The sequence below is a fragment of the Pararge aegeria genome, chromosome 3 (genome assembly GCF_905163445.1).
Source record: "Pararge aegeria chromosome 3, ilParAegt1.1, whole genome shotgun sequence".
Lineage (NCBI taxonomy): Eukaryota > Metazoa > Arthropoda > Insecta > Lepidoptera > Nymphalidae > Pararge > Pararge aegeria.
Genome location: NC_053182.1, coordinates 6,623,280 through 6,684,227, shown reverse-complemented (window position 1 = coordinate 6,684,227; position 60,948 = coordinate 6,623,280). Strand labels below are relative to the sequence as shown.

Sequence of the window (60,948 nt, the reverse complement as noted above, 5' to 3'; positions counted from 1 at the left end):
AATAATAACTGATATAATATTAGCTAGTTGCCCAATATATGAAATTGCAAATTTGAAGAATATTAATGTATGAATGAAGGTTGGTACTTACTCATTCATTTGCCAAGGTTAATCCCGTATGATTCCAGCGTTTAATTTACATTTTTTATCATATTACAATATAAATTAATTAAAATCTCTTAAAGGAAAAATATATGTAGAGCTTGGTGTTGCAACTCTGTTTCAACTGTGGGTGCCGGGCGGGCTTAATTACGGTTTAACGTGCTTTTTAGGGTAGACAGTAAGAATTTTCTATGGATTACCGGGCTGGTATGTAAAATCCGGCCTGAACCGGAGCCTAGTGCGAACTCAGTTCACGTTTTTTCAGAAAAGTTGTTAAAATTTTAATGAAGTACTTAGTCACTTTTATTGAGCTTTGAGTGTTATCCTTTTACTGTTTTCCCCGTGGACAAGGATATCTTTACTTTCCGAACTATCAATGTACATAACATTAATAATAGTTTTTGAACCTGAGTCTCTGTTTTTCGCTGTAAGTTTTTATAAGGGGTACTAGGGGTCTGTAAGTATATAACTTTTTTCCTTGTAAAATACGGAACCCTAAAAAGGTACATCTATCAATAAATTACTTAAATACAAATCAAATGCTATGTGAACTACTCTTAAGACCGCTCAATTTAGTAAAATTTAAAGATTTGTTACGACTTAGATTACAACAGAATTGACACTATGTCGGTTTGACGTCCCATGTTGGCCGAAACTTGTTACAAAATGTGCGTTTTATTTTATTACCGTAATGAACTTTTATTAACTTTAATAATTCTGCCCAATAATCATTAATTCTTTAATATCCTCACATAAATAATATTATTACATGCACCCACCTACCTTCGTAAATAAATTTATTTCCCAATAGCTGACGTTGCTATTTATTAATCGTTTGAAACTGTAACACGTAGGTAACGATACGTGTTAATTTTGAAAGTTAAATTCAGTGTGGACATTCCACTATTTGAACATTTCAGCACATACCTAATTCAAGTTTATAATTTGTATTATCAGCATTTAATATTGAATTGAATATAATATTAAAAAAAAATCCAATTAATGAAATAAATAAGGTTGTAAAACAGTCATAACGACTGTTTGCATCGAGCGAACGTTTATCTTATATCAATTATTTTGCCAAAGATATATTTATATCTATGTTTATCAATTACGGAAAACTAAATTGTTGAACGAAATTTGAAACTACAGGAAATTTAATGGAATGATCGAATAAAAAACAAATAAAGGGTTCCGTACCAAGGTACAATAAGAAACACTACATAGAATTAAATTTATTATCATCGCCCAAAAATCATAAAATACCAAAAAAAACAAGTTTCTTGTATGGGAACCCCCGCTTTAATTTTCAAAGTTTATTTATTTTTCGCAATAGGTCACCTATGGCTTTAAAAGGTGGTCCGTAAGAAGTCTCGTTGTCACTCAGCGGGCGATGGGGAGTGTTATGATTGGAGTATCGCTATGTGATCAAATCAGGAATATGGAGATCCGTAGAAGAACTAGAGTTACCAACGTAGCTCAAGGGTAGGGCATATAGCTCGGAGAACCGATGGACGTTGGGGTCCAAAGGTGCTGGAATGGCCATTTCGCACCGGTACACGCATTTGTCGACCTTCAAGTGAGTCGCTCAACCCAAGCGGCATAAGACCATGGTATTTCAAACTTCTTACAAAATACCTACGTCCGTTGATGATGATGATGATTTATGTTTATTGTTTGTTTGTATAGCAGTAATAGAAATACTCATTCCATGAAAATTTCTACTTATTAAGGTTCACGAGATACAACCCACTGACAGTTCGACGGACGGACGGACAGACGGACAGCGAAGGCTTAGTGATAGGGTCTCGTTGGCAAGCGTATGGAACCTTAAAAAGGCTGGCGTTATATAAAATAATTCCCACGTATTTTTTTACTTGTTATGACTGAATATTTAATTAATTTTTTTAGAACGACATGAATATTTTTTACTATCCGTCTGTGGCATAGAAGCGACTATTGATGTTTATATTTTGCATGGTAGACCGCCCAAGGTCACAAGTGGTACACGAAGGTGGGATTTGATATTTCCCATAATCAGTGCCTAACTGTGCAGTTCCACCGTCTGATTTAATAACGATGATGATGCTGTCCAGGGTTAAGCATTATAGTCAGCCATTTCTCACCGTTTCGTAGTTCGGTTTCGGTTATATTATCTTCTATTTAGTGTGTTAGTGAGTGTAGATATGTAGGTTAGCAGTTATCACTTTTCAACAACTTTGTTAGCTATTAGCTTTTTGCAGTAACGATGTAATTATGGAGTACACAAGTAAAGAAATTACAAGTTTTTGACGACTTCCCTAGCGCAGCGGCGAGCGCTTTGGGTTTAAGTGGAAGATCCGGGGGTCGATCCCCAGCTTGGGCAATTCGGAAATTTTTAATTTCTGAAATTTCCAAAATTCTCTGGTCTGGTTTGGTGGGAGGCTTTGGCCGAGGCTAGTTACTACCGAGAAAGACGTGCCGATACGTTTTTGCGTAGATACCGACTACGGGTATGGATTTAATATAAGCAATTTTATTCAAGCAATATATTTAAGTTATATTTCAGCTATTAAAATAATTTATACTTGCTTCAATGATGAAGGAAAACCTGGTGCGGTAACCTGCATGCCTGAGAGTTTTCCATAATGTTCTAACGTGTGGAATCCACCAATCAGCACTGGGCCAGCGTGGTGGACTACGGCCCAAACCCTTATCATTGTAAGAGGAGACCCGTGCCTAATGATGTTGATGTTTAATATAACTGCTCCCATACCCATAACAGGTTAGCCCGTTACAATTTTAGATTTCATCATTTCAAGTGAAGGGCTAAATTGTTGAAAAAAGATAGCTATAAGTATTTTTTTCCTTCTCAATGGAAATAAATAGTGTTTATACAATGTGAATAGATGATTCACCCTTCCATGTGGGTACATGAATCAGATCTATTCATTGTATATACACACAGCGATAATAATAATATATGTACCGCCTGAACGTACTATGAACCCTCTATAAAGCCACATAGACATACATACAGCCACATTGTTTATGCAGGCTCTGCGTTAATAAAATGTGTAGGATCAATAACTCCACTGATTTTTGTGGAACGGTCCGATATAAACCTATAGACTGGTGCGAGAATGAGTCTGATTTATTTATAATTATTTATTTATTTACCTTTATGCTCGGGTTAAACAGTGTCCATTTCTTTATGTAGTTTGGTTAAATATTCGACGTTTCAAAAGTATCGCAATGATCAACTCAGCTGTTGCTTGTTTCCAGCATTATTTTACATTTTAACAATCGTTATTCTCTGCTTGAACAGGCGGCTCCGTTTGCTTTTAATCTTTTCATTTAAGAATATCACATGAAGTATCACATGTTATTTAACTCTCTCTGAAGTATTGTGGTTTAACAATGTCTCTTCCTAACATTTTAACATTCCGGGTGGTTTCTATTAATTTCAATGTAAGGAAAATCCTTTATCTATCAAGTACCGATTCATGGTTCGTGATCCGTAGCAGAACACTGAACATGATAGTACAAAAATAATTACTTAAATCGGTTATAATTTGTCGGAGTTTTGGTGTAAAATCGTCAATCACTTTCGTCCCCTCTCCCAAAGGAACCGAGCTTAATATGGGGATAAAAAGTATCCTATATTACTTCTTACACTTCCAAGAATATGTGTACAAAGATTCATGAGGATCGATTAAGTCGTTTTTGCGTGAAAGCGTAACAAACAAACTTGACATTTGACATTTATAATATTTCTTCTTCTCAGTCGTGGTCGTCACTTAAGGGTTGTGGCACGCTTGACTATTCGTCACCACTCCTCTCTGGCAGCTACCTTTCTAGCACACTCATGTTAGGGGACAGCCATTGCAGCCTTTATTTGGTCAGCCCATCTCATGGGCGATCTTCCGCGTGATGTGGTGCCCTCGATTCTTCCTTGGACAACCAGACGTATAATGGACTCGTTTGATGATTCCCATAATCAATGCCGTTCCACCATCATCGTCTGATTTTACAACGATGATGATGCTGTCCAGGGTTCAGCATTATAGTCAGCCATTTCTCACAATATTAGTAGGGATAAAATATATTTTATAATCAATAAAACATTAATTAATAAATAACCTTTCCTTATATTATTATATTAATATACATAAAATTTAAGCAACAAATTAGCGTTTCTCAAGATAAACAATTTAATATTAAATAGTTCGACTTGATCAGTTTAAGTTATCACTTCAATCGAGCATCCCGAAACACACACATTTTTGTTAATTATTATTCTCCTGAGTAAATTATTCTCACGATCTGAAATAAATCTCTTTTAAGATAAGCTGTCCTTGTACATGTACTAACTTTTTTTTACTGTTTTAAAAGTAAAACATAGGTATGTTTGGAGCTAAGTTTGGAGGCAAATTTGACGTCGCAAAATTAGTTTCACGTGCAGTTACGATTTAAACGTCATAGCGAATTCGGGCCGAGTGCCAGCTATTGTAGTAGAGTACCTACTTTTAAATCTTAACACATTTATCTTTGTAAACACGTTTGTTACAAGCATAGAGTAACTTTGTACCCGTTCCTAATATACAGATGTAATAAAGTGTAACATTTAGCATAACAACACAACATCACTATAGCGGATAAGACCTTATAATTTCATTGAGTCTCCAAAAGGATCCGGAATGATAACAGGGAGACTGGCTGAATTTGCTATTTAAGGGGAATTACATAGAACCTTAGCGGGAAAATGAAAAGTTGCTGCTTGTGGTTATCTTACCAACAAATACATTCCCAAGACATTCGTAAAAAATAAGGAAAAACTAATCGAATAAGAGTGTCCTTAAGTTTAAAGAACGACAAGTTATGCCAACTCCAGATTACGTAAGCTAAGGACCAGAAGAAGAGAATATGAATAGAAGTCAGGAAATTTATTGTTAAAAAGCTACAGAGTAGTTAAAGAGATAGAGTGTAAGCTAAATGGGAAACAACGACCCACTACAGGGCACGGGTCTTCTCTCAGAAGAGAAGAGGCCAGTCCACCACGCTGGCCAAGTGCGGATCGGTAAACTTGTTAAATAAAATAAAAAATAAATCTTAAACTTCATCATCATCATCATCATCATCTCAACCAATTGACGTCCACTGCTGGACATAGGTCTTTTGTAGGGAGTTCCACAATGCACGGTCCTGGGCCGCTTGCCTCCAACGGCTCCCAGCTACTCTCCTGATGTCATCTGTCCACCTCGTTTGGGGCCGACCTACGCTGCGTTTACCGGTGCGGGGTCGCCATTCCAGCACCTTAAGACCCCAACGTCCATCGGTTCTCCGAGCTATGTGCCCCGCCCATTGCCACTTCAGCTTCGCAACTCGCTGAGCTATGTCGGTAACTCTAGTTCTTCTACGGATCTCCTCATTTCTGATTTGATCACGTAGAGACACTCCTAACATAGCTCTCTCCATCGCTCGTTGAGTGACTCTGAGCCTTCTTATGAGGCCCATAGTTAGCGACCATGTCTCTGATCCGTAAGTCATCACTGGCAACACGCACTGTTCGAAGACTTTAGTCTTCAGGCACTGAGGGATTTTGGACGAGAAGATGTCACGAAGTTTCCCGAACGCTGCCCATCCGAGTTGGATTCGGCGGTTTACCTCTTTCTCGAAATTGGACTTACCTAACTGGATCGTGTGTCCTAGGTATATATACTCGTCTACAATTTCGAGTGCAGAGCTCCCAACAGTAATTGGGTGGAGCGGAACATGAGCGTTAGACATAATTTTCGTCTTGCTCATGTTCATACGAAGGCCCACCTGTTGAGACAGGTCCCAAAACGTTAAAGGTTATAATATTACGTTAGTTCAAATGACAGTAACTACTAATTTGATCATCATCATGAATGAATGAATCAAATTAGTTGTTACAGTCATTTGAGCTACCGTCATCATTGTCATCTTAATCCACCAATAGAGTTAGACGTACCACAACTGGAATACAGCTCGTCTTTTATAGGAGAGAGGAGTTAAGCATGCTGCATGGGACGACTAGCTACTAATTTATTCTATGGTAATTAAGTTAGTTATTCTTTAATAATTGATGGACCAAGAAGTTAGTCCACCTGATGTTAATTGGAAAACCATCGCCTATAAACAGCGCAACAGTTCGCAGAGATTGCAAGGAGCACGGAGCACGTCCTGACACATGCCACCCTGAGTCAAACAATTTGAGGCATAGATGTTAAGCCGCATTTGTCCGTAGAAGTGGCTCTAATTCCAACAGCATCCACGCCCATCAGATCGGAACAAAGCATTGCAACAATGGTGATAGTACTTCCTCGGACGGGCTCTGTCAAAAAAGGTGTACTACTACTAAAAGTTCTGCCTATGAACTAATGCGATGTTCACATAGTATTAAGTTAGCTCTTGACAGATGATGCAGTCTAAGATAGTAGTGGGCTAACCGGTTTGGGATATGGCTCCCTAATCCGTTTAGTCAGTAAGTTGCCAGGGAGTTCTTCAAATTATATAGTTTATATTATATTGTCGTACCAAGCATATAATATGGCTACTATACGTACGTTACATGGTATCCAAACATGAATTAAGATTCAAACTTTTGGCAATTTAAAGTATATTTGAAACTTACTTCATTACATAGTATTTATTATTGCAATAATATTTATACTAGAAATAAAAATAATACATTTTTAATGAATACATAGTTCGAAATTTATAACAAAGTATATCTAATGTAATAAACTTTTTTGCCGCTTATTTCATATTCGAGCGTTTGTTTGTATAATATGCCTAATTAAGAATAAAATTTTATTGCATATCGACCTCGTCCCGAATTTCAGTTTCGAAAATTTGGCCGCCCTAAATGTATTTGTTCGGGTGCACCGTGCAAATATTATGGGAATATAGATTCAAGTTAAATCCACTGCGCCGGAGTGTTTCGTTGAGTATAGACGTCGCGCCTTGTGTGCTAGTGTGCGTTCATATACAACAACACAAAACATCGTAAGTATTTATTTTTCTTTATTGATGCCAATACGTTTTGTGATACAAAGTTTCTTAAAGTATTTTAAAAAGGTTTTTTTTTTGTTTAGTGCTCTTTGTTGATCGAAGGTTCTTCAGGACTGCTGGCAAGGTTCGTTCAATGACCTAGGCATTTAAATTCGATGTCTAAAGTGTTTGAACTTTGCCAGTCAGTGAAATCATTGTAGTATACTAATTCAATACTTCTATCCTATAGTCGTTTATTAATCTGGATCGTCAATTTAAATGACAGTTAAATTTCTGATTAATAATAACGAAAGTGATATCAATACAATAATATTTATTATTAGCAATTATTTATTAAGTTTTTAAGAATTATGACTGATCTTTTATCCCGTAAACGAGCTCTATAACCAGTGCTAATAAAAATAACAAATAGACGATAATTATGAACGATAACTAAGTAAATTATTAATCTCGTGTCCTAGAAAACAAATGTCGGCGATACTTTGATAAGGTTAATCGAGTATACCTACAATCGTAGGTTACATAAACAAACAATTATTAAATTAAGTTATATTAAATTTTTAAATGAAAGGTTGATAAGGTGAAAGATTTCGTAATTAGGTACAAAAGTAACGACATCTAAAGGAATAACGTCATGGTTAATCGTTGACTTATTCTTCGTTACTAGGTATCTTTAAATAATTTCTTATACAATCTAGCATCTCTAAGCTTATTAGGTTTGTCTGCGCTAATGCAAACGTTTGAACCGTTTTTGATAGGACTTTATCCGTCCGGTCCGGTGCAGGTATTTCTATGTCGTTATCATTACTGACTACTTTTATTTTTACCGCATTATAAGTTATTTGAAGTCTCGATTCGTATACAACATTATCAATTTCGATTATTTCGATATTTCGGCTGTTCCGGTGGCTTATTCCTCATTTTCGTTTTTGCTTTACCATTAAGGCATTTATTACCACCCTATTGTGGTGTGAAAAAAAAAATAATAATTCTATTTCGCCTAGCCATTGTGAGTTATTGTGAGACACAAGATCATTTAAGCCAATATTTTTGTTAGGTTATCTAGAAAAGCGTGTTTTTTAGTTTTTTTTCGCTATACTATTATTATTCATTTAAAAAGTAGGTACCTAATGGGAATTAGGATTAAGAGATAGACTTTGAAAACAACATAAATATTCATTGTAGATATTATATTTAAATGAAGTGATGTCAGTCATTTAAAATTGCAATACCCTCATCAGATGCTTAAAAAATATTAAGCCGCCGTTTTACGATATTTTTATAAGAATAAAAAATGGAACCAATACCCTTCCAATAATAAGTAAACAAGGAAGGATTACTAAAAATAGAGGTGACGTGATCAATAGTAACAAAATTCCATTACAAAAATGTCAATAAACAAGCATAAACATATGCGTAGACGCATGTTCATAAAGTATAAGCTCCCTGAATCGCGAGTGTGTGCGTTACCATCCGACCATCATCGGTCAACGGCGAGCGGCTTGACCTTGAAGCCGGTTATACATGCATGTGTAGCAGTACCTACATGTGCCGAAGTACCATGCATTTACTGTATACAGACGAGTGCAAACATCAGTCGCGGCTCATGAATACGTTTGCAAGGATAGCTTTTGTTCCACTTGGGTTACGAAGAGATTGATGATCTCAAATCGGGTCTGAGAATAGTCCTTGTTGCATTATTTTTATACAACTACAGCGATAACGCAGGATGCCTTATGTATTTAGCAGTCTTTATACATGTAAGTTTGTACTTATTAATGTGCTATTTTCGTTAATACAAATGCCGTATTCATAATATACCATATAGAAAAAACACAAAGAATAATTTCAATGATTTTCTGTTTCATTTGCATATTAACGCTTACTTTTGTTGCGTTTATTTTAACGTTAGTTTGCGCTTTCTTGTAACAGGGTTAGCACTATTCGTCATCAATCATTTTAAAATGCCATACAATGTTGCCCAATACAACCATTATTTGGATGATGACGAAATAATATGAATACATATAATCTTGTTCGTCCAGGAAAAAAAGGACTGAAAAATATCGGTACAAATTGCAAACTCTGTCTCAAAAACGAAAGCTTTAAAATTTTTATCGTTCCATAACAGTCCTCGAATCGAAGATTTTATAATATTTTCAAAATATTCACCGATCAAGTTAGTGAATATTAAAATTTATTTTGTTGACAACATTATATTATACGAAGCGATTAATATGAATTTTTGGGACTTTTGTGTATGCAGGGGGCGGTGGATCGGATGGTTCTTTTGGTGCTACTACTACTATTTACGAATATGATAACATTATATATAGTCAAATACGTTGCAGACTATGTTCATCAATGGAATATTATACTGATAGCACTGATGACATTTCGACACGATACTCGAAGGTCCTTTATTGCATGTTCGCAGTTTTGGTATTATTTATATTATTCTCGCTTTATCCCGCCACGTTTTACTATTGCTTAGTCTGATATTTAATAAATGTTCACTTGCAAAGCATAAAAGTTACACTTAGAAAACATGCAGACAGTTATTTCAGTTGCCAATAAAGTAAAGTTATGACATTAAAAAGATGTTATAAGAAAAATAGTTAATAATTTTCTTAAAAACTGCGTAACGATTATTAAACATTGTAACAAAATCTTGTTCACCTAGTATTAAATACAATGGAATAAATGCACCATTAAACAATGCAAATATGTGTTAGGGACGTTTAAATAATAGATAATTATAAGCACGTGCAGGCATTACACCGTGAGATCTAAGAAATATGTCATTACATATGTGTATATTAAACTATAACAGCTTTGTATGATTCACAAATGAATTCTTCACGTACCTACATAATAATAGCCGGGAATCTTCATAGTTCTATTATGAATAACCTCATTACTGCGAAATTTGACCCAATTTTCTTTCGACATTGTTTGAACATCTACTCGCCTCGTGAGGTTCAATATAAGGTCCTGAACTTTCCACTATGATCGTTTTGAGTTTGATGGAAATAATTACGACTCAAAACTACTGTTTTACCAAAACAGGGCTGAAGATTTATATAATGGTACAACTAACTATCCCCACTATTATTAGATTTCGATGATCTTTCGTTGGCTTACTATCAGCGCTTAAAGCAGTATTACTTAAAAATTACAGTTTATATGGCATACCTCCTAAATATAAGAACATTCATTCTGAATTAAAATGAAAGCAAATGACAAAAATGACTGCATTGGGGTACTGTAGTATGTCCCTAGTTTTTTTTATATGCTTTCGTCGTTTAAAAAGTCAGGACAAATTAAATTAAGCACTTGCGAAAAATGTGACAAATGATGAGCCGTGCTGTGACCATTTGATATGTATATTCATTATTATTTTATTACTATTATACATATATAGAGGCTCTGATTAATGATGACAAAAAAAAATACTTAGAGGCAAATGTTTTCAATGATTTTGAACAACGGACGTTACATTTGTAAGGGAAACAATGTGTGTTTTTTTTATATATTTTGAGTTCAAATGGTTAATTTTATCGGGGTAAATTATTTTTACCAACTGAGCCAAACCTAAATTTAGATATTAGGCAAATTTTTAGCTACATAGTTTAGTTATTTTAATACTTTATATTACCCATTTAACAAACTGTCTTAAATAAAAACTGATCACCTAACACTCACAAAAGAAACAATACGTGTTTTCCTTCGAATTTGAATGGTTAATTGGATCGGGGTCAGTTTATTTTTAGCCCAGTGAATCTACTTCCGTTGCTATTTTTAATAATTTCTTAACTGTAAATTTAAATAAAAATTAATTACTTATGTAAAAGACTTAATTAATTTTTATTAGCTGCGGATTCTTGTCCACGTTATATCATTTTTTATGTTTAGTACTTTATCCATACTAATAATGTAAATTTGAAGGCGTGTTTGTTTGTTTCTTACGTTCATTGGTGTTGATGAAATACAACACAGATATAGCTTGTATCCGCGGAGACTTTTCTAGTGACAAGAATAAACTCTCGCGGGATTTAAAAAAAACTGAGAACAAAATATACTTAAAATAAAATCTATTTAGTAAATATAATACTCAAAACTAAATAGGGCTACCTGAAAACTGTAGATACCAAAAACAATTATTCTGTTAATAATCTGCAAATGTTAGCATATATGTTATATAAAGGACCCCTGAAACTTAATCTTTTTATTTTATTAAGTCATGTGAACAACAAAATTGGAACAGTTTCACCACTTTCTCGGAAACCATACCACACAAGCTTACAGTTTGACTCACGATAATTTCTTATTGTTCTTATAACAATGGGTCCCCATAAAGGCTTTTCATGCAAAATGTATTTAATTGGTGTCAAAGATTTCCCGAACACTATCCAGTTTGTAAAATTTTATGATGTGTTACATTTTAACACGCTTATATCGTGTTTTATGACGAAAAATGTGCATGTATCGTTTAACACATGCGTGTAATGTATTCAACCATATAAATATGGTTTTGTTGACGGCTATAAAACCGAAGGAGTTTCGAATTAAAGAAGAATCTTCCGGTAAATTAACATGATATGATGATACACTATTATGCTGAGGCATTTAACTATAATGAAATGAAATTTATGACTTGTAACAGGATAAAATTAACATCTTAACGTTCTACTATCTACAAATGTCTGTGTATCAAAATTACTCAAATAATTGTCATTTTTTTTCGGCTTTGATGGTTACATTTAGTAGTTTATATAATATAACTCAGTAGCTTCTTATATTCAACTTATTTTTTTAGCCTTTTATTTAAATAGCTGTTATATAACTTTCACATTTGTTTTAAAAAATATAACCTAAAATAAACTAATCTATGCAAAACTAAATAAAATCTAAAACGTCTTCAAAACCACCGCAGTTCCTTAGATGCTGGCAGCATTGCCGCTTTGGATGGCCAAACTAATTTTTGGCCAAGGTAACTCTAAGATCACCGCTAGACTCGATAACCCTTTTCGATAATTCTTTAAAAAGAGCTCGTGCCTCCGGTCCCCACAGTTGCAAAGTCTTTACTCCAAAAGGCACCAAAATGAAACTGCTAACTGCTATTTCATATTTACGCCTCTTGGCCTGCTCGGCACTGGTAGCAGCCGCACCCACCATTGACGAGGTGGCTTGGATGTGTGATGCAGTTAGGGTATCGACACAAGTTGCATCCCATACAAGTGACCTTCCAACCAGCCTCCAAGGAACGAGCGTCATACCATCAGGTCTCTTGCCATCGCTTCGCGCCAAACCAATAGATTCGATTACAGCTGAAAACCAATAGGTTCAATAACCAATAGGTTCTAATATTAAAGTTTTCAGTTTATTGATTGTTAACTATTGAGCGAAGGTTACTTCCGTGAAGGTAACCCACTGAAAACCAAGACTGAAGCGTGCTGCAGCTGATGCAGAGAAATTAGATAAATAGGTTGCTGTAGCTGTTAATTTGTCTGTACTTCTATAATATATTCTTTTATTCAAAATTACTATCAAACCGATTTTAATAACTATTATTTCACCATTCGAAATTAATTTTATCCAGTAGTTTTTGTAGATCTAATTAGTCTGTGAAACCATAAACCTACCACTTATTGATAAGCCACAATATTGAACTCATTTTATGTGTAAACCAATAATTAAAAATTTAAATGAGATTTTCAATCCATTTATAGGCATAGAATATTAATCCTACCAAGAAGGTGATATTGGCATTAACAGCTTGTTAATTGTTCGCATAGTTTAGCTTTAGGAGATAATGGAATGGAAAATTATATTACGGGACGTACGGGAGGGGTTTAAGTCTATGATAAAAGTATCCGTAATGTAATGATACCAACGGTTGCCTGCGTTCTTCCCGTGGCTGTGCTTTCAACAAATCCCGTGGGAACCATATATATACTGGGACAAAAAGTAGCCTATGTGATTCTCGGTCCTTCCTACTAATTCTACGCCAAATATCAAGTAGATTGGTTGCTTAGTTAGGGCGTAAAGGCAAACAAACATACACACTTTCACATTGATTATATTAAGTAAGGACTACGCTACAACCCCCTAGTTAACATTTAAGTTAAGAAGCGTTTAAGAAATCATTATCTATCCATCCACTATCCAGGATTAAAGCTAATTAAAGTATGTCGTGGAGTTCCGCAAAGTAACTCATGCTTTTATGGAATAATATTTAGTTACATAGTGTCCGGTATTAAGCTCTTGGTTCAAACTGTAAGCATAAATGAAAGTCAATTTATTTACACGTAATGGGTTTGTGTCATAAATAATAATTCCAAACCCTGCTAATTACCAACATGTAACTATAATTCAGGAAACGGATTGGCAGCAATATTAATAGATTCCTGTGCGAAACTTAAGATCACGGAATTTTATCTGTAATAGATTTAGAAATATTACGTAAAGGTTAAACCATTCTAGAGTGACTTTTTAATTGTCTCCTTCAAAAGAACATTTAAAATCAATCGTTTTAATATTATTCATTATTTAATTCGCCAACCGGTTATCGATTTTTTCACGGCCTGGCTACACCTACAGGTTTTTTTTATGATAGGCACAAACCTTGTATAAATTGTACCTTGTCCAAGGTCGTGTTGTTACGATTATATAGTCCGGTTAGGCTTCACATTAATAATAAACTACAAGCTTTTGTTTGCACTGTTTCCACTTAAATGTTAACATAGTCTATGTTTATGTAAGTGTTAGGTTAGGTTACGTCGTACCACCTAATTAAGTCCTTATTTCAGACATAAGTACCTAATAAACTTTTTTGTGTCTACCTGAGCTTTGAAAGATTGAAAAGTATTATTATTATACAAAGGTATTTATTACTTATTATGAGCTTTTCAATTTGTTAATAATAGTTTAATGAATGAATGAATGAATATACTTTTATTGCACACCGCAAAAAGTACATAAAAAAAGAAAAGTATAACAAAACAACGTATACAATTTGGCGGCCTTATCGCTTCGTAGCGATTTCTTCCAGGCGAAGAAAACAAATACAGAATATAGTTTAGTGGAGCACATATACATACAGTACCCATAAAATAAATATATTATTACTTAAATATATATAATACTAAAGGACCCCAGCGCCATCTGTCGGGCTGATTTGTGAATCTAAACCATCCAGGGTGCCACCCAAACGCAAACGCATACCAGAAAATTCATTCAAATCGGTCCAGCCCTTTAGGAGGAGTTCAGTGACATACACACGCACATAAGAAATATATATATATATTGTATTATCATCATCAAAGCCTAAACCAGTCCACTGCTGGACTAAAGGCCTTTCCCTGTCCTTACGGGAGAGTTCGCCCATAATCACCATGCTATGCAGACAGATTGGTGATCGCAGTAGATGGTAGTAGACAGAGACAGCACAGAGAACGCTGCTGGCCGTCCTCCGTTTCTTTATTTCTTTATTTCAAAATCTTTATTTGCAGGTTGAGTAGGAGGTACATCGATTGGCATGCAATTTAATTTGCTAAAAACTATGCATTTTACAATGCTCATTAAATTAAAATTTTTATCAAGTATTTAAATCAATTAATAATAATATACAACAAATCTATTAATAAATTCTATAATAGTCAAAGTTCTATAAAATGTCACATAAATATTCTTTAATATCATAATATCGCTTTATAAGTAAGAATCTTCAATTTTACTCTTAAATGATATTATTTCGGTTTCTGTCCGCCAATGACACTGGTAGCTTGTTATAAATAATGGGTGCCATATTAATGATACTTTTATTATATTCCCTTAGTCGCCTCGGACGACACCCGCGGGACGAGTTGGGGGGGTGACAATTGTATTCCGTTCTGCGGTTCTGCCATCACCATACGGCATAATAGTTTTATACCGCTTTAACAGACAGACAGATGGACGCAATGCTATTTCACCCGCCTATGACCTCATTTCGCTCGCTTAATTATACCTATCGTAGGAAAATTGTTCTTGCAGTAGGTACTTGTATTAAGAGCAAACATACCTATTGGGTAAACAAAAAAATGCTTTTTTAAGTTGCAGTAAATTTTTGCAGCGAGTAATTTAGACCATACAAGAGTTTTTTGAAAGGCCCTGAAGGACTTATTTTGTATTGCGGTCAATAACATGACGTCGTGTGAAGTAATTATTTTAATAAATCTTAATTCTGAATGCGCATAATTAGGTTCTCAGAATTATAGTAATAAAGTAAATTTTATAATAAGTTCTCAAAAAATCTAGGGTCTCAGAAAATAATAATGATTATATTTTTATTTTAAGCAGTTTATAGTTAATTTTTATTAGTCTACGGAAGGATTATAATTCTCTATCACCTGACCAAAGCAGAGAAAATACGGAAATTATTAATAATTCACAAATTTGAAATGTTATCCGTATTTCAAGTATACATAACGAGCAGATCTTACTGCCGATTGGCAGACGTTGACAAAGAGACCTCGCCAGCAAAAAAAAAAAAGAAAAATACAGCACCTGCTGGGAGATTAGGAATGACACGATTTAAGCCCAAAGCCGAAACTGAATTTAAAAAAAAAATAGTATAGAATAGTAATAATCGTATAGTCACGTTCGTGTAGTTCAACCTAATTTTATGCACATAAAACAATTCAAAAATGGTAAGAAAATAACCTGGATCTCTATCTCCACCCAGCGGCTTCAACTATAGAAAAGTAAAAAAAAATACGAAAAACCCGAATATAATAAAAAAAGAAAGTTGGGAAATTGAAAAGCTCATGAGCTTAGAAGCCTTTGCGCTATGCTCACCAGTCACCTATTGACAGTAACGGAGAATAATCAAGGTCAGAAGGGCCATTAATTATATCACAAATTATATCACCTAGTCAATTGAATACTTAAATTGTTAATTTATGTACTTACTATATAAGACATAAAAATTAAATATATTTAAGAAGGCGATGTCGATACCTTGAAATACAAGTAGGTACTTCCTACATGTGTTTCTCATAAACCTTGGATGTTAAAATATGCTGAGGTTTAAAAATGTTTTTATTACGAAATTGTAAACCGGAAGAAATACTGTAAAAAACTTTGATTTTGTATTTTTAATTACAATATATCTATTTAATACAAATAATAAATGATTTTTACAATTATGTAGCTATATTTACAATAATTACGATATATGTAATGCAATTGACGTTAATGATTGTTATCAACATCGTTGATTTGACGTACTCACGTAAGTGTACCACATAACCTTTTCGATAAATTTAAAGTTAAACAAATGAGCAAAACATTTTTTTTTAAATCCATACTGAGCTATTGCAAGTTTGTCTAGTGTGGGATACATTACGTTGCCCTGTAGAAACCATGGGGACTGGGTATAATATGTCTGTCATACCCTAACATCTTACAAAGCTACCATCTTAAACTGCATCATCACTAACCATGTAGTGGAATAAAAAATATTAAAAATACAACCGTTTTTTATTGTTGATCAACTGAAAGATGTTAAGCAAGCATTCTTTAAACGGTCGGGTTATACACGGCGAGAAAATCCATACCTACTAAGTTTTTATTTAACTAAATACTCGTGGCAACCTGAAAGATGGAGTACGGTGGGTTCTAGTTAATATGTTATCATCAGCCTATTAATCTCCACTCACTAGGCACAGTTCTTGTCCTTCATAATATCACTTGACTCCAAGTAGCGTTAATAACACGGTCTATAGAGAAGATGAACCAATTCAAATACCAGCTCGGAGTGGGCGGGTAATCTCAAACCTCTGCACCTACGAGGTTATTTTTCTCTAAAAAAACATTTTGAATCTGGCATTGTTTGATATTCTAACATAATGTATTGAATTCAAATTCCCAGAACATATTTTAATATTCATGAATTGGGTAGGGTAGGATTTCAAACGAAATTGTTAAAAAATACACGAGCTTTTCGGTGGCTTACAATATAAGTGAGGTTCTTAATTAGCCACGTGTTTGATGATTGCGTCATCTGATCTGTTATTACCTTGACATTTCAAGGTAATAAAATTTGATTACCAAGCTATGTGGTTAGAGAATATTATAGGTTAGGAATGGATGATGTGACTGTATAACAATTCCAGACATTGCACTAATTTTTATATGGTAATAATAGTTTTAAATTAAACTAAATAAGGATCGCGAAGCTTAAGTGGCAATGGGCCGGGCACATAGTTCGGAGAAAGGATGGACGTTGGGGTCCCAAGGTGCTGGAATGGCAGCCCCGTACTGGTAAGCGCAGCGTTGGTCGACCCCCAACGAGGTGGACAGACGACATTAAGCGCGTCGCAGGTAGCCGTTGGATCCAAGCGGCTCAGAATCGTGGAACTTGGAACTCCCTACAAAAGACCTATGTCCAGCAGTGGACGTCTATCGGTTGATGTGATGATGAAGGATCGGCATTGTCCAACACAGTGCAACGGAGAGCCCTTTAAATCGTCGTAATTTGTATCTATACTCATGTTATAAAGAGGATGTTTCGAGGTGGAGATTTTTATACCTATTTCACCAATAGAAACTTTGTGAGATATGGCTTCACAGACAAATTTTTGAATCTACTAAAAAGTAAAAAAAAAATAGTACAGTTAACGCTACGTAAGTAAATTATCAGGATAACGTGCGATTTCTACTGAATATTAATATCACTGAAATAAAATATAAATTATGTTACTTTTGCATAAAAGACCTTTCTAGTTAGTTGCTAGTTGTTAGTGCACGGTGCATACTATTTGGATTATAATTAAACAAACAAACAAAATTATCTTCTCTTATTATTATGTGGGTATAGATTTAGGTTGTATAAATGAATAACTTTCACAATACATGTTAAATTTAGGGTAAAGAACTAAAATAGGGTAAAATGGTCTGTGCATTTATTTATTCCGATAGCGCAAACCGACGCTGTAGTCAAACATATTTGGATAAAAAAGCACAAAATATGCGCGAAACGTTTGTGTTCCCATTTTTTCGTTTCGCCTGTTCCTTTATTACAGTCCTGAACAAAGAGTTCTCTTTCATCCGGCATTCATTGTTCATCGCGAAATATGAACACGCCGTTTTCTCGGAAAGCTTAATACACATACCTACCTATTGCGAAATAGAATGCATCGTTTTATAAGAAAAGCGGGACAAGAATAATATAGAGATAATGTTTGAAAAGGCCCAAGACCGTTGTCTATGAAACTTCCTACTAACGACCTATGACTAGCAGTGGACCGACAGCAATCGGTTGATACGGTGATGATGATGAACGTTGGACTAGCATTTACATTGCTAAGCAGACCAACATTGCAATCTACGTTTGAAGAGAGGATTGCAGCCCAAGAAAACAATGCCAGCGGGACACAAAAAAGTCAGTCAGTTCACAATCTCATATCACTACTTAATAAAAATCGCTTCAACACATCTTATTTATCAAACAACACAATTATATTATTTTAAAAATACAGTTTTTTGCCTACGTTGACGTCATTATAATTAGGATTATAGAATCCATCTTAATAAACACAAACGATGTTATAAAAATACTGCTTTAATCGATGCTAGTAAGACCCCACTTTTTACTATTGTTGCTTTGTAATGATTATACGACAATGTTAGACAGTGTATTATTGCATGCCGCGTTGGAATTCTTTTGTGTCTTTTATGCCTCGACTAACATGAAAATCAAATTGGATCATTATTGTTTTATATTCATTTTTTAAGCCAACCGACCATTACTAAATATTTCCCCTGTATTCACGCGAGATTGTGCGTGATTGCCCGCGGGTCTCTTTTTAGTTCAACTAATTATATTTTTCTTTCGTATATTATGATCAACATATTTTAAGAGTATAATGGCACTATGATGCATTATTGTTTTAACTATTTCATCAGAGCCAAACATTTAACTCGGGGCCTTAATAAACGTCAATGTTTGGATCAAGGTTTGACCAAATTTCAACAATGCAGTCGTAATGCCGTTATAGTATGTCTGTCTGTCATTAAAATAGCTGGAATCCAAACACACGTTGTTAACATATATGTTATTGAAATTAATTATATAAGCTGCTTTTAACAACAACAATTTATACCCAACTATAGTAGGGGATGAAAGTTCGCATTGAAATAATTTATTTATCGCAATTTGTGCGCGGAAAAGATCGCGGGACAGCATATAAAATAGAGATTTGAATCTGTTGTTACCATCAGTGCTAAAAATCATAATAATATAGAATGTTATGTAACAAATGGTAGTGAAAATAACAGCATTATTCAGATTTTTATAATTTTTTTAGTGTTTTTACCTACACTTGGAGGAATTATCAATTCTATAAATTTAAAATGCATATAAAAATTTTTGGAGAAAGCGCTCAGGCCACGATTGCCAAAGAGTCGCAGGTTCAAATTCTGTCGGTTACGAAATTTTTTATATGCATTTTAAATTTATAGAATTATTCAGATTCACCGAGATTCAGAATCACGAAAATTGTATACCTTGAATTCGAGTAGTTGTAGTTCTATTTCTATCTATCTTGTAATGAGGCCCGCTTCAGCGGATGCACTTTGACCCTCCAGGATCTTTTGTGCTCCGTGTAGTTCTATTTACTTTTAAAATAAGTAATCTATAGGATTTCTCCATGGGCTACAAAGTAATAATATCGCATCAACAGAATCGCGCAATTTTTTATTTTGTACCTCGCACTTTCGCCTGGCCGTCTTTTTGTTGCAAAAAAATCATAGTTAGCAAACAGGCTAGCTATAGGTTGATCCAAAGGTCCCATAAGAAAGTTTAGGTAGAAAATTAGGTACTTCGTGACTATAATTCTCACCGGTTCCAGATAAACCGGTGGAGGTAACAATTTATGGAACTTTCTCCATATCCTACCAGCCTGCAGCCACCCTATCAATTAATTGCATCCGTATAATCTTTAGTTAGTAACTTAGTAGTTAAATATCAATCGAATGAAAAATTATGTAGACGGCCTATTGGCGCAGAGTGCTGTGATCCTGCTTTCTGAGCCAAGGCTGTTGGTTCGATACCCACAACTGGAGAATGTTTGTATGGTGAACATTAATGTTTTATTTAGTTTCGGGTGTTTATCTTTATATTATAAGTATTTATGTATATTATTCGTTAAAATATTCATCAGTCATCTAAGTACCTATATTACAAACTGCGCTTAGTTTGGGGCTAGATGACGATGTATTTATTGTCGTGGTATATTTATTAATTCATTTATTTTATTATTTACTAGCTGACCCGCGCAACTTCGTGTACAGCAAACCGCTTAATACCGGTTTTTATATCTTAAAAATCCTAGAACCTAAATGAAGCGTAACCTATCGGGTCCAGTTTTATTTCCAAACCATATGGTTCGAGTGGGTCCCTATAGGACCCACTCGAACACATTCCTCGTTAGTTTGCGAAAAACCTTATTAAATACACTTACACACAATACACGAACTCGATTGCATTTCCAACTACTGAGTCCAATTGAGATAAAAACGATTGTATATAATACGGATCGAAGAGAAGAATCAAAAAGAGTTAGTTTACTGGTATGCAACTTCTGAATGGAAATTAATCATGTAAATTTCTAAATTTTTTTATTCATTCCTTGCGTTAAGGCAATATTATTTTTTTTTCTTTCAGGACTTATTTTCATCGTTACTATTAGAAGATAGGCCTAGATATTAAGGATAGAATTTCAATTGTTTAAAAAGGAATTCTCAGGTCAATCAATCAATCTTAATTATAAAAGCATCGATTGTACAAGAGTTTTGGGTGACAAATTATAACAAAAAGCAGTTGTTGTGACTAAACCATAACAGTTAGACATATAGCCCTGCGGATTATAGAAAATAATGATTAGTTTAAACACGAAGTAGGTACATTACTTTTTCTTTATCAATCATTTTCGCGGCGTTCGGCCAATGTACAGAAAACCACAATAAAATATACCTACACTAAAACCGTCCGCAAGAGTCACTCTGTTCATTAGTGATAACAGTATGAAAATCCATTCGGACAGCGACAGGAGACAGACAGACGCGGCGGGGGACTTTGCTTTATAATGTGTAAAGATTAATATTTAAAAAAGGCTTTAGGGATGGAGAGTTAAAAACATGACACGCACGCCCACCAACAGTGCGTAATAAGGAGTGTAAGTTTAAGGCCGCTCTCTCAAAATCAGTTTCAAGAATTGTGTAAGAGAAGTAATTTCATGGCTAAAGTTATACATAGACTTGCGAAAAAGTAATGGTAATGAATAAATATGGTATCAAAGATTATTTGGGGTTTTTTGGTTCCTTTTTATTATTAAAAAAATATAGATATGTACACAGATGAAGGTACTCTTATCTAGCTTAGCTTACCGTTCTGAATAATCATTTCACGGAAGTTCCATAACTCGGCATGCGATAGAAGTGAATGATCTGCCGATAACTTTTGAAGATAACCTGAGAACTGATGCCTTTTGATGCGCCTGGACTAGAGTCACTTCAACAAAACGAATAGTTGTATCCACCCATTAATTTTATGGAAATATGATTTCAAACAGATTAAAAATTAACAACTTTAGGTAAGTAGGTACTAATTAATAAATACGTCTCAATTCATCAAACATAAATAAAGAAATAATAAATTTAGTACCTAGCCCCAAAAGTAAGCGATTCGTGTATTATGGGTACTACGTCTTAGTACTTATTGAATATATTTATTAATAACTAGCTTCTGGCCGCGACTCCGTCTGCGTGGACTTCAGAATTGGGTGTAAAGCTTCGCTCGTTACAAATTTTTAATCCTACCACGGGAACTGTCGGAGAGATCGGTATAGAAAGTACATGTCCTTTTCCATAGCATACCAAATTTCAAAGCTGTCTGCCTGCGCCTAAGCTCGAAAACAATTTTTAATTTGCCCTCGGGAACTACTTAAGGAAACGGGATAAAATGTAGCCTATGTTCTTTTCTATGTCAAAGGCAGCATGCTTCCCAAATTTCATCCAAATCCGTTTAGCCGTGTTTGCGTGATTCAGTAACAAACATCCACACTTTCACAATTATAATATTAGTAGGAACGTACTTATATATACTTATTAATACCCAGACGCTGAAACACATTCATGTTCATCACACAAACATTTTCCAGCTGTGAAAACAAGAAGACAAATGTATGTTCTATGTTTTCCAGGAATCCCCGACGAATATGTGATTCTTACATAATAGGAAGTAACTGTGCAAGAGCCTATTATACAATTATTTGTGCCTCATCGTTTACATTCTGCTTAGCCGATTGTTACGTCGCTTTTCTCTACCGATAGTTTTAGTAAACAGTGATAGAAAACGCTTCGCTTGTTGCGCAAATTATGCAAGAACAGCGATAAGATAATAGATTTTCCATTTAAACTTACTGCCTTCCATTTTAAACTATGTTAATGTATGTTGTGTTTCTGGCTGGTAACGAACAGTGAACTGACAACCAATTAGTGAAGATAAATTAAGGAAATTTAATGAAAAAAGTTACTTTAATCATCAAAAACGCATATTGTAACCTCGTGTTTACGGTACAACACTGACACTTTTTTAAAAAACTTTTAATTAAAAGACTATCATAATATAATGCCTTTCTTATGAAATACTAACCCAATAAAATATTAAAACCTACCTTGCTTATATCGTCAACGATATGAAGTGTAGGTGCAGATGCGTAAGGCTTTAAATGATCAGCTATTTAAAAAAAAAGTTTTATGTACAAGCAAAACAAATTTATATATGTATACATAATTTAATATAATAATTATCTTGTATAAGCAAACATATACGCGAGTACAAGTACCAACGCGACCAAAATCACACACGCACATACACTCAATCATCGAAACAACAATTTAAGGAGAGAACTGTCGCCTGTAATACAGGTTTTTACCTAGATCAGGGACAGTAGATTTTAAATCGCACCATTTCATACATTTACACCAATATAAAAAATAAAAAAGTGATATCGTTGCACCTAGCGTATTTTTTTTAAATAGTTTTATTCACTTTGTCAGCGTTATTAATGTGTCACACGCCACAAACAGCTAAGCCATGGACATACAGATGTACAGTCAAGCAGACGGTTATGGCGAAACTATAAACCAAGTAAGCCTCGGTCAAAAAAATAGTTACTTATCATCTAAATAGAGAAATTAAATAAATAAATAATAAAATAAATATACTACGACAATGCACACATCGCCATCTAGCCACAAAGTAAGCGTAGCTTGTGGTATGGGTATTAAGATGACTGTTGAATATTTTTATGAATAATATACATAAATACATATAAATAATAATATACAGAACACCCAGACACTGAAAAACATTAATGTTCAACACACAAACATTTTCCAGTTGTGGGAATCGAACCCACGGCCTTGGACTCAGACAGCAGGGTTGCTGCCCACTGCGCCAGTCGGCCGTTAAATAGCCAACGAGTTTAATTATATCGGTGGATTAAAAAGATTTAACTCGCAACGATAGAATGGACAGTATGATATGAACGCAAATTGAATCGCTGCTAAAATTTGATTTACGTTTATGTCTTTCTTTTCCCAAACATTTTCGTCACTATGGATAGTTTTTTTCCTATTTGTGGTGTACAAATAAATTGTATAAAAAAAAAAAAAAGTTGTCAAAGTTAATCAACCAATTAATTATCTATACGTTTCTTTCCAAAGTGCTGAATCCTCTATAAGCGAAACTAACCCGAACTTGGTCAGGTTTTATTCTAACGTGAGACACCTTTTGCCTTTATATTTTTTTATTGGTACTAGTTATGTGTAGGTTTCAACTAAGTTTCAACTGTGACACTAATTATCGGGACGATTAAAATATTATCTAACATTAATTATACCTTATCATGACAATTATCTACAGAGAAAAATAATAATTCGCTTGAATTATATTACCAGTGTCGTGGAAAAAGTATTTAATTTATGATATGTAATCTTACTGGTCACTTGTAATATACATATATAAGTACCTACACAAGTGTGAGCCAAAACATATAATGTATCTCCTTGTGCTAAAGCAAGTCGTGACATTCGAGTTTTTGTCAATGATTTTGAGCAAGTTATAATTATACATATTTATATATATATATATATATTTATATTAAGGATTTTATTTAAGTTACTGTGTGTGTGTGTAGTTTTTATAACAAATGAATGGAGCTGAATTACGATCAAAGGAAATAACGGTATAGTAATAAGCATAGATTATAAATATAAATATTAAATAATTAACTTAACAGAATCATGACGAGAACCTTGTACACAAACATATAAGCTGTGAAATGCTAATGTAATTGGTTACATCCAATAGTAGCTGATGTGATAAATTAATATCCAAATCCATCAACGGTTATTTGTTTATTAAAATGTGTTTTTATTTATACCTTCAATTTATTTTACATTCCGTACTACTTACGCATATAACCTTAAATTTTAATGACATGATCATTAATATTATATATACTTATTAAAATATAAATATTTTTTAATCTCAGTTAGTAAATTGACAGAGCACTAGCAGCTTATGTTGCAATATTTATGACTTGCCAGTGCATTGATTTACTATGTTACTATCGTGCCAGTTTATTCAATATTATTGTTTATTATCCTATACCAAAATGACTTCGTCCGCGTACAATTTCAGTAGAGTATCATTTTCCCATACAAACCAATAAATACATCTCCGTATCTTTTTCTAATTCAAATTTAGTTTTTCTGATTCCAATTCAAAATAAACGTTATTTGTGTAGGCCTTTCAATTTTGTTTCCAGTATTTTGAGATTCAAAAACCAGTCTATTGAGGTCCCATGAAAGATAATTCAGCCCGGAAAAACAGAAAACAGACAGTAAAGCTTTAAACAACTCGAAATTGGTGTAAAGCCTAGAATGTGCTCATTGCATCGTCAAGATACTTACATCTGAGATGGAATATTACCTTGGTGTAAACTTGGGCTTTTTCGATGGCTTTGTTCCCCTATATTTATTTCCTGTCATGTATTAATAATAAAATAACCTTTCATTATTTTTTTATAAAATACAATTACGACGTTTCAATACTGTTAAGCGAGGGCCAAACCGCCGCGTCGTCAGCAGCGTTCATGTTTGCGTTCTGCGATCATCAATCTAAAGAATTAGCTATACCGCACGCTTATGGTATGGCTGGACGTACTCTTGACCGTCTTTATGCACACAAGTTAGACACCGCATTTTGGCCTTGCCTTTAGCGTCCGCCGCCGCAACAGTTCGATTTTTTATATAAATGAAAATTGATTTAACCCAGCGTAACCTTTAACCCACGTGAATAATGTAGAGATTTTTAGTTTGAAGTCAGCCTTGGTGATTCAATGTAATATAAGCCAATCCTTAAAACGTTTATAAGCATTATTTTATCGCCAGTTTTTGATTACATTTTTGGACGTAAATGGCATATTGCTGGTTACATTTTGGGATTTATTGGAATTCACCAATTATTAGGTAAATCTTTTGTGGTGCAGTCATATTGGGATCGCCAAATTCGATTCCGTAATATATCATCAGCAAAAAATCTGATTGGAAACAACAACAGCTTTAATCGAATCGGCAAAACCTCACGCCCAGTCGATGGCAATTGTGTAAAAAAATTAATTTGGCAGCTTTAACTCATGGTTAGATATTTCGTGAAATAGTTACCATAATCGGATTGCGTTTTGAGTTAGTAACTAAACTTAAGTATTGTCTAGTGGTTAGCATGGTCGACTATAGATGGCGAGGTCCTGTGTTCACATCGAGTATTAATTGTTTAGCATTGAGTTATGAAATTTTCACTCTATTTCCTCTGTCCTATGAATTAAGATGCCCCAGAAATGGGACATTCATTGTTTGAAGGTGATGATGGTGATGATACTTTGGTTCATCATCCTCATATAATGATCCCCACACGGCAAGAGAATAGTTGTTTATGTTCAAATTACGAGAAATTATCCTTATGGTGAAGTTATTTATTATAAGCGTTTATATATATTTATATATACGCTTAGATAATTGCAATAGTTTTTTTTCAAACCTACGGTTTTTTAGGTACAATGAATGGGGACAGTTGAACAAAATAGGTATTTGACTATAACACTCCGTGACGAATTAAGGGTCCAAGCGTTATCATATCGAGTAATCCTGCTGAGAATCCTTTGGTTCACAGACTAAAGGGCAAACCACTAATCACAAGACGTTTGCTCAAAATTGCAATGGCGCCGGTATTTTGATTGGTCGCATACAGTAAGCATACATCAGCATCGTTAAACCGAAGACCACACCACGATGTTAAACTCGCTTCTTCAGCGGCGGCGTTTTTTTGTTACGTTACCTTACGTCACGTTACTTGTGAATGGTCGAACGGAGTCCCATCCTGTAGGTCCAGAAGCGGTGACAGCAGCATGCAATTGAAAACCTGCATGTCTGAGAGTTTTCAATAATGTTTTCCGCCAATCCGCGATAGGCCAGCGTGGTGGACTACTGCTCTCCTCAAGTGAGAGAGACCCATGCCCTGCAGTGGGCCGGTAATGGATTGATATGATGAGTAGTCATCTCTCATACTAATCGCGCTAGGCTATTCACAAAATGTCATAAATATACTTTTTTACCCATTATTAAAACATTTTTAAAAACCCTCGTATGTTTTCAGGTCAAAATGCCGGCTCCAGACTACAACGTGGAACTGGATCTCGGTGAACCTCCGCCGGAGCTGCAGGAATATGCTAAACAGCAGTGTGGGGAAGACCCCAATACAAAATTGCAAGCCATATACGAACTCAAAGACATGATATATGGTTCGTAGATTATTATTATCTAACATAAAACTTGATCAACAATATCTATTCCGGTTCCCGTGAAACGACTTTGCATTAATTTGGAATGATGATGATAAGTTGTTGTGACTGGTATACTCGTTTACTAAACAAAAAACCGGCTAAGTGTAGGTTGGACTTGCAGACAAAGGTTTCCGTACCTACGTATGTTATTAAAAATAGGGTTTCCCAAAATCACCACCCTGGGCAGACGGGTTGGTGATCGCAGTACCTAGATGGTTTGAGCTGCTGCCCGCTCTCCGTTGAATTCAAATTTTCTTTATTCATGTAGCCCTATCACAGGCACTTATGAAGCATTCATACATATATGTTAACATAATTGTAAGGGGATTGTGATAACTTCGTTCGCCAACTTGAACCTAAAGCTACGAGGATTCCAAACGCGCCCTGGTCTAAGAAGAGCCCACAACAAACATAGCCGGGTAGTTTTTTTTTGTTATCACCATCCCACAGTAAATTTATATTAAGCTTATACGAAACTAGAGCATTTCACTCCCAAGCTTTTGTATCGTTTAAGTAATCCGTAACATTGTAATGGGATTTTTCTGTAATCTTACGTTCTACATAAACTTTGAACTTATTTATATTCCTTTAGTCGCCTCGTACGACGCCCGCGGCATGAGTGGAGGTGGGACAACTGTATTCTGATCTGCATTCACCACAAGGAACTAATTATTATTTATTGCATATCATTTGACGCAACATCCCACGAGATATTTAAACAATATTGTACCATCCTTTTACATTGTTTCTTGCGAATAATAATTTCATTAAATTAAATTTCGAAAAGTTTTATGTACCTATAAGATATACGCTCACGTAAACTTGTTTGCCTGGTTCAGCAAATTCAACCAATTTCGTTGGGGCCGGGGCTTTTCTTTAAAGGAACTCTCAGCATTAGTCCGGAGTTTGGAAATGGCAGCCCTTCGTAAAACAGATGCAGGACGTTATAACGTAGAATTGGTCAAGGTTATCGTAGACTAGCCGTGTCTGTACATTAAAGATTTTACCAAAATGATACTATTCGTTAGTATCATTTTCTCAAAAGACTAATAAAAACTCACGAGCGTGTTCGAATGTACCTTGTGTTTTGACAAACTTTCAAACCTATGACGAAGAACTTTTGGATCTTTCAGTTTTCAAAAATACATTTAGGTACATTTATATTTGCATTTGTATTTGAATAGAGAGATAGATTTTAGAAATGATTAGATAGATGAATAGATAGAGTTATCTTCTATTTCCTTCGGAGCTTGATATGCCCGGATTCGATTCTAGTAGGTAGGTACATGTCTGCAATCATTGATGATTTCTAGGAGTCGTCAAGTTAAGTATTCATTCAATTTCATGTTTTTAACACTACACTTATAGAAATATCAGTGTATACTAGTTACTTAAAAAGGGCATTTACTGTACAATAACTTGATTTTTGTAATTACTTTTTATATAGGTATAATTAAATTTCGGTTCGAAGTTGTAATCGTTATCGTTTTATATGGAATCATGGAAAAAAAACATTTACGTTAATAGCTCGATTGAGAATTTTATTTGAACTTAATTAAAATATTACAAGGAAAATATAAATACGAAGAATCTATGTTACCGTCGTCGTCATCGTCAACTTATTAATGACCCAATGCTGGAGATGTACCTTCATTCGCCTTACGTAGTTGACTATGGTCTAAACCCTTATCGTTATGGAACGAGACCCCTGCTCTGAAGTGGGATTTTAATGATGAAAAATGATGAAGTCAATGATGTAAATAATGAACTAAATGATGAATGGCACCTAATGACTTGAATGTTTTAACATTATCAACAACCTTAATCCTTTTTTTGCTATCATGTTAATCCGTATCCCGATTTAACATTAAATATAAACACAGCTGACTATGGTTGTCATTGTGTATTTTTTATGACAACAATTTAAAAGTATTGATCCCAAGCAAAATTTTTAGCTCAAAAGTTTGTTATACCATTCTGCTTTTCCCTTAAAACGTACGTATTAATGTTTCGCGTTTTTAAATTATTTGTATCGATATAAATCAGAAAGTTATCTGTTATTTGTATCTATAGACTGATTATCTCATCGATCTTAAGTTAGTTATATCAAACAGCTTGCACAAGGCTATCAACTGAATGACTGTCTAAAGTCTAAACTTCAAATCCGCATATAGCCCGGTTAAGGCCATCGAGAATCCTGGCATGACGGCTTAGGAATTAAGTATAAGGTTTAGGCCATGTTGTGAACTTGTTTTATAAAATAAGTTCTAAAGTAATAGTAGACTAGCAGCCTGTTAATAATGCTATGTTGGGTTAGCCAGTGGCCAGTATAAAAAGTAAGCTTTGACCCAGTACCTACACAACACGTTTGACACGGGTGCTGAGTGCTACTAAATAAGGTTCAAGGAACTTTAACTATTTATAAATAATCTATTTTCTTCAGAGCGAAAAGTATTTATGTTATTCTTGTCCATATTTTAGAAGTAATTGTTATCCGTTTTACATGATTCAGTTAAATTTTCTCCATAGGAAAAAATAACAAAGTTACCTCTGATGAAAGCCTCTGAGCCTTGAGAAACTCCGTGCTGCTCTCCGTTGATTTGGCGCCCAGTAGACCACGAAAGTACTAGGCACCACATAAACGGAGCAGGATTATAATATTAGTATACATGTCGAGCACCCTAGCACAGCAGGTTCGATCCCCGGTAGGGGCAATCACAGATTTTTCATCTACCGACACAGACGTTCCACCGAGTGATTTGGCGTTCGGGTACGATAAAGCAGTTAGGGTGTATGGCAAAACCCTAACAGCACGTTATCACCTAAGACTGCATCATCACTTACCACTAGGTGAGATTGCAGACAAGGGGTTTTGGCCAGGGTAGGCATGAAACAGGAAAACGGCATAAAATGGAGAAAGCCGCTTTTTATGCGAGTTGTTTTCCATGGATTAGACAGGGCTTTTATGCATGTATGAAGTGCATGTCACTGGTAACACTCAAGAAGGGGAGATAATGTTCGCAATTCAACCAATTGATGACAACGAGGCATGGGAGGGGGTCCGAATTGTATTTGAAACGGTGCCAAGGTTAACGATTCGATGTAACAATCTGTAGCTTTAGTACAAGATTTGCTCGCTCGCAATCCAGGAGATGTTTTCGAGTATGGAAATACTTGAAAATCAGAGTAAAATGGACCTTATTTGCATTGAATTAAAGCTCAAATATGCCTAAAAGTCTTTAGCTGAGGCTCTTGGCAGAACGTTTGCAAAACAAAAATCAAAAGTACAGGAATTGCGAATCTAAAAGTAGAGATTTAAGGTCCATTTGACTGTGCCGATACACAGTTAGATGTGCGAAAATGACTTCTCGATTGCGGTCGAGCAATTCTTGTACTAAGGCTATGACTATAATTTATAGATACACATAAACAGACAATGCATGGGAGTGCCTTAGATCTCTTTCATAGATGATCACGATTCTGATATTACAAAATCGTGATTGTTATAGTGCATAGATTCCCAACCTTTTAAGCTATTTAGAAACCCGCGGTGGTTTCACTGTATCCCAGAAGGAAAAATCTACAAAACGAATGTTATTAAGTATGTATAGTAGGAACCCTCCGAGATCTCGGTACCAAATTTTTAAAGTGAAACTGTTGAGCTGAACCTAGTAAAAAAACCAAACAGAGACATTTTTATTATTAGTATAAGTATTAATTCTGGATTGTAGTAGGTTTTTGGGGAAAGTCAGTATCTTGTATATTATTCTAAGACCGGAAACTAAAACTTAATTTCAACAAAATTTGTTAACCTATATTGGAATTAACGAGTCTCTCAATTTGTTTCATAGAAACTGTTCATTTTTCTTAATGAAAAAGATACCCACGAACTACAACGAAAGACGACAGTCCGGTTCGTTGTTGCTGCTTGAAAAAGAGACAAACCAACAAACACACTTTTGCATTTATTATGTTACTTAAGATTACAGCTCTTAATGTCTTTCTGCAAGCAATATTCAAAATATAATCTGTTTACTACCTTAATAATAACAGCAAATCTAGATGCAAAATAAAGTTTAGAAACCGCTGGTCGCATTTAGTGCCTTTTTTTATCATACATTCGAAAAAAAATTCTCTAGAGCGTTGATAATTTATTTGAACGATAATGCATATTAGATTGTTTTTTTATTTGTGTAGATGATAAGATGAGAGCCACGTAGCCTATCCTAAGTCAACAAATCCACAATGAAGCAGCGTGGTTCCTCACTACTAAGCTTCTACTATATTATTTTATTACTGCTTTTATCTCTCTTAAGAGAAGAATCTGTGCCTAGACTTGAGACATGATGATGAAAAGTACATTCATTGTCACCATCAACCCAGCACCGGCCCACTACAAAGCACAGGTTTCCTCGCACAATAAGAAAGATTTAAGACCGTATTCTGGGATTGGTGTACTCCACACACCATTATGTAAAACTCTTAGGCACGCAGGTTTCTTCAGGATGTTTTCCTTCAACGTATAAGCAAGTGATATTTTAATTACTTAAATTAAAAAAGTTAGAGGTGAGTGCTGGTATTCGAACTCGGCTCCCTGAAAGTTAAAACGAGTTCCTACCCAATGCGCAATCACTACGTCACACATTTAATATAAAATTGTAATAACTACATCAACTATTTGTGCACATAGTCTTCTTTATTTTAGGCAATTGTTGTTGACAAATATTTGAATAAAAACTGTTTAGTAACATACTATTTATTTATTACTAGCATTAGATTGTACATTTACAATAACGTACATATTACGAGCTGAGCAGAACTAATAACGCATATAAAATTAAACCAGAGAAACGACATTTGAAGTTACTTAGTAGTTATGGCAGATAGTTTTTGTTACTTACATTGATACTCGTAAGTGATAGGTACTTAGGTAGATAGTAAATACTATCTCAGTCAACTTTTAAAATAAAGTTCATACACTCACAGTGGGCGATAACGCCAACGTGAAAATGAGCGCTGGAATATCTTATAATATAATTGAGTATCATTTTCTTAGAAACCACATCCCAAAGGTCAAGTTTGAAATATCATGACCCTTCCTTTAGTAATAAATTAAACAGCAAAATTAGTAAGGTTATTTATTTTAGCGATAGCTTTAATAAGAGTGTATACCTACTTAACATTACCTATACCTGCATATCATATATTCATATTATGAGTGCTAAATAAAACACTTGGAGCGTAAGAAAATAAGAAGACTTTACACAAAATTATCGTATGATAAGATAAGAGAGAGAGGGAGAGAGAAGAAAGTTTTCGCGGTGATATGAGAGAGTATGTAAAAGTCATTTAAAAGTCTAACTTGAAAAGGCTTTGACAGCAACTTTTTGCATAAATTATAACACGAGTAGGTACTCTGCTACTGTTACTACAATTTTTTTTCTTACCAGTCTTACCATGTTAACAATGTTTTCGTAACTTTCTAGTATTTAAAGTATCTTTAAAAATAGGAACAACACAATTTAAAAAAAAAAAAATTCTTTTTAAATTGTTTTTTATATATTTTTATAACATATTTTGATGCAAGCTTTTCTTGATATACTTGGACGTACTCGTTGCTATTTTTCAGTATCATGTAGTCGAAGTAAAATTCTTCTTCTTCTTCTGCTTGCGGCTCAGGGTCGCGTGACAGGGTGGGGTCGACCGGTTACGATCTATTGTGATGAAAAAAATCTTCTTAATACCATTTATTATCAAAGCCAAAGATTTAAGATCATAGTATAATCAAAAAAAAGTGAAACTAGTGATACTAATAAAACTAATCATATTAATAATTTTGTCTAATAGTTTCCCGCGTATAGGCGCAGCTATATACAATACAGTGAAAACGATCAAAAGAAAAATTAAGCATTATCTATATCGTAATATAAACAATGTTCTAATAAATGTGGTTCTTACGCTTGAAATATAAAAATAATATTGTAATTATTTCTTCTTCTTGTCCTTACCTAGCCCACGTTCTGTCGGCATGACATGTTTTCTCCAAATTTGAATAGAATACTAATAGTACCTAATTTACGACCGATCGCCTATAGTCAATTTATAATTTTCATTTTAGATAAGCCGATTTGCCTTGTTGCACATTGGAGTTTCTAGTAGAAAGATACTATGAGCTCTAACGATGCAGAAGGTATCACATGTATAATTCGTTTTATTTAGCAAGCAAAAGCGTTCAGGACTTATGTCGTTACGCATTAGGGTCAGCGCGACCGAGCGTCGTACTCGCATGCTCGAATTGATTTCCCACGGATTAAAACATAACGTCCTTGTTCAGTTCGAATACAGTCGCAATTATTATGCAAAATAGAAACATAATGAATGAAGCAAAATTTTAATTTCTCACCAATGCAGGAACTCGAAACATAAATCTATACACAATCTACATAATATTAATACGTGAAGAGAAAACTTGTGCATTTTATATATGCATGTATGCCATACATGGTATGGTGCCATATGTGGTAACGACAAATAAGATGTCTTCCTGCGGCTGTCGTGCAAACGAACTAAGGCAATATAACTGAAAACATGGTAGCTTCCTCTGTGCTAAAACTAGGTATACCATCTGCGACCACCAATCCGTCTGCCCAGCGTGGTGATTATAGACAAACCCTCCCGTTGGCCTTTAGTCCGGCAGTGGTTTATTATACGCTATTTATGACGGCCGATTGGCGTAGTTTGTAGCGACCCTGCTTTCTGAGTCCGAGGCCGCGGGTTTCCCACTACTGGAAAATGTTTGTGTGATGAGCATGAATGAAAATATTCATCAGTCATCTTAGTACCCATAACACAAGCTAGGCTAAAATTGGGGCTAGATGGCGATTTGTGTATTGTCGTAGTATATTTATTTATTTATTTATTTATTTATGATAATGATGATGATTATTATATATGTATGCATATACTTTCCACTTATGTGACGCGCCTGTCCTGCGCCTACATTGTTTTAAGGGCCCATGCGTGAGAAGATAATATAAGGAAGCGCTAAAATATATATTTTGTGTTACAAATATTAGAAAAACTTTTCAAAATTAATTGCAAGATAATCTGATATAGATTATCTTGCAATCAGCTTAACTGATTCTGACATATGAAGCTGACAGTAGACTTAAAAATTAAAATTGAACAAAGCAAATCATAATTTATTCGGTTCTAAACCTATTTAGCATTGAATTGAATTGAAGGCAATTACCCTCAGGACTTGTGTGGTAATGATTAAAATCAGCTGCCTAATTAATTATGCACCTATTTCTTATGTAATTGCGGCTAGTTTACATAACTCCAATAGTAGTCCAGTCCAGCGATATACTGATTTGATTACAGCGATGTTCAATATAATCCAGTGATAGCTACTGTAAGAAGGCAATGTTTGATGTACCTAAATTGTGCTGGTCCGCCGAGTAACTGGATTAGAAGTTTTATTTTCAATACTATCGTACAACGTGTTCAGTCCGGTATAACCTGAATCCAGACGTCTAATACTGTGTTATTAAAGCCATCTAGATTCCCTATCAAGGTAATTCCAGTGCACAGTTCATAGTGTTTGTAGAACACTAAGAACTAAATAGCTTTGAATAATAAAAACGACTTGTCCATTCCAGTGCAGCTCGCGAATAAATTTACCGGCACCAGTGACTTGAATGGTGTGAACCGGTCGTAAATCTGTATAACTATTTCTGTACCAGTTATTGTAGATACTAGAGTCTTTTAGCACAAGTTTTTTTAGTTTAAAAGAAAGGTCGGTATGACATATGCTAATTATATAAGTGGGTAGCGGATAACCGCGACTTCGTCCTTGTATGATTTGCAATACTTTAAATTATCGTGAACAAGTGTTCAAACTTTTATTTACTATTCTTAGCTTATTCTACATTCTGCTTGGGGACTGTTTAAGAAACCCATTAGAAGAAAGGTTTTTTATTTAAAGCTTTGTTTATCTAATGCTTCCCTGACTTCATAAACAGTAAATCACACATTCCTAAAACCCTCGTTTCACCCTTTAAGTTAAGGTGATCAAAAACCTTGAAAGAAACTTACCTTCTTTGAAAAACATAGGACTCTTAGGACTCTACAGTCTTTCAACCCCCGTTTTACACCTTTATATCAACTAGCCTATGTTAATCCATATATGTTATTCTCGGTCAGTGGTAGCTTACCTGTATCCTAATTGGACACGGTAACTGGTACGGTTAGCGGTATATATTCAATGTAGCACTGACTTTCAGGGCAAAACGTCATCCGCCGGGTTCGCTAGTAACTCCATAAAGTTATTGAATTACTTAAATTATCCCATTAGGCTCAACATTCAGTTTATGAGTCGAATAAAAAGGTAGTTAGATACCTAATCATCATCGTATCCGGCTAATATTACAGGGCACGGGTCTCGTCCCACAATGAGAAGGGTTTAAGCCACCACGCTGGCACAGTGTGGATTGGTGGACTCCACACACCTTTGAGATCATTATGGATAACTCTGAGGCATGCAAGTTTCCTCACGATCTTTTCTTCACCGTTGAAGCAATTTAAACAATTGCTTAAATACCTAATAATACCAGGTAATTACTTATTATACCTACACAGCCGGATAAAAATATTTTGAATCATAAATGTTCACACAATTACTTATAATAAAAGATTTAAGTTTGTATTTCAATTGTTGTAGAACGAGGTGAGTGCAATCCCCATCGAATGGACGACGATTTCTTGCTGAGGTTCTTACGGGCCCGCAATTTTGTACCGCAAAGAGCTCATAGATTGGTAAGTACAGCTCTTCGGTTTGAGTTGTGAACCGTGTACCCACCGGCTTCATTTACCAGTAAATCAATATTACCTTATTAACGTTTAAAAAAAAAGTTGCAGTTGTTTTACTGAAATTACACTCTTAGCCTATGCTACTCTCCTTATTTTCAGCTAACTTGATGCTGACAATCAAGTTGATTTGTTGCTTAGTTAGGACATAAAGGATGGATAAACAAACAAATACATTTAAAATATTAGTAAGGATTCAATATAATTGAAACATGTATAAAAACATAATATACATATCTTCAAACTTATATTTAATATTATAAATGCGAAAGTGTTCTGTTAACCACTTTTATCCCGGGAAAACATACGTTACTTCTCAAATGCTTTGTAAAAATCCGTAGTAAACACGGACAAATTATGTGACCAACTAATAGTTAAAATAATTCATACCCCATTTCTGCCATTCATTCCGAACGGGACTTCGAATTATTGATTTGTGACCTATTTTTGTGCTATACTATTGGCTACTTATAGATTTTCATTAGAATTTTAAAGTACGTAGGGACAACGTAGGTTATAAACCTTTACGTTACATTGAAAAATTTAGCCTTTTTTACGCTTATATGGAGTTTTCTTTTTTACAGAAATAACAGGTTAAGTTCCCATTTTCTCAGTGAGGTATTAAGGTTCTAAGTTCTAACTCATACTAAACCAATATAAAGCCAAATGGGACGAGTCTTAAATCTGTATCTTGGACTTCTTAATATAAAGATATTAATAATTTGACGGCCGATTGGCGCAGTTTGCAAGGCCGTGGGTTCGATTCCCACTACTGGAAATTGTTTGTGTGATGGGCATGAATGTTTTTCAGTGTCTGGGTGTTTATATGTATTTTCTTAGTATATATGTATATAATGCATATAAATATTTATCAGGCATTTTAGTACCCATAATACAAGCTACGCTTACTTTGGGGCTAGATGGCGATGTGTGTATTGTCGTAGTATATTAATTTATTTATGAATGAAACGATATAGACTCCAGTTTTCGATATTTTTCGGTTTTTAATTTATTGAGCAACACGTAAAATTTAATTTAAGTAAAATATAGGATTTGAGAGATTAAAGTATATTGCAAGGAAATCTAATTTACAAAATATAAAATATATTTATTGCCATAAATTTACATTTTATTTCAATTATTCACTCATATAATGAAAGCTATGTTTATGTTAAACGTAACATTTGGATTGATGTTAAAAGAGCTATTAACATTATAATGAAGTGCAACAAAAATGCAAAGTTTATGCAAATAATAAGTTTGCATTTTTTATAGTACATATTAAGTTTATATTAAATTTCAAAACCGTGAACCAGTATTTTATATTAAAACAGTTTTATAATTAACTAACAATAATATGACCTACGTTATGATATCTGATCTATTGAATCATTTCGAAGACAAAAAATGGAAATATGTGTCATATAAAGATATGTGCCTCAAACCCGCCCTTGAAATTTCCCTTTCAAATTTCGTCCATATAATATTATAGAATGATCGCTTTACGAAGTTTTATTTAAATAATTTTATACCAAAAGTAATAAAAAGTTAAAAACCGCCATACTTAGACTGTTGATATTACGACCCAGTTACATGAATCGTGCTCACGGCCAACCCGAATTTAATTGGTATGAACCTGACATTAATGATCAAGACCATATTATTAAGCTATTATATCATCAAAAGTTTTATTTCAATTAAATACATTTATATGCTATTCTAGAAACCCGCCCCAGCTTCAAACGGTTGCAATGAAAATACCAATGTGGGTCAGTTTGGAGTTATAAATAATAGAATGTCGTATTGCATTAATTGTCCACCAATCTGCACTAATTGACTATTGCCTAAACCCTTCTCACTGAGAGGAGACCATTGTCCTCTAGTGAGCCGGCAATGAGTTGATGATGAGTGCATTCATTTGAACCTACCTTGTAAAGCTTAGCTAGCGTTTGTAATTTAAGCGCTCAAAAATGTTTGTTACAATATAACATTACAATTGTTTGAACCTTCTTGTTTTTCCCAATATGCCTGTTTAGGTAGGGTATAAACCTTCGACTTGAACTACTCTATTTACTGCTGAAAACTGCATTGAAATCCGTTACGCAGTTTGAAACTTTGACTGACTTGTGACTTTGTTATATACTATGTGAAGATGGATAATAGGTCTACCGGAAAGTTCTGTCCGCTCTGGTTACAATCATTCAAAAAGTATTCCTGTGTGTAACAATGTATACACATTTTCGACGCAGATGAACTAAAACTAAGATCATTCTCGTTTTAGTGAAACGCGATCGTGTACCCATGGCTACCGACAAAGTTCATGTACGCCACTGTATTTTGTACGAATTCCAACAAGGAAGAAATTCTACAGAAGCGTATAGAAATTTATTGAAACTGTTTGGTGAAGGTACCGTTTCTGATAGAGCATGCAGAAGATGGTTTTGGGTACGAAAAATTTCATGTAGGTGATTTCGACCTTTCTGATAAGCCACGCTCTGGGCGACCATCTTTAATCGACGACGATACTGTCAAGATCATGTTAGAGGAAATTCTGTCGCATCCACCATACTCCTCGGACCTAGCACCATCTGATTATCACTTGTTTCTGTCCTTACAAAATTTCTTGAGGGCAAACCATTCAAGAACGAAGAAGATATCAGACAAGCACTGGTTCAATTTTTGGCCTCTCGAGATAAGACATTAAAAAAATATATATAATGTCGAATAAAATAAATTGGATCACGCTCTGCGTCATAATTATCCTTTTTAAGAAAGTACCTACTACTTAAACTCGATTATTAAACATAAATACCAAAATTTATTTTAAAAACATTTTATTAGCTGAATAAGGCTAAGAAACGGTATTGTAATGTATTCAGTGGACAGTGAATGTATGTTAAGATCGTAGAGTAAGCCCCTTAATTTAAACTTAATTTTAGAGTGTCAATTAATTAGATTTTATTACAAAGCTGCATAGCCCTTACAATATATAACAAGGCATCATGAAAAATACAATAAAAGAAGTAAAGGAATAAAAAATATAAAAAAAAAGAATACATAAAATTCTTATTGTTTTGATTTCGGAAATATGTAATTTTGCAACTATTCCCTTTTATACGACTTACAAAAAAGGAGGACCGATACTTTCCTTGCTACTTATATAAAAGAGAAAACATTTGATATAAAAAAATATATAATATATGTACTACGGCAATACACATATCGCCATCTAGTCCCAAAGTGGTTGCGTAGCGTAGTTATGGGTTCTGAGATGATTGATGATTTTATGAATAATAAAGATAGATACTTATAGATATATAGATAAACACCCAGACACTGAAACACAGTGTACACACAAACATTTTCCAGTTGTGGGAATCAACCCACGGCCTTGGACTCAGAAAGCAGGGTCACTGCTCACTGCGCCAATCGGCCGTCAAGTATGAATATGATCTAAACATACCTAGTAATTTTGTACACTTTACTTAGCACTGATTTAAAAATGTTGTAAAAAAAATATTTATTTCTTGCTTCTTATTTGTATAACAGAGTCGGTTTTGTTTTGTCTTAAGGAAGGCAGTCCGATTAAGGGAGTTTTTAAATAACCGTTTTTGCGTGACTATGAACTTTTCTTTGAGCGGGCGGAGCCAAACACATACCAGAGACGGGTTTATAAATCTACTAAACCTACCCGCGTAGCATCATTTATATTGGTATTCACTAACGCACTGATCACGTGACTATAGATAATAATATAGGTAAATTTGTAGACAAAAATGATACCTACAAAGACCTTTAGGATAGGAATGTCTTATTGTAAGAATCGTCTAGAATCCCAATTAATTTCCACCGTTGGATGAAAAAACCTGATTATCTACATAGAAGGTCAGATTGCCACATTCACGCAGGTATAGAGTATGTCTAAATATAATTATTATTACAAGAAAGAGTTATTTAAAAAAGTCCTTAAATAATTATTTTGCCAGCAGTTAGGTGATATGAACTCTTTACCTGTTGGTAACTTAGTGGCATAAATACCTACCATAAAATAAATTCTAGCTATACAAACGAAACAACGGATAATTTAAATTAGACCATGATAAATTTGGCACTCTAGGGGTATTTATTCTAGGTTTTTATTCCCTAGGTTTGTTGATTTTATAGCTGGTCCGAGCGAACACGCCGAAATTGTAAGGAAATTGTAAACACGAAATGTCATACGCGCACATTATACGCCATGAAACCATTCCTATCTATAATTTTGTCTCGTTGTAGTTAAATAAAAAATAATAATTGTCGATTAATAAACCTTTTATTATTTTCAGATGGTCAATTATTACCAATTCAAGGAGGAAAACCAGCATTTATTTGAAAATGTGTACCCGTTGGATCTCCGACGGATAGGCGATGCTAACGTACTGGCTGTGCCTCCATATCGTGACCAGAATGGACGGAGACTACTAATATATAGAATAGGTGTGTTACAATTGCTTTTTAGGATTTCGTAATCCAAGGGTGTTAAAACCTTATTACTTAGCCTCCACTCTCAGTCTGTTTGCCAGTGGGCTTTATTAGGTACAGAGTTTTTCTTTTGCCAACAAAAATATAAAAGTTTATAATTAAATACAGATACATTACGAGAAACGCGTATTTTGTTCGATCTTAATAATGTGAATGTTAAATGTAGTGTTTTTCAACTCAAATGTACGACAGGCGATTGGTACTATAAAATATGCCAAAAAAAACTCATCGTAAGTATACAATTCGCATGGAGATGTTTACCGTGAAAAACTTACAGCAATTTCTGTAAGTTTTTCATGGTAAACGTCTCCATGCGAATCTTAATTAATAAATAAAGTAAAGAAGTCTTCTTCTTTACTTTATTTATTAATTAAGATTGCGGGTAAACTTGGCTTTCGTTATAAAGGATAACAAAAGTATAACACTGGTTTCAGGCTGTTGGGATACTAAAGCGATAGCGGTAGATGAGCTCTTCAAAGCAACAATCTTCGCTCTTGAGCTGGGCATGTTAGAGCAACGTACCCAGATCTTAGGCGGAGTAGCGTTGTTCGATTTGGAGGATCTTGGTACTCAGCACGCATGGCAGATTACTCCATCTGTGGCCAACAAAATAGTCAAACTTTTAGTGGTAAGTTGATTTCTTACCTGCTTGCGAGATTATCGACCCTTGTGTGCCTTTATGCTGTCATCTTCATCATGCGTCTTTATATCCATATTGCGCCATGTGTTGATGGCAGATCAGAATACTGTTGTCACCACCCGTCCTCTTCCCAGGCAGCAACGTCATCTGTGCTACTACTACAATCTTAGGTCATCAACATTCATCATTGAGAGGCCTTTATTGCAGCAGTGGATTGTTAAAGGCTATTATGAAATAAAAATAAACCTCTAAAATAACGGTTTATACAATGTCTGATATTGTCAATTAACTAACTGTAAGGTTCAACACAAAATTAATTATAAACCAGCATAAATAAATAATATGTAAGTTTGGGATTTGCCAGTTCTCCACAACTTCGTGATTTAAGGCCGCATTTAGAACGCTTATAATATTAGGTATATTATACCTAGGTGATATATTAGGTATATTATACCTAATATATCACCTTCTTTGTACCTACGTTACGCGTATTATTTCTGCCAATTATATACCTACCGTTCGTAGTATTTGTTGTCGTAAACAATGTTTTGTTATCCATTCATTCACCAATTCCATTCTCAATTTAGAAGATAAAATCTGTGAAAATAATTTGGTAGCGTGGGCGTGTGAGACCCGTCGACCGTCGTCTACAATACTAGGTCGACGTACGCAAATATTTGTAACGTACAATATGGGGACAATAGCCTTACTTACTCGTACTTTAATAAGGTCCAAGTTTTCAATTGAGATCAATAGTCTTGAACAATGCCACGAGCATTCCACTTTTATTTTCTTCTTATTTATAATGTCAGAGTTCCGTACTCAATTAGCAAAACGGAGCCTTATTAATGTCAATCTAGGGGTGTTCGTTCGTATTTTGCTACGCTTTTTCTAGCTTGTAGACGTAATGAAGTAGAGATCTTAATCGTAGTCCTAACCATGTCTTTTTTTGTCTTACCTACAAGGAAATGGAATGCCTTCTGTTGGAAATAACAGTTTGTAATTTTAACATGCTCTTTCTTTTCTCCAGTCCAGTTTCCCTGCAACCACACATGCGATACATGTGATCAACCACTCGTGGATATTTGACAAAATGTACAATATGTTCAAACCCCTGCTGACATCTGAAATGCGGTCGAGAATATACTTCCACGGTTATGACGTCAGCTCTTTACACAAGCACATTCTTCCTGAGTACCTGCCAGAGAGGTACGGTGGAATATGGCCGGATTACCCGTACACGGTGTGGTTGGATTCGTTGAAGAAAAATGTCACTATTGCCCGAGAGGTCCTGGGATGCGGGTACAAATTCCGTGAGGAGGAAATATGTCCCGAGGTCGTGCGACAACTCAAAGAAGAAGGCATAAAGTTATCGTGAAAGTGGACGTTGAACTTTAGTCAGTTCGTGAACAAAACATTTTTAATTTAAACTTATGTACCTACCTAAATATTGTCATATTAAGGTGATTTTATTTTAATATACCTATTGTTATACGATTTCATCTCAATAAAATAATCTTTTAACTAATCGTTCATTCAGAGTACACTGACTTGTACACTGGCGTACAAGTCGTAGATTTTGAAATACAATATTGTTTACAATTTTTTTTTAATACTAAGTTCTATTATTGTGGCCGCTTTTCAGTCAGATTTGGAATTTCGTTGAAAGTATCTTTTAAGGCATTCAATACAGCGAAATTCTGCTAAACATGTCGCTTCTATTTGTTCCCTAGGTGTATACCTAATGTTCACCGCATACATATACCGCGACCTATATTTAAAAGTTCAATACATAAAAAAAACAATACTATGTAGAAACATGCCTTGTAAATTAGAGTTAATAAAGAACCTTTTGTTAATAAGTGTAACAAAATGCGTATCTAATATATTTTTTCGGTACTAGATAGATTCTGGATTCATTAGATTCGTGACGAGGTAAATTCGGGATAATTCAGATTCGCTATACGACAGACAAAATGCTTAATTTTTTGATAAGGATAAAATGATATTCAATGCAAAAAAACTAATAACTTATTTGCTTATTAATTAAATCATGGGAATTTAAAACTGTTAAAGCAACGTGAATAGGTAATGAATGTAACAGGCAACGATAATTGCAGGTTTCTTATGACGTCGGTTAATTACACACTGCTACGAGTATATATTACCAATGACGACACTCGTTTGTAATTAATAATTACTGCCGAAATTTACCGAGGCATAAATAATAGGAATTATAAATACACTTTATAAAATAGAATAAGCAATGCGTTGTATTCGTTTTTATAATAACAATTCAACAAGCCGATGGTACACCTGCTGCTTAGCGGAAACCTATCGCCTATAAACGGAGAAAAACTTCGCAGGGTATACAAAGGCACGTCCTGCTAAGTGCCGGCCGCCCTGTATTCATCAATCTTAGGCGTAGGTGTTAAGCCTCATGTACCCGTTATTAATTACACCAGCAACCGGAAACGTATAAGTAGGATTTAAAGTTTATCGAAATTAATAGTGAGCAGTAATTTTATATTTTTGGGCTCAAAGTTTTCTTTGAAGTATTATTTTTTGTAATAATAATAAAACCTTATTATTTTGCACTTTTGTTTAACGAACTTATCACTTAACTTTTTCGTATTTAAAAAAGGACTAAAAGCAAATCCGACAATACACTTCTTTGTAATATACAAGTAATAATATAATGTAAAAAACAATTTACTTTAAGTTTAGACTAAGTTAATAGTATGTAAAGAATATTTTTTAAGATTCGTCAAAAAACCTGTGATAAAACTTGATTTCGATGTTCAAAGTGCATCATTATCGTTTTTAGTATCAATTTGATGCTTATTGTATGGATTATGGTGCATTAATTCTAGTGGAAAATATTCATAGATAAACAATAATTTAAGCTACTTTACTGCCATATGTGCCTTATATTGTTTGTGAACCAAGTATTGTAACACTAACGATAAGTTACGTAATAAAATATAATCTTTTATTTTAAATATTTATTTTTGTATGAATCGTGTCAGACAAAAGGCCTCGAGGCCTTGGTGTTCTGTATGACTAGGTCCTAATCACGGGCTAATGTCAAAAGCTTAATTCCCAGATAACCGTATCCGCCCCACATGTTTATTGTGTGCACACCTATTCAATATTTAATTTCGAGGCTTATAACCTAAATGTCTAGGCACTGCATTACCATCATGATTCTAAGTCTATTTATGATATATATTTATCGCTAGTAGTATGGCTTTTTGTTACAGAGCTCGTCCGGGGAAGTACTACCGTCACGCTTATTTCTGCCGCTAAGCAGTATTGTTACAATGCTGTGTTTCGGGCTGAATAGAGATGAACAATAGGCTTAACGCCTACCAGAAAGCTTGGTGTGCTCAACAGAGCAAAACGTTACTTTGCGTCAAAGCATAGACTCCAGCTCTATAAAGGGCAAGTAAGACCTCACATAGAGTACTGCTCACATCTTTGGACTGGGGCACCTCTTTACCAACTCCATCCATTTGATCGGACACAAAAGCGGCCTGTTCGACTTGTTGACAATCCCAAATTGACTTGCAATTTGGAGTCCCTGGGGCACCGAAGAGATGTTAGCTCCCTTTGTGTGTTTCTATCGACTGTCAACGACAGTGTTCTGAAGAGTTGTTTGCATTGATACCTCCTTCCCTGTTATCTGACCACACCTCACGCTGTAGAATTAAATTCCACCCATCATCATCTGGATGCCTGGTATTCTTCTACTGTTCGAAATACCAGATCATTTCTACCGCGCACTTGCAAATTATGGGACAGTCTCCCATTTGATGTGTTTCCTCAAAAATACAATCTAGGGTTATTCAAGGGGCGGATAAACAAATTCCTTAAAAGCCGGCAACGCATCGGTGGCTCCTTTGGTGCTGCAGATGTTTATGGGCGATGGTGATCACTTAACATCAGGTGACCCACTTGCTCGTTTGCCCGATATTAATATTTTAAAAAAAGTCTCCGGATGGTGGACACCGGACGGCACGTTGCAGGACGTATTTCTTGCATGCTCTGCGAAGTGTTACTCTGTTTATAGGCGATAGTTTTCCACTTAGGTGGGCCCTCTGCTTAATCCGTCAATTGTAACTATAAAAAATTAGATAATATCCTACTTCTGTGCATACCTCTCTTTTATACCACCACACAGCTTCAATGTAGGGTGGTGGGTTATAACAATTATTATTCGGTACAAATTAGTGATAATAACTGAACCCAAGTCTAAGCAAACGCTAAATTTATACGCTCACGGATAAAAACCCACTAAACTTCTATAAAGAAATCTTTACCTAATATTGGCTTGGCCTGGGATTCGATTACAACACCGTGCAATTCGTAGTTGGGCACGCTTACTACTAGAACATCGAAGCAAAATAATTCTTAGAACATGACAAATCTATTAAGTTTTATTTAAAACTAACAGGTCTTTTCGAAGCCGTATACGAAGCACAACATAAGCACAGACAGTGAGAAATGATTGTTCTTAGAACTCAGTCAACAAATTCGGTCAAGTATTTAAGCTTTAAGGTATTCATATAATGATATTAAATAAAAGTAGGTTCCAGAGAAAAGGACTGCGACCGCTTTAACCCGGCCTGGAATGTACGGATAATCAAGAAACCCTATGTGACGTCAGCAACCGACGCCAGACAACAGAAAGATTAAATTTGTATAAGGTTTCTAATGGCACACTTAACGCCATTGATTTATTAGTTGAAATAAATAAAATGTTGTCCTTTTTAAAACCATCCCTTAGCACGACATTGTTACCCTCGCAATCGGAATCGTTATCGAGTATCGAAACGCTGGAAAGTCATAGTAAAATAAAACTTATCTACATTGGCATAAAGCTCAGTCCATAATTCTACAGCGTTTGTAAAATGAAAAAGTATAATGTAGAATTTGCGACTCTAAAGCAAGTAAAATGGGGTCCATTCTGCCATAGAGATATAATTATTTTTCCTTTACAAGCCTACAAATCATAAACTGAAGATTTAAGTTATATCTAACATCGCGGTTACTTCTACTTCATATGAAGACGCAAAAGTAAGCGATTATACTGTAATAGTGTAACAGAAATAATAAATACTTACTGATGTAGGTACCGTATAGTATGTTTCCGGGGCATCATTAGAATCTGAGTCTCTAATTGGAGAAAACGAATATAATGCTCAGTTTACAGAACCGATCACCCGCCATATACCTACCTACCATCGCTAGACTCAGAGCCATATCCACATTACCAACATCATCCTTTTATCTTATATAAAGATCTTGCAATAATAAAACAAGGTATGAAAAAAATCTTTCTAATCTAATTAATTACAAGGAAAAAACACCTTATCTTATAACATGATTAATAAAACCTTATCGTGAATCTTTTCCACTCCTCGTATAAGATTTCCTAGTTTCTAATGTCTCTTTGGATAGTTCCTCCGAGATTGCCTTTAAGCAAGATGAACGGCCTTTGTTCAATAGTTCACACCGAGGAAACTTATAATTGGATCGGGTTTTAAATAGTTCTATATCGTCCGTTTTGTTCTCAGGTATGTTGGCACATCTTTTGTACTTCCGAAGCGAGTTCATTATACGAGCGATAAAACATTCCTTATTTGATTTAGGAAAAGGTAGAATTTGGTGCATGGAAAGAGATTTGGTTGCGCATTGAGCGGAATTTTCTTGGATTTCCAAATGAGACTGGTTTTTCCGCTGGTCTTCACTAAAAGCAGAGTGGTTTTCTGAAATGCTACTTAGGTTACAGCAACTTTGAGAAGTTTGGCCTGATTCTGAGTTAACTAATGTAAAATGGATTTTATCTTGAAGTCGCTTTTTAAGAAAATGTACACTGGCTGTATAAAATAACTCTTCGTTAACAGGTTTCGCTAGAGCGGAGTCTAATGAATGGCTTGTTTTCGAACAGGTGTTTTTTGAACACGATGTCAATGATTGGTTCTCTTGCATAACTTGTACATTTCCGTTGTTTCTTTAATTTTCATCTTCATTCAGTGCTTTGTGCAATTATTAACAATTTGAATAAAATTTACATAAAAAATTACTATAGGTGTAATAATTATTTTGACAGGCAAACAGTCGTCAATGTGCAAATAGTATGTATATATGATTTTTATATATGTGCATACTCTTTGCACAGTGACTGTTCAGAATTATATAATAATAATATTAATATATTTTTATTAATTATATTTTACTTTCATTACTTTCAGAATTACAATCGTTATTTTTTTGAAAAGTAAGTAACTCAAATTAACACTCTTTTTTAAAATAAAACTGCTAAAAGCAATAATAGAAGCACCGTGTACTAAACCACCAACTCGTAGTAATAATATTGGTATTGTTCCCGCATTTGAGTATGGCATTTAATGGTTCGATTATTGAAAAAAATTTGATCCAAAATTAAACTTAACGCCAGTGAAACTGTAGGGTTATTTATATGATAAAGCTAAAAGTTCTGATTTTTTTTTAGCATATTTTGTTGTGAAGATTTTTTTCTAGTTGGTCTAGCGAATTAGAAATAATCTTGTTACGTTTTAATACCTTTTTAAACAACTCCAAAAAAGGAGGTTCTCAAATAATCGGAATCTTAGAATACGATTCTAAGATTTCGATTATTTACACAATTTCGATATATACACAATTTAAAAATATCAGTAGTACTACACACACTAAATTAAATGTCAAACGTCTATCAAATAAACTGTTTCTACGGGATTGTTTATTAATATTTCCAAATTTATCTAACGTAGCTTTTGACCCTCTTTGCCTTTTATTTTTTTACGCTCTTTTCATAGATTCAAGAGCTGCGAATAAACTTCCGCGGTTGCCCCAGATTTATATAGCAAAAATTGGATATGCCAGAAAAACAAAAGAAAAATTGACAAGTTATCAATTTTTTCCGTATACGTAAACATGAGGTCGTTGATCGTACCCCTGGGGTCCCTACTCTTTGTTTCTTAAACATTGATGGATCATTCGCCATCTAACTCCAAGTGTTCCGATAAAATATAAATTTTCTTACATTCAAATAAAAGTGATGGATGTAATGCCTTCTAAAAAGTATTGTTCCGAATAACAATAAAAAATTGGTATTTCAGACATTCGAGGGTCAGTACCCCATTAGTGATCCGTCACGTACGAAGAGAAAATGTTTGCATATATTTATTTATTTATTTATTTTTATTAGGACTACCAACAAAATTACATGTATTATAGTTATGAATAAAGCTAGCCTTAGGTTACAAATGACACATAATTTCACTTATAGGTAGTCACAGCATGCACTGGTTAGTATGTACGATAACTCAATTTTATACAAGCATTATTAAAAGATAATATGTAACTTTATAATAATAAAATTTAAACAGAAAGCTTCATAAGTGCCTGTGATAGGCCTACATGAATAAAGAAATTTTGAATTTGAATTTGAAATAGAAACTTACATTACCAATGTTAATATTTTAGGAACTTAGAAAACAAAGTTGAGGTACCTATTTATCAGATAACGAGTCACCCTCTAGCGAAGTGCCAAACGTTTTAATAATTTTGGTTTTAAATTTTCCTAATGTATCGTTTAACAAATCAATACACTCACTTTTAGCACTAAATTCATTATACAATCTACTTAGCCTAGGTATTAAGGAGTGGTGGCCGAGATTAGTTCTATAAAATTTGTGTGTGAAGAGTGGAATAGGGTACCGCGGCATACGAGAGGGAACCTTAAGGTATATTTGGCTCAACAATTCAGAGTTATCAATGGTGCCGTTTATGAGCTTATGTAGAAATACCATATCGTGTAGCCTACGTCTTTCCGATAATGAATTTAACTTGAACGACTTGAGTCGATGTTTATAAGGCTTTCTTTTGTCTAATCCAATCGAATAAAGTTGCGGGAATCGTCTTTGTATACTTTCCAGGCGGTCTATGTGTACCTGGTAGCTAGGGTTCCATACGACCGAGGCACACTCAAGTTTGCTTCTAACCAACGTAGCATATAAAAGTCTTTTAGTTTTAAGTTTTTTAAATGGTTTCGCATTTCTACACATGAAGCCGAGCATTTTACGCGCTGATCTACAGATGTTTTCAATGTGAACATTAAATCGTAATTTGGCATCAATAGTTATTCCCAGATCGCGGACGAGTTCAAGTTTCTGGAGTGGGCCATTATTGATTGTGTACTTAGATTGGAAGACAGAATGTTTACGTGTAAAACTTATGAATGAGCATTTGGTAGGATTAAGGTCCATGCCATTTATGTTACACCAATCAACGACTCTATCAATATCTTCCTGTAGGGATCTAACATCTTGATCTTTCAAGATCACTTTTGCAATTTTAAGATCGTCGGCGAAGATAAAATATTTTGAATTCTGGATACAGCTAGTGATGTCGTTTATAAAAATATTAAATAAAAGAGGCCCCAAAATGGATCCCTGGGGAACTCCTGATGTTGCTCTGAAAGTCATGAATAAGTGACCCTTGATCGCCACGTAAGAATGTCTGTCAACCAGATACGAAGAAAACCACGACAAAAGCGAACCACCCAGCCCAAATGATGAGAGCTTTTCCACCAATAGTTTGTGGTTTACCCTATCGAAAGCCTTCGAGAAATCTGTGTAGATAGCATCAACTTGATTACGTGACTCCACCGAATCTGTCACATAGTTCACAAAGTTCGTTAAGTTTGTAATAGTGGATCTAGCACTTACGAAACCATGCTGAGCTTGCGAAAGCGCGTAGCGAACGTGGCGTGATACTATCGGGTGGATCAGAGACTCGAAGACTTTTGAGAATGCAGATAATATCGAGATAGGCCTGTAGTTGGCAATATTCTCACGACTACCCCCTTTATGGATAGGTACTATTCTAGCGCGTTTCCACATATCCGGAAAAGTGCAATTTACACTTACTTTCATTTCTATATTATGTTCTATATAATCCCCATGCGCCATCTTATTTAAAGGAGCGTTTTTCCTTTCTTGGCTCTAATATTGAACAGCAAAATCTAAGATCGTGTTCTGACAATCGTTTACATATCCCAGCTAGTCACACACGATACTATAGTAATTCATTTACCTGTAAGTCCGCCAAATTGTGGAATAGCCTTCCCTCTGAAATTCGCAATTCCAAATCCCTACCCATCTTCAAAACCAGATTGTCTAAGTATTACCTAGCAGATTGTGTTTATGAGTAGATAGTATTAGTACAAAAGATTGTATTACTATGAGGTACATACATTTGTTTATTATATGTATATATATATGTATATATGTTTATTTTATTATATTTTTATTTTATTAATTCTTATATTAATATGTGTATGTTATATAGTATGTAGTATATATATATTTTTAATTGTTTTTATTTTTTTTTTCTCTTGCCTGTGTATGTTTCATTGTTTGCACTGTCCCTCTTGTTTTCTATTATTACTTTCACCAAGGGTTGTCTGTAAGAGATTGCTTTTGTAGGGTCTGATAACAATATATAAACGAAATACTTATATCACAATAATTAACCTAAATACTTTACATACATATATAACTTAACACCTTATTCTAATTTACCAATAACAATTCGAACATACAAACATTCACACAAACATACATATCAACATTCACAAACTTACATTTACGATCGTACCTACCGGTGTAAATCAACAATAGTCCATACCGATCTCGCAGTTGAAACGCACAAACTGCCGACTGGTATTATGACGTCGCCGTTTGCATGTAGGTAGTCGGTACACTAACCGCGTGCCGGCAGTCCGCTATTGGATTCGTGCATCAGTCGTGTCGCTCAATGTAAAACGAATGTTATTGTGTTTCTTATCGGCCCTAAACAATATTGTAAATATCGGAGTAAAGTGATTCTGAACTACAAGTGTGTTTAGCATTTAAAACAAACCTGAACATCATTGGAAGATCATAACTCACAACGCATTGCCCCCCTAAACTTTTGCAATAAGGCCGCCTTTGCACACAACTGTATTTAACTTTTTTTTTATTATTATTATTTTTTTTTTTTGTTTAATTGTTTGTAATTTTACTTATTTTTTTTTTTTTGTTTCCTTGTATTGTTTTTAAGTTTGTGCAATAAAGTATTCTAAAAAAAAAAAAAAAAGTGCCAGTCTGCAGAGATTTATTAAAAATCAAATAAATGGGTGAGGACAAGGGAACAGCACAATTATATATCAGTAATGGAGGTAGGTCGTCAGGACCAGCACCCTTTTTTGTGTCGAGTCTTTTTAATTTTTGGATGACTTCCTTAATGGTGATATTGACGTAACACAGATTATTATTAGACATGGTTTGTGCATAATAAGTGCTGTTTGGGAGGTCGCAGCGGCTATAAACCGAAACAAATGAATCCGCAAACAAATTGCATACACTAGGGCCGTCAGTAGCAACCTTATCGCAGAATACCATTCTAGTCGGGTAGGTGTTTGGTGATCTTCTGACGTTCTTTAAATGTGTCCAAAAGTATTTGGGATCTTTAGCGAGGTTATCTTCAATTGTATCGATATATTTATTATAGCATTCTTGAATTAAAATGTTGCTGTTAAATCTCAACGATTCGAACTTTAGTATATATAAAGGATTTTTATATATTTTAGCTTTTAACCTATATTTGTTCTTCATATTTAACATAAAAATTAATTTATTATTATACCAAACGGGAAATTTTTTATTTCTGGGTTTAGTCTTCCGAGTGTGTTTTTTAATAATTGAGTTTAATTTTTCGTAAAATATAGTGAGCATTACATTGAAATTGTCATGGTGCTGAAACAGGTCTAACCATGGTACACTGTCTAATTTTTTGTTAATAGCGTTGTAGTCAGCCTTATAGAAATTATATTTTTCAATGAGTTTTTCATTTATGGTAGTTAACTTATCTAGTTTAAGGTTTATGTTTAAGGGTGGATGATGATTGTAAATAATAGTTATTGGGGTTGAGTTTTTACTTACAGTTACTTGGGCGAAGTTGGATAAAACCAAGTCGAGTAATTTTTCGTTATTATTGAAAACGGAACTAAATTGTTTTAAATCGTGTTCTTCAATAAAGACTATAAAAGTTGAATCCAAACAGCAACTACTGGATGGATTTAAATAATTAAACTCTGGTAACTTTGACCAAGATATACTGCTCATATTAAAATCACCTGTTAGCAGCACATGCTCATTTGTATTAATTATTTTAGATGTATTCAACAAAAATTCGTTGAGTTTATCTCTCTTAATAGGTCAGCAGGTACACAACGCAAATAGATATCTGACTAGGTTTACCTTCTACAACTGCATCCACCTTAACCCACAGGTCCTCGCAACTACTCTCCCATTGGGGTATGCGGCAAGATTTTAAGTTATTTTTGATTGCAATCATGAGGCCCCCTCCGTTTTTTATCTTATTTGTTTCAGTTTGCTCTCTATCTCTCCGATAAACAGTGTACCGATTATCAATAAACTCACAATAGAAAACCCCGTCATTGAGCCATGTCTCTGTAAAGATCAAGATATCAAAGTCGTTAGATAAGATATTAAGTTTTACCTCCCTTGTTTTACTACGGATGCCCCTTACATTTTGGTAGCATATTTTCAAATAATCGTATTTTTACTGAAATAATATAAAAGACTAAACATTAGATATAGAATATTAAGATTTTAACTGTTCCAACTGTTCAATATTCCGTATAACAATATGTTCCGATTCATCAGTTTTCCTTAAGAAAACACGACCATTTTTTATCCATACAAATCTGTATTTTAGTTTTTTAGCTGTCAGTCTGGCGGAGGCATGTATTTTCTTTAATTCTGGGGTCAAGTGCTCGACTACATAAATTGGTTTATTCTCGCCTCCTATTCCGATATGACTGGTGTTGAGCTTTTCATCTTTGATTCTCTTATTAAACTTCATCACTCCAGCCAAGAATGTATCCCGGATTCGTGGACTCGAGAACTTCACGAACACAGAACGGGGTCGTGGATTTTCACGGCTTATCTTCGCAATCCTTGTGCATTTGTGAATATCTGCATCTGAGATACAAGTGCCAGTTACCTTTCCTATTTGAGTGATGATATTGGGTAAGTTCTCAGCTCTATGCTCGGGCAGGCATTGTATCTCCAAGTTATTCATTCTCGAGTGCTGCTCCATGATGCTTAGTCGACTGTTAAGATCCTTTACAGTTGATTTAAGCGTTTCATTTCTTTTACCTGCGTAAGTTTTCCTTGAAGTTCCTTTATTAAGTCTTCGTATTGATTATTGATGAAGCCAATAGAGTCCTTGATCTCGTTTATTTCCTTAGACATTTCTCTTGTTTTATTTTCTATTAATTTGGCTATGTTCTTTTCCATTTTGTTTACTAGGATTTTCATTTCTTCTTGAATAAACTGGTTGACATTTTCTAGGGTGAAAGATTCTTGAGATTGCGCTTGGGATGAGGGATGCACACGTCTATACGTGACGTTGGACGTAGGACTGATATCGTGAGAGGTGCTACCAGACCCACGCACTGGTGTGTTAGAATTGTCTCCTTTTGGTTGTTTAGAACGGCAAGAGGGACATAGCCAGTTAGTTACCTTTGTAATCTGTTGAAAGCTCTTGATACTTTTTGCTTGAGGAGTTAATACAATCAAAGTGATATCGCAGACCACAAGTAATGCACTTAAGTTGCTCAAGCGTTATAAGGTCGTCAGAGCATGCAGAACATTTTTTATTTTTTTGCATTTTAGTACTCATCCTTACAGCACCGAAAAGAGTTTTTAGGCAAAAGTATTATGGTGTGTTATTGCTTTAATTATTGTGCAGGCGCTACGATGCAGGGTAATGCGCTTAGACGGGCGCTCGTGACGTAGGTGCGATGCGAGTGCGAGTTGTGCTAGGTCAAGGTTCAATTCTATGACCCAAGTTTTTATGGGATAAAATGCAAATAACTCACGATTCCCAGCACCAATTTTCACAATCCAAACACCAATCACAAGCTTATCATAACCACTTTATGACTAACTAAGTTTTTAACGATTTTTGATATGAATTATATTAATTCGTTATGACCAGCCTGTATCAAGGTTTCCAAACGTTCTGTGCCCGTATGCCATTTCCACCGCACTCTCGGTCAGTACCTACTGAATTGCAGGGCTTGCATACCTACATAGGGAGTACAGGGTAAGCAGTAAGCGGACGGATGATGTAAAATTGATAAAAATCTCCATCTCCAATCTCCTTTTTAAACTAAAGGATAGACTTTTATAACTTGTACAATGCCTACTCTTAAGTTTTTATAACTCATACTGGCGACTTTTTCCATCTTTTATCATCCGTTCGCTTAGTGCATACCTACCCTGTTAGCCCACCACCGCTGAATTGACGCTGGATACAGTATGAAAACTATGAACAAACTATGAATATTTTGTCTGGTGGGAGGCTTTGGCCGTGGCTAGTTATCACCCTACCAACAAATACGTGCCGCTAAGCGATTTAGTGTTCCGGCGGAATATCGCGTAGAAACCGATTAGGGGTATGACTATCATACTCCCTAAAAGGTTACCCAGCTACCATCTTAGACTGCATCATCCCTTACCACCAGGGAAGATTGCAGTTAAGGGCTAACTTGTAGTGGAATAAAAAAAAATAAAAAAAGCCAATGCCAGAAAATATTGACACTGACTTACTATGTGTAGGACGTAGGTAGTGTTACAAAAAACTCTCATCACAGTTATGTTGCTTGAGCTCTGAAGCAGTTATGGAAAGACAAATGGGAGGATGTTCCTATATCATGCAAAAAGTTGGCTATGTAGATCTAGCAAATAATTATTATATTAAATAAAATTCGACGTTAGTCAACAGTATCTAGTAGACCTATCCCGACCTTTATAACATAAGCTGTAACACTATATCTTGGTTCAATAAAAAGAGCTATTCCATTAATGACGAGCGATGATGATGATGATGAATATCCTAACCCGATTGGCGCAGTTTGCAGCGACCCTGCTTTCTGAGTCAAACGCCGTGGGTTCGATTCCCACTACTGGAAAATGTTTGTTTTCATTGATGAGCATGAATGTTTTTCAGTGTCTGGGTGATTATATGTATATTATAAGTATTTATGTATATTATTCATTAAAAAAAATATTCATCAGTCATCTCAGTACCCATAACACAAGCTACGCTTACTTTGGGGCTAGGTGGCGATGTGTGTATTGTCGTAGTATATTTATTATTATTTATTATTATTTATTTATTTATTTATTTATTTATCTATTATCCTCTGATCATCATCTGAATTTTCCAAATTCCTGGAAATGCCACCTAGGCCATTGGCCGGGGCGCATGCCCTACGCAGACTACACTGTCTTAAGAAACAAATTCTGATTTTTTCATTTGAATTTTTGTAGTTTTACAATGCAAATTATATTAAAATAACCAAATTTAAACAGAAGAAATAACAATGCTTTAACTCTATTGTACAAACATAGTTGAACTTTAGTTGATTAGTCTTATGAGATAACTAAAAACTGTACAGCCTAGGATAATGAAACTTTTTAATGACGTGTAAGTATCCGATACCGAATGAATTAAGAATTTCAACGAACGGTCATTACTTTACGAAATAAATAGGTACGTAAAAAGTCTACTTAAGAATTTCCTCTTTTCTTGGTATCTACTAATCTACTATCTACCGATTTCAGTAAAGAAAATCTTTCATAAGATTCTCTTTTTATTATCTCCAATTCATACCAAGTTGCATGGTTGCCTGTTAATAATTTTAAAGCAATGATGATTATTCAGGTAAAAGTCTCTTTCATTTCTAGAAGGCGCGTGCATGGTACCGATTTTGTTGTACAGAAATCTTCCCGATTAAAATTTAGTTTCATCAACTTCGATTGAGAACTTTTTATTTAATTTAAAAGACTTCTGATTGTCAACTTATGATTGTTTCGGTTTCCGGCTTCTTCTCGGTAGAATCTGCCTTCCGAACCAGTGGTAGCGTCACCACAAACAGACATACTAGACGTTTCAAAAGTGCTTATATTAGGCCGACTGGAAATAATTAAATTTAGATTTTTTTTAATTGAATTTAGGTAATGAAAATTTTGAGTACTTCGATCACATTGCCAGAAAAGATGGAGACAATCTTTAAATACATTACAATACATTGCACGGGTCTCCTCTCAGAAGAGAAACGGTTGAGGCCGTAACAGCGCGGCGTGGTGGACCACGGTGTTGGCTGTCTGTCTATGAGAAGTGTCAGGAAAGCAGGCTTCCTCACGATTTTTTCCAAACTGTTCTAGCCAGTGTTATTTTAAGGATCTATACTAAATTGCAATTTTTAATCTGTCGAGTAGAATCATCGTGATTGAGTAGAATCAGTACAATCACTCGAACAGCGAGACAGCCAAGAATACAAAATAAATACTGTTTTGGACTCTTTGTGTGTTTAAAGAATCCCAGAATTAACATTTTATTAATATATTTCACGTAGGTTCAGAAATCGTCCAGTAACGTTTCATTATATTTCTATAGAAGAAAGATGGATAACGTCTTTGAACCTTAAATGAAATACGAATATCGTATTTTACTTTAAAGATTTGTAACCTCCTGAACCCGGATATTTTCATGAGTACAAATATCCGAAGCTCCAAAAATGAGTACGAAATGGTTTTTATTTTACTTTGTTTTATTTCAAGTTGGTGTACATTTAATGTATTTAACAAAAAATATATACCTGCTCAAATAAAAGAATCTTAAATATTTCGCGAAAAGATTTCACTCGAATAAAATATTGAAATATTAAAAAAAAACGAGTTCAATGATCTTTAACGCCTGCAGGTATTTTGCCTACTGGATTTTGCCCACGTTGACAGAACCTCCAATCCTACTTCGTTACCTGAGACCGTCGTTTGCCATCACTGTTCGTGACCATAAATGGCCGCTTTTTTATTTAGGCTCACCAGGCAGTAAAATATAGCTTTTCTGAAAGAGCCTTGTATGTATTGAGCTTGTTGCGAATATTCAAATGGTGGCAATCCAATGGGTTGGAGCTCTTTGTCTGCTTCAGTTACCCTTCACTCTGCCCTCAATAATACTAAACAGCACAATACTATCGAGCCTATTGTGGCCAAAAAAAAGTGTAAGTGGGCGTGGCTAGTACCAGTCAGCCTCCCAAATTGCCAACCTCACCTGCACGTGTTGCACCCTGCCGACTAACCGACGAGGCTCTGGCGACCGACAAGTGGCGGTATACCCACTTCGAATTGGCTAGGCTGAACAAATAGCACAGACCGGTGTCGGACAGCAGCGACGCCGGGGCGATCAGTCTAGCCCTGCGATGACCAACCCGCCTGCCCAGCGTGGTCATTATCGGGCATAACTTTAATGGGAAGGAGAAAAAACCACAGCCCCTAGTTCCCGGCGACACCGCTATTCCTGGCTCTGGCAGCGGTTATGGTAACGGCGGGGCAAGGGGTGTTAAGAATCTCCGGCAGAGATTCCACTGCCAACCCCGACGACTTGACCTGGCAACATACAACGCACGCACATTGAGGACCGATGGAAAGGTGATTGAGCTGGAAGAAGTGGTGAGCAAGTTGCGCTGGGATATTATAGGATTGTCTGAAGTCCGGCGAGAGGAGGAGGACTCGATAATCTTGGAATCCAGCAACTTGTCCTACGACCGGGAGGGTGACCAACAGTCACAGTGTGGTGTCGGGTTTATCGTCCACAAATCTCTCGTCAACAATGTTGTAAAAGTCGAAAGTGTGTCGAGCAGGGTAGCATACCTTATACTCAGAATTACCAAACGGTATTCGTTGAAGGTCATACAGGTATACGCGCCGACTTCGGCACACCCAGACGAGGATGTAGAGGTTTTGTATGAGGATATTTCAAAAGCCATACATGCCTCGAACAACTACTACAATATTATAGGAGATTTCAACGCGAAGCTTGGCGAGCGAACTGGTTCAGAGTTAAGGGTGGGGCAATTTGGGTATGGGCAACGGAACCACAGGGGTCAAATGTTGGCTGACTTCATGGAGAAGGAGGGCCTCTATATGATGAACTTGTACTGTATAAAATTCAGGTTAAACTATCTCAGACTTCGCTCTACAAGTTTGGATGAAACTCATAGCAGTGTTGAGGCATTGCATTGTCTGATATCTGCCGCTAGGCAATATCGTATGTGTGTCTGTGTGTGTATGTGTAAGTATGTGTCTGTATTCCAGTCTGAAGGGCGGAAGGGCGTGGGTGTTGATGTAATTACAGGCACATGGGGCTTGACACCCACGCCTCAGGTTTATGAAACGTTGCAGGAACATTCCTTGCATGCCCAGCGAAGTGTTGGTTTTATTATAATCGATGGTTTTGAACGTACCATCAGGTGGCCATCTGCTGGTCCGTCAATTATTACTAAAAAAAACTTTTAAATAATTTTCAGTTCCAGTTCGAAGAAAGGAAATTGGCGGTGTCCCGTGCTTCGGAGAACTTGTGATAATAGTCGTTAAAGCCCACCAACTCACATCTCAATTTGAGTAGTGTGGCGGGCCTATGCTCTGAAACCCTCTCTCCTATGAAAAAGGAGGCCTGTGCCCAGCGATGGGACATTTAAAGGCCAAGGATGTGTGTGTGTTTGTATTTTTATTTATTAATTTCTCATTCCACAACCTTTTTACAGAAGCACAAAACAAACTTTCCAGGGATTTGAAGTCTCGACGATATTCCTAAATGTTGCTTAAAAAGATTAACTACAGTAAATAATATTCTAAAGTTATCTGCGAATTTCAAAGCAGCCGAAAACGTTGACCTCTGGGGAGTGCGAATGTTCAATAAACAACGCCTTATTGTTTCAAACAGTTTACTTTTCTTCCTGTTGAACTCCTTAGAATCTGGAATAAAATAAAGCCGTTGGATGTTTGCATTCGTTGTTATTACGCATTTCACGTTAATGATTAACATTTTGATTGAGACAATTACATTCTCAAGATGTTTTATTGATGATATAAAGATAATTTCATTTATTTCCGCCGTATCATATGTGTAATGTTACGTGCATGTTGAGTAAAGATTTTATAAATTGTAATTTCGTGCGCGACGAACGTAAAAATATAACTATAATAATTATAATTCAATTGAAGTGGTTCTTTGGAGCATATTTGTAATACATAACAGATTTTGAATGAATACGTTTTGTTTAATTTCATATAGAATCGTATTTCAATATTTATAAGTAGGTATGCATCTGCCATGCCGTGAATCATCATCAACTCTTTACCGGCTCACTAGGTGTCCTCTCAAATTAACATTTTAGATTAATAAAAGTTTAGACCGTCTACCGTGCTTATCAATTCAGGAGATTACGCACGCCATGCTTATTTCCGCTGACAAATAGCATTGATGTGCTCCGGTCTAATGGGTGTGGTTGCGCATGTAATTACAGATACATGAGTCTCAACACGTCTCAAATTTATGGGAACTGGGCTGCACTTTGCATGACCTGTCCATGGTTTATCCTTTGAAGTGTAGCTCTCTTTATAGGCGATGGGTTCTACTTAAAATCACGTGGCCTATCAAATATTACAAAAAAAAAATGCATTTTAATATCGGAGCTACGCTTTATAGTCTATAAAGTTGGTGTCAAATTTAAAAGAGAGAAATGCATTCCACTGGTGTAACATCAACTCTAGACTAAAACAGCCACTGACAAGGTTTATTGACTTTTTACGATGTCTAAAATTTTTACACTTCACTTATACTTAATACTTTGTAGCAAGAAATACTTTCTCAGACGATTTTTTCCTTTTTAATTTAACGCAATATTTGCAATGGGGAAACCCATTTCTTTCTAGTACCCGAACGCATATATTGAATTTTTACGATGCATGAAAATGTTATTCTTTTTATGTTTGTCCAAGAGCTAGTGACGGTTTTGTTTAAGTGGTTTTTACCGGTACAAGGCTAGCAAAGCTTATTGTTTTTAGCTTCCCAACAATTTAACATTAAAAGAATAATCCATACTTTTAAATCCTCTACAACCTGTCTTTTTTTTGCTCATCATCTTCATCATCATCATCATTCTCCGATTAATTATGTCCTACGGAGACAGGGTTTTAAAACATAGACCTAACATGCTGCTCCAATGCGGGTCGGTCGATGGCTTTTTTTTGATACCAAACTCGATTTCTTTATGCCAGTTATATACTATATTAAATTTGACAATGACGATATACCTAGCCGTTTCTTTTTGTAACTAAGACGTATCTAAAACCCGTTTATTCCCATTTCCCAAAGTCGTTGTTCGTCTGTCCGTTTGTCATTGTTATTTAATTCAATCTACTTATACACAATATTTTAGCACAGCTGCTAAATAAACTTGTTACCACTACCTAGATACCATGACTAAGCTCAACAGTTTTAAGAATACTACTTATATACTAATACTTCATACTTTTTTTAAATGCAAATAAAAATACTTATTTAAAATCGGACTACTCTGTGAAAAGTCTGTTAGACAAAGTAGTTTTTTTTGTCGGTTGAAAAATGAACGTGTTGTCAAAAGAAAAGCTGCGACTTTATCTTGGAAGAAACTCAATAAGAAAAATTAACCTGAAAAAATTACTTCATTTCTAATTTTTAAGGAAGGTTATGACATCAAAATATATTGTTATTTGCTATTTAAACTTTGCTAAATGTAAGATATATGGGCTCTCGGCCTACATTTGAAGTGTTGTACTCCCAGACATGCAGTTGAAAATTGATTTACAAGCCATAAAAAATAAGTATCTTATCGATTATAATTTATATCGTATT

At 35.0% G+C, this 60,948-nt stretch overlaps 2 protein-coding genes across 2 annotated transcripts; one reads left to right on the top strand and one right to left on the bottom strand.

Annotated features, from left to right (window-relative positions):
- The first annotated feature begins 7,044 nt into the window (after nt 1–7,044).
- LOC120637095 (alpha-tocopherol transfer protein-like) lies at nt 7,045–44,109 on the top strand. The gene is made up of 6 exons (XM_039908733.1): nt 7,045–7,113; nt 26,888–27,032; nt 35,797–35,891; nt 40,268–40,418; nt 40,898–41,091; nt 42,134–44,109. Exons 2-6 carry the CDS (start codon nt 26,894–26,896, stop codon nt 42,479–42,481), a joined length of 927 nt encoding a protein of 308 aa, XP_039764667.1. The 5' UTR covers nt 7,045–7,113; nt 26,888–26,893; the 3' UTR covers nt 42,482–44,109.
- Nucleotides 44,110–52,800: 8,691 nt separating this feature from the next.
- On the bottom strand, nt 52,801–53,298 carry LOC120636965. The gene has a single exon (XM_039908543.1). It carries the CDS (start codon nt 53,296–53,298, stop codon nt 52,801–52,803), a length of 498 nt encoding a protein of 165 aa, XP_039764477.1.
- Nucleotides 53,299–60,948: the final 7,650 nt, after the last annotated feature.

Coding starts and splice junctions, on each gene's coding strand:
- LOC120636965 (XM_039908543.1), bottom strand. CDS start 53,298: ATGGAGCAGCACTCGAGAATGAATAACTTGGAGATACAATGCCTGCCC.
- LOC120637095 (XM_039908733.1), top strand. CDS start 26,894: ATGCCGGCTCCAGACTACAACGTGGAACTGGATCTCGGTGAACCTCCG. Junction 40,419..40,897: donor ACTACTAATATATAGAATAG/GTGTGTTACAAT, acceptor CACTGGTTTCAG/GCTGTTGGGATACTAAAGCG. Junction 41,092..42,133: donor AAATAGTCAAACTTTTAGTG/GTAAGTTGATTT, acceptor TCTTTTCTCCAG/TCCAGTTTCCCTGCAACCAC.